Source organism: Nicotiana sylvestris, chromosome 8 (assembly GCF_000393655.2).
Source record: "Nicotiana sylvestris chromosome 8, ASM39365v2, whole genome shotgun sequence".
In the NCBI taxonomy this organism is placed as follows: Eukaryota; Viridiplantae; Streptophyta; class Magnoliopsida; order Solanales; family Solanaceae; genus Nicotiana; species Nicotiana sylvestris.
The window spans coordinates 102039994-102112082 of record NC_091064.1 but is presented as its reverse complement, the minus strand read 5'-3'; the positions used below and the strand labels follow the sequence as shown (position 1 = coordinate 102112082).

The window sequence follows — 72089 nt, the reverse complement described above, 5'->3', positions numbered from 1 at the left end:
TGTTCTGAACCTGAGGGGCTGATACTATTCTGAGATACTGAGCCCGAGGGGCAGATTTCTACTTATTATTTTGATACTGAGTCGGAGGGGCAAATTTCTAATTATTATTTTGATACTGAGCCCGAGGGGCAGATTTCTACTTATTATTTTGATACTGAGCTCGAGGGGCGGATTTTTAGTTATTATTTTGATACTGAGCCTGAGGGGCAGATTTCTACTTGTTGTTTTGATATTGAGCCCGAGGGGCAGATTTCTACTCGTCATTTTACTGCCAAATTACCTGTTTTACTGATTTAAAAGAAATTTCACATGATGTTTCACTTAATTGTTATTTTAAATGATTTCACTGCTTATGTATAGAATGTTGTATGCCTTAACGTGTTTTCTTACCTTCAGTCATTATTTATATTTATTACTCACTGGGTCGGAATACTCACATTACTCCCTGCACCATGTGTGCAGGTACAGGTATTCCTGAGGCATAGAGCGAGTTTTCTGCTGTTCAGTTTTCATCGGAGTTATCGAGGTAGCTGCATGGCATTCGCAGACCCGTTCTCTCCCTTATCTTCTGTTATTTATGAAATCTTCAGACTTTGTTCCTAATTCCATACTTTGTAGAATTTTAGTAAACTCTGTAGTAGCTTATGACTTGTGACACCCCGGTTAGGGCTGAGTTGGGTTGGATTTCCGTATTTTATCTATACTTTCCGCTATTGGATATTATTAAACCATGTTTATACTATAATTGTGTTAATTAATTATCTTAAAAAGATAAATTGTGTTGAATGGCTGGCCTTGTCTTCATGAGAGGCGCCATCACGACCAGGTTTGGGAATTGGGTCGTGACACTTTCTAAGATTTGAAAACTTAAATGATATTTCGGACTGAGAACTACTGTTTTACAAATGCCCAAGGGGCTTATGATGATTTCTGGACTGAGCATGGATCGGGCTGCGCGCCGCAGCAGTGTTATATTGATATTGAGGCCGAGAGCCTAGTTGATTACATTGATATTGAGGCCGAGGGCCTGGTTGATTACATTGATATTGAGACCGAGAGCCTGGGTAATTATACTGATATTGATATGAGGCTGAGGGCCTAGATTTGATGCCACGAGATGGCTTGATATTGCGCTTGGGCTGTAGGAGCCCCTTCGAAGTCTGTACACACCCCAGTGAGCGTCGTCAACAATAAATAAAATGGATGGCTCGGGCTGCACGCCGTAGTGGGTACTAGAGAGTACCATCATATGCATTGCATTGCACTCATGCATAGAGTGTACCATCATATGTATTGCATTGCACTCATGCATTTGTTTTTATCTGTTATACTTGTCTGAGTAATTGGTACTATGATTTAATTGACTTGTTGCTTCACTAATTATTGTTCTAAACTGCCAGTCATAGTTTACTTTGTATTTTTCCATGATTTCTTATTCTCAACCTTTATTTATGTTTATTACTCACTGGGTCGGAGTACTCACATTACTCCCTGCACCTTGTGTGTAGATCCAGGTACACTACAGGCTGAGTGAGGATTTGTTTAGCTGAGCAGCAGTATCCGGGAGTATCGAGGTAGCTGCATGGCATTCGCAGCCTTGATCTCTCCCATCTATCTCTATCTTTTATTCCATATTTTTCCTAGACAGACTTGTAATAGGTGGATATTCTACATTAGAGGCTCATATTCGTGACACCGTATTCTGTTGGGCTATGGTGTAGTATTTTAATTAAACTTCCGTAGATTTTATTATTAATTATACACTTGAATGAAATGACTTAGTAAATTCTCTGTGATATTTATCTATAATCTGAATAAGAATTTGGGATAATGTTGTTGAATGGTCGGGCTTGCCTAGCAGTGTGTTGGGCGCCATCATGACCGGGGTTGGGGTCGTGACAAGTTGGTATCAGAGCCTAGAAATGGATACTAAAGGTAAAGAGAAGATCGCTACTACCAGTATCCAACCACCTCCTGAGGTAAAAGACTTTAAATTAAAAAGTCTGGATGACGTAAGTCTAGAAAATATTGAAGAACTTCTTGTTAAGAAGTTAGGTGAATTTAGAGTTAGTCCTCTAAGTTTAGAGCATGCATCTACTAGCAATTTAAAAGTAGATGACGAGATTAATAAAATCTATGAAAAGTATGCTCGAAAACCCTATCAAAGGATGTTTTACTATCCTAGGACAACATCCCAAGATGTTCTAATAGAAAAACAAGATAATGACCATTACCATTAAGGTTATAGTGGGTCAGATATCTATGAATGGAACATAAATGGTCTTTCCGAAAGGCAAATTTATACGATAGTACATAGAATGCTTATGTACAGTACTATCTGTAAAGTTAATAAGAATACAGATAGGGCAATTGCAGAAATGATTATTGCCAGATTTACTGGTCAACTGAAAGGCTGGTGGGATAATTATCTCACCCAAGACCAACGCTTTCAAATAATGCATGCAACCAAGACTGAAGATGATAAGATCGTCCAAAACCCAGTCTATTCTTTAGTCATGAATATCATTGAAAACTTTTCTGGAAGATGGTCTGATAATAGTGAAACCATTAGAACAATGCTCCAGAATTTGAGGTGTAAAACCCTCACATCTTTTAGATGGTATAAAGATGCTTTCTTAGCCAGAGTGATGGAATTGCCAGAGAGTAATAGTACTCATTGGAAGTCTAAATTCATAGATGGACTCCCGCCATTATTTGCTGAAAGGATTCAAAAAGTCCTTAGAGACACAGGAATGAGTATTGATTATAACAATTACTCATATGGTAAACTATTTAGTGTATGCACTCAGGAAGGTTCAGCTCCGTGTAATGAGATCAAGCTAAACCAACAAATCAAGAAACATCGTCTCATTGAGACACAACAATTAGGTGAATTCTGTGAACAATTCGCCATTGATATACCGTCCAGAAGAAAGAAATCCCATAAAAAGGATTTCAAGAGAAAAAAGGGTTCGCCAGAAAAACGGCGCGAAAAGACCCAAAAAAGAAAGGCTTTCCATAAAGCCAAAAAGGGTTTTATTAAATCAAAAAACCCTCAGGCTTGTTATAAATGTGGTAGAGTAGGCCATTATGCAAAAGATTGCAAGATCAAAGATAAGATTAAAGAACTGGATTTAGACGATCATATCAAAGATTCTTTATGTAAGATTCTTTTGAATTCTTCTCCAGAAATATCTGATACTGATGAAGGATTTTCATCAACATGTGAAGACCTAAGGGTCCTTCATGAAGAAAGTTATACTTCATCTTCTGAAGAAGAGCAAGAGTCCTGTAATAAGGGAAAATGCTCAAATCATTGTTGTAATATCGACGATGAACTTTTTAATATCTACTCCCAATTTAGGATTTAAAGATTAATGTTTTGTCTAATGACAATTTGATTGATTTACTAAGGGTTATTAAAGACCCTGAATTAAGGTCCCAGCTAATAGATAAAATTCCTACGAATCCAGAGGTAGGAACAGAGGTGGAAGAAATCTCATCTCAAAAAGGACCTTACACCATGTCTGAAATCAGAAAGATGGTGAAAAATAAGTCTCAGCCTGAAAGGCTTGCTACTGTCCAAGATTTAAGTACTGAGATAAGTTATCTCAAGAAAGAAATCTCGGAATTAAAAGCTTCAAATATAGCTTTGGATGAAAGGATTTCAGATTAGAAAATTTTGTGGTGATTAATACAGATCCCGGTGCTAAGATTACTGAGATAGATAATATTGCTAGTACTTCAGAAGAAAATACTGCTAGTACCTTATTGGCAGTAATGGATTTTCCTGAAGATGAATTTTTAGAAAAATTACAATATTTTATCACTCAAAAGTTTTTAATAAAAATAACTCTTTTAATTGATTACAATTTCAAAAGTTTGTTGCTTTATTTGATAGTAGAGCATATTTAAATTGTGTAAAAGAAGGAGTTATACCCTCTAGATATTTTCATAAAACCACTCATCGTTTAAAAAATGCTAGTGGTGGTGCAATGGGTATTTCATATAAATTGCCTAAAGCTTATATTTGCCAACAAGACACATGCATTCCTGAGAGTTTTGTTTTGCTAAAAGATGTTCAACAAGAAGTAATACTTGGAGTCCCATTTTTTATAAAATTAATGCCCTTTTTATATTGGGACACAAAGAGTTTTACTGGTACTTATAATGGTAAAAGTATCACTTTTGAGTTTATAACTGAGCCAGTTCAAAGATTTTTGAATGAGATTATTTCCAATAATATTTCTTCAAAAGTCAATCAAATTGAATTTTTGAAACATGAGATTTGTTCCATTACTATAGAATATATATATATATATATGTATATATAATATAGTATAATATATATATATATATACTGTGTGTATAGTATACAAGCTATATTCGATATAACATTAGCTATATTAAGATGTCTATATCTATATATAGTATAATATAGTATAGAATAAATACTACCTAAATGTACAGTATAGTCAACCAAATATTGTACATTTAGGTAGTGTGATTATGAATTTAGAATAAATCATCGGCCAACCCACTTATGCTTAGTGTAATTATCAATTTATATAAGCTAATTGTCACTAATACACTTCTACGAATAGTAATTATCAATTTACGGTCGAATCGAACCTAACATTACCTAAGGATACTACTAAAGGACTTATACTAAGTGTAATATCAATATATAAGCTAATTACAACTAATACAATTACTAATTACTATAAGTGACAGAAAAAAGCCCGTCGGTACTGCTGCGTCGGTAAATAACTGTTTATTAGTAGTGTGTATAGTATATATAGTATAGTGTATATATATATAAGTTGTATATAAGATGTATATATAATATAGTATAATATATATACTAAGTGTATAATATATAAGTTATATTTGATATAACATTAGCTATATTAAGATGTCTATATATAGTATAATATAGCAGTATAGTATAGTATATATATATATATATATATGAACATGACCAAGGAGATTTTGAGGGTTTGGTATAATAATTCATAATCTATTCTAAATATTCCCGGGATAGAAAATCCAAGATTTCTAGCATCTCTATGATTGCAATTTATAAAATTCGTCACCATCACAAGTACAAATATCACCTTTGCAAGCAGTGCAAGAAGTATCAATATTTTTTTTATTAATGCTATTTACCCGTTCAATAATATAGATGAACATGGTTTTTCTGCTAATTATCAAGATAAAAGGATTAAAACAAGTCTTCTATTAATTTCAGATAAAGAATATGGTGCAAAATTTTCAAATTCGTTCTTGTATTTTTCAACAGATTTTGAACTACCAGAACTGGAACTTGCAGCTAAATTAATAATTTTTTCACGAAGTTTTTCATCAGTAACTTCTTTTAAAAGTTCTATTACATAGCTATATCAGTTATAGAAAAATTATTATCTATCAAAATAGTACATTTAATATACCATTTGTGTGCAGTAATAATTTGCATTATATATATATAGGCTATATAAAACTATATTCGATTAACATATATAAGCTATATATATATATATATATATATATATATATGTATATATAGTATAGTATAATATATATACTATGTGTATAGTATATAAGCTATATTCGATATAACATTAGCTATATTAAGATGTCTATATATATATATAGTATAATATAGAATAAATACTACCTAAATGTACAGTATAGTCAACCAAATACTGTACATTTAGGTAGTGTAATTATGAATTTAGAATAAATCATTGGCCAACCTACTTATGCTTAGTGCAATTATCAATTTATATAAGCTAATTGTCACTACTACACTTCTACGAATTGTAATTATCAATTTACGGTCGAATCGAACCTAACATTACCTAAGGATACTACTAAAGGACTTATACTTAGTGTAGTATCAATATATAAGCTAATTACAACTAATACACTTACTAATTACTATAAGTTATAGAAAAAAGTCTGTCGGTACTGTTGCGTAGCTAAACAACTGTGTTTTAGTAGTGTGTATAATATATATAGTATATATATATATATATATATATATATATATATATATATATATATATACTAAGTGTATACGGGCGGTAGACCGCACGGCCATCCAGATCTTGCTGCTTCAGTACCTTAGATGGTTGGCGGTAGTCCGCACGACCAATAAAGGTTCGAAATATACGGGAATTCTATTATAGTTTAATGACTGTATGGAAGGATCTATATCCTTTTACCCAAGCAAGGGGCCTGTCTAGGTCTGATACATACTCTTATTGAGCCCATGTGTCTAGCAGTTCTAACTGTGAAAGAGATAACTCTTTTGACAACTTCAGCGGGCTTTTAATGTCACAGCTGGCTAGACGTAGCCACTAAGGCAAAGCCAATAAGAGTAGTACCAGAGTCGACTGTACCACCATCTTGGAACCAAGCCAAGAAACTATATTAAAATTTCTTTATATTTTGAAAGAGTCTGGATTCTTCATGGTTAATATGCAAGAGAAATTAGTTCTTCAACATAGATATGAATCTGTTTAGCCGGACATAGTCACGGCTGGGGAGAGAAACTAAGTATATAAAATACTAAAAAGAAATAGAATAAATACCTCGAAGGCCGAGAAGCAAGGCCCTGAAGATGAACTGAACTTCAAAACTTCTATTAATCTTCAACTGATTTACAAACTAACAAGCTAAATCTTTACAAAGAGAGTTGAGAGAGAGAGAGTAGAGAGAGAGGGGGTTCCGACTCTTCCTTTCTTCAAATGAAGAAGTCCTCTATATAAAGAAAAAAAAGAATCTAAAATAGTAAATTGGGTCCCACATCCGGGTCCCTACACAGTGTTTCTACTGTGGATGAACAGTGAATCTACTGTTGAGTGGGTCCTGGCGGCTGGTAAGCTGTCAAGTCTTTTTCTTGTCCAAATTTTGCATTTGTTGGAGGAAAATCTTCCACCTTTTCTATATCTCTGTCAGATAGTATCATCTCTGGTTGTATTGGTTGTGAATCTTCCACGATGTCATCACCACTTGTTTCACTTCGCATTGATGTGTCTGACTTTCGTACTGATCTAGTGTCTGAAGCAAGTTTCTTTTCACTTCTTCCAAGTATTGATTTATCAAATCAATTTTATCTCCTTCTTGAATTGAGATTCTTCGAGCAATATGTTTAACTGTGCTCTCCTCTATCATCTTCTTTTGAGGGGTTGTTGAATATATTTGGATTTGTGTTTTAATAGAATCCAATAATTCTTGTCCATATAATGTTTTTGTTTTGGGATCAGTCTTCATCAATTTGTCCCAAAAATTGTTGTAAAATACCCTATATAAGCAAGGGATTTGTTCTTCTGTAAAACCTAATTCAGGAGTCCATTTATGAATCCATGGGATAGAGAATTCAATAAAGAAGCAAATTTGATCAATTTTTTCTAGGTAACAGATATGATCTGCGTGATATAACTCGGTTAGGAACGGTGAAACTTTTGCCCATTCTTTGTATAACTTAAGGAATGGTTCAGGCAGAATTTTTGTTGTGGGACCGTGGTATGACCACCAATTTAAAAACCAGTTAGGGATTGGTCCTGTAAATACCTTTGCACATACTTTAATAAACCAAGTATGTTTATGTCTCTCATTATTATAATAAAGCACCCTATCAAATGCTTGGATATAATCCCAATAAGTAAAATTCATAGGTGATTTATTAAGGCTTATCTGCCTTTCTTTCATTGTTGAAATCCCCCATTCTTCAACAGATATAATCTGTTTGATAATGACTTTTGAAAAGTTATAAACATTTTCATTTGTGTTATAATCCGAAAAGTGCTGGAATTCTGCACTACCTGTACTGATTAGGATAGTCTCATAATAAGTGCGGGTTTTATATGATTCACCCGGGTAGTATAATCCATTAATCAGATATCTCTGGAATATTTTCCAAGGTTCTTCTTTTCTCTGAATCTCAGAATTTTCAAGGAGAAATATCATTTCTTTCTTTGGTAATTTTTCGTATGACTTGATATCATCGTTGTCTTCTTCTTTAGCAATTGAAGCAAAAGTATCACTTTGCTTTTTGGATGCCAAATAAACTTGCAGATGTCCATATAAAGGACTATCTTCTGGAATATCTTCCAGATGTATAGAATGTCCTGATGATTCACCGGTATGAGGTACCTTCGAGTTTATCAAACTCTTTTTCCTCTTTGTATTACTGGAGAATTTGATGAGGATCCGTATGACGATCCTTGAGAATAAGACTTACTAGGGGAAGATCTTCCCCTACCTCTGCCCCTGGTAGCCCATGAAGGGTCCATTCTGCATAAATAGCAAGTCATTAGTAATTAAAAAAGATATCAGAATTCTATTGCCGATATAATTCTGGCTGGGGAATTCATTTTCAATTATTTGAAGAATATCAGTAATAACTTTAAGACTAGAGCATTCTTCTTCAATATTTTTAATGATGTCAACCATAATTTTATCAAGTATGAGACCCTTTAAGTCTCTGTTTAAATGAATCACTTTAAGAATAATGATTAATACCTTATCACCTAAAGTCATGGTATAATAACTCATACTTTATTCTAAATATTCCCGGGATAGGAAATCCGGAAGGGAATTATCAATTTCTTTTTTGTATTGTATTTCAAAATCGAAAGGGGCCAGCTGAGCCTGCCATCTAGCAAATATTAGTTTAGAAGCATCGTGCTTAAAATCTTTGTCAAACATATATTTAACAGATTGAGCATCAGTTTTTATCAAAAACTTTTGGTTATACAAGTCGTCTTAAAATTTCAGAACGCATTTAACAATTGTTAACATTTCATGCGCCACAGTAGCATATTTCTTCTGGGCTTCGGTCCATTTACCAGAGTGAAATCTTATTAGGTATTCACTTGTTTTAAAATCCCTCTATAGCCAACATTAGACGCGTCTGTCTCGATAACCTTTTGCCAAGAAAGATTAGCAAGGGTTAAACAAGGTAAAGATTTAATACGTTGTTTAATACTTTTGACTAACGCAGTATGCTGGTCAGTCCAAGGCTGCCTATGATCCTTTTTCAGCCTATCGTATAGAGGAGCTAGATCCCGTGATAAACTTTTGTAGAAAGGGGATATATAATTCAAACTTCCCAAAAATCTTTGTAATTGAGTCCTGTCAGTAATAACATCAGGAAATTTCGAGGCAAAATCAATTGATCTTTGTATTGGGGTAATTTTCCCCTGGCAAATATTATGACCCAAAAAACGAACATTCGTTTGGAATAGACTCATCTTTGGTTTAGAAATTACTAAACCGTTTTGTATAACAATTTTCTTAAAAATATCAAGATGCTTAATATGTATCTCCAATGTTATAGAAAATACTAATATGTCGTCAATATAAACGATAATAAAATCTAGATAAGGGTTAAAAATATCATTTATAATTTTCTGAAATTCAGAAGGGGCATTTTTTAAACCAAATGGCATGACATTCCATTCATATTGCCCAAATGGAACATTAAAAGCAGTTCTATAAGTATTCTCTTTAAAAATTTGAATTTGCCAATATCTAGATTTTAAATCAAATTTTGAAAATATATTGGCGTCATATAATCTAGATAGCAAGTCCCTTTTATTGGGGATAGGATATCTAATCCATTTTAGATATTTATTTAATGGTTTATAATTTATAACTAGTCGAGGAATACCTCGTTCCTTTTCTGCAGCATTATTAACATAAAAGGCAGAACATGACCAAGGAGATTTCGAGGGTTTTATCAAACCCTTTTGTAAAAACTATCAATCTCGTTTTTGCAGAATTCAACTAATTCAGCATTCATCTGGCAAGGTCGAAATTTAGTAGGAATATCATCCTCGGAGAAGTTTTCTTCGTAAGGAAGAGTTACAATATGCTTTTCCGGTTCCAAAAGGCACTAGGGTGATCGGCGCAAACATCAATAGCCATCTTTTCAGCAATCAATTTAATCTTTTGCTGAACTTAGCATATTGTAAAGTATCGAATATATTCATGCTTAATATTTCTAATTGTAATGAATCAACATGCCTTTGTTTCATACTAATCAAGGCATTAATATCTCTAGTTACGGGATCTGTAACAAAAGAATAACTTATCTTTTTATCTTGATAAGTAGCAGAAAAACCATGTTCATCTATGTTATTAAAAGGATAAATAACATTAATAAAAGGGGTTCCAAGTATAATTGGAGGGTATAACTGGTTTTTTTTACCAAAAAGAAGAAATGAGGAATACAGACTTTATTTTGGCAAATATGGGTATTTTGGTAGTTTGTACTCTATATCTAGAGCATGACCAGAAGCAGATTTAACCAAATGAGTGGTCTTTTGAAAATATTTAGTTGGAATTAATCCTTTCTGAATACAGCTTACATCAGCACCACTATCAATCATAGCTATATCAGTTATAGAAAAATTATTATCGATCAAAATAGTACATTTAATATACCATTTATGTGCAATAATAATTTGCATCATACCTAAAAACAGATCAGATTTTTCTTCAGTTATATCAGAAATTTCTTTTCCTTTATCATTAGAAAATTCAGAAATTTTGTTAGTCGAAAATTCAGGTAGAGAATTATTTTTCTCAATTTGAGTAATTCGGTGATCGCAAATCATTTGATTTTGCTTAAGAGACTTAATATTCCTTTTCAAATTCTCAATTTCTTCTTTTAAATCATCAAAAGAAGTATCTCTTCTAAGCGTACTGGATTTTTGAAGTCGTCTATTAATTTCAGATAAAGAATAAGGCGCAAAATGTTCAAATTCGTTCTTGTATTTTTCAAAAGGTTTTGAACTACTAGAACTAGAACTTGCAGCTAAACTAATAATTTTTTCACGAAGTTTTTCATCTATATCTTCTTTTAAAAGTTCTATTACATTATCAGATGTAATAGTTTTCATATTTAGATTATGAAATTGTGATTGCAATTAATAAAATTCGTCACTATCACAAGACAAATATCACCTTTACAGGCAATGCAAGAAGCATCAACATTTTTATTATTATCAGAAAAATCAATTAACTCAACTTCGTCTTCAGATTCAGTCTCAGAGTAATAGTCAGGTTCCGATCCTGAAGTGTATAACAAGCCATAAACCTTATCGCGTAACTCATCATCGAGTTCTAAGGTTTTCAGCTTTTGAAGCTTGCAATTTGGAGAAATATGACCAAACTTTCCACACTTATAACACTTAATATCAGCGAGATCTCTCTAAATCCCAACCCGGTCGTGATGGCGCCTCTCGTGAGGACAAGGCCAGCCAATCAACAAAACAGTACATCTCTTTATAATTACTTAGCAGGAATAAGTCTAAATCATGGGCAATATAATCTTAAATGCGAAATAAACGTGATAGAACAAGGAAAACCATCCCAACTCAGCCCGAAATCGGGGTGTCACAAGTCATGAGCTACTACAGAGTTTACTAATATTTTACAAAGTCTGGAATTATCATAAATAACAAAGATAAGGGAGAAAACGGGGCTGCGGACGTCAACAGCTACCTCGTTACTCCTAGTCACCGCCTGGTCTGGAAAGAATCAGCGCTCAGGAGCGAACTCAGCTCTGCCTGTATCTGCACACATGGTGCAGGGAGTAAAGTGAGTACTCCGACCCAGTGAGTAATAAAAGTAACTACAGTCCGAAGATAAGAAAATCCAGTAAATACACAAAGTAAGCTAAAATCCAAATATACAGCAACATATGGAACTGAGCAGCTAAACACCAGTATAAATACAAATACATGAATGCAATGCAATGCATATGATGGTACATTCCAGTACCCACTGCGGCGTGCAGCCCGAGCCATCCATATTTATTTATCGTCGACGGCGCTCACTGGGGGTGTGTACAGACTCCGGAGGGGCTCCTACAGCCCAAGCGCAATATCTTGGTCAGTCATTGTTACCTGACCGGTCAGCCATTGTTACCTGACCAATTTATATCATACAGTGCCATTGTTACCACTGTTCAAGTATATCATCCAGTGTCATTGTTACCACTATTTCAAGTATATCACACAGTGTCATTGTTACCACTGTTTCAAGTATATCACACAGTGTCATTGTTACCACTGTTTCAAGTCACTTTATAATCAGTCCAGAAAATAATATAATAAGCCCCTTGGGCATTTACAAAACAGAAGTTCCCAGCCCGGAATACATTTAAAAATATCATTTAAGTTTTCAACACTTAGAATTATGGCTGAGTTTGCAAAACAGCATTTAAAACCTTGGACTGAAATTAAATGATATGCAAATCATGCTAAGCAGTAATATCAATCCTCGAAGGATTTTACAAATCGGCACAAGGCCCCAAACATGGCATCAAGCCCAGTAATATCAATGAAGTATGTGTATCAATCACCAGTATAGTATAAACATCACACGGGATGGACCAAGTCACAATCCCCAATAGTATCCGACCCCGCACTCGCCATGGAGTGCGTGTCACGCCTCAATATAGCGTTACGATGTGAAAGTCCGGGGTTTCAAACCCTCAGAACAACATTTACATCTATTACTCACCTCTAGCTGGTTATGCCCTTGCCTCTCTAATTGGCCTCCTCGTGTGACGAATCTGCCAAAAATCACACAAACCTCGATGAAGTTCGATTTCTAAAAGACGGGGTTTTAACCATACATATCTGAAATTTGCCCCTTAATGATACTATAATGATCCCATAAATTATGCCATTTAGGCATATTATCAAACATCTTGTAGGCATAAATATTTACACCTCTTAACTATAGCATTGGTTCCTCCAACTATCACCATTAACCAACAATTCATCACACTATTATTCTTTAACAATTTATACTCCTAACATCACATGTGTGATCAACCATTTACACCCAAACCAACAAAAATTCCATCAAATAAACACCTTTAAATCCCTACCATGTTCATGTATTTAAACTGGGAATTTATGGCTTCCAACCACCATACAATAAGTTGTAATACTTGATTCATACTCATATTTCCATAATATATCCATATATGTGAGTCTAAGGGTGTAGGATTACCTTTTGGAAGAAATCTTGCAAAACCCTCCTTTGAGTTCTTGAAGGAATTTCTTGAAAATCTAAGGATTTTTAAGATCAATCCATGTTAATATAAGTGTTTGGGAGTAGTAATCAACTCAAAATACTCCAAAAATCTTACCTTAGGATCATAGGGATGAAGTTTGGGACGAAATCCCCTTGAGAGAGCAAGCCTTAACCCCAAAAATGAGTTGGGAACTCTCTAGGCTGGTCTTGGGGTACTTAAAAACCTTCAGTCGCGTAGTTCGTGCGTTGTTCGCGCGTTTGTTCGCGCGTTTTGCTGAGCATTCTGCCTCAGACGCGCGAAATGCGCGACTTCGTGCGATACTTCGCGCGCTCTGACACCTGATCCGTGAAATGGTCATAACTTCCTGTATACACTTCCAAATAACGAACGGCTTGTTGCGTTGGAAACTAGACTCAAAGGGCTTTAATTTAATAGGCTGTAGCTCACACAACTCCTTATATAACGAGAGATATTATCGTTCAAAGTGAGGCCTTGTGCGCACTCATTTACAACTTTCGTCTATTATGAAATTTTCAACTTCAAAAGTTCCCGTTAGCCATCCGAAATCATCCCGAGGTCCTCGGGACCTCAACCAAAAATACCAATACATCTTATAATATTATTCAAACTTGTTCCAATTATCAAAACACCTCGACTAATACCAAAATTATCGAATTACACCGAATTCAAGTCTAAGTTCCTTTAAAACTTCCAAAACGCGCTTTCGATCAAAACTCGACCAAAATATGTCCGAATGACATGAAATTTTGCACACATATCCAAAATGGCATAACAAAGCTACAGCAATTCTTGGAATTCCATTCCGACTCCCGGATCAAAATCTCACCTATCAACCGGAATTCGCCAAAATACTAACTTCGCCAATTCAAGCTTAATTCTACACCGGTCATCACAAAAATATTCCGGACACACTCCTAAGTCCCAAATCACCTAACGAAGCTATCCGAACCATAAAATTCACATTTCGAGCCCTCTAACACATAAGTCAATATCCGGTTGACTTTTCCAACTTAAGCTTCCTTAAAAGAGACTAAGTGTCTCAAACCTTACCAAAACTAGTCCGAATGACTTCAAATTTTGCACACAAGTCATATTCGACATTACGGACTTGCACCAACTTTCGGAATCGCATTCCGACCCCGATATCAAAATTTCCACTTCCGGTCGAATTTTCTCAAAAACCTTCAAATTTCTATATTTAGCCAAATGACTTCAAAATGACCTCCGGACATCTGAATTCACTTCCGATCGCGCTCCCAACTCCAGAATCACCATACGGAGCTATTCCCAGACTCGGAATCCCAAACACACATCTATAACTCTAAAATGCCTTCCAACCCAAATTTATGAAATTCTTCTAAAATACTAACTTCCACAATATACGCCAAAATGCTCACGGGTTATCCAAAACCAAATCCGGACACACACCCAAGTCCGAAATCATCATACGAACATGCTGGAACTTTCAGATCTCAATTCCGAGGTCGTTTACTCAAAATTCTAATCCTAGTTCATTTCTTCAATTTTAAGCTTTCAAAATGAGAATTTCCATTTAGATTTGACTCCAAACTTCCTGAATTTTAATTCTGACCGTACACACAAGTCAATATACCTGAGATGAAGCCGCTCATGGCCTCAAACTGCTGAATGACGCATCGGAGCTCAAAACGACCGGTCGGGTCGTTACAATCTCCCCCACTTAAACATACGTTCGTCCTCGAACGTGCTGAGAACTACACTGAAGTAGTCCAAAATCACTTGTTTAACACATCATGCACCTTCCCATGCTACCACTACTCCGTTGAGCACATTAGCTCGATAATTCTGTAGATATACTTATTTATTCAAGCAAATAAGCCATTAGGCCCAATTCCAACATCCTGAATTTCCCTGCCAAGCCTGTTTCCATCATACGACCACCATATCAATCTCCACACGTTGTACCCAAACATGACTGCATAACTTTGCTGAATTCACACTTTGCATCACTTACTCATAGAACCACAATAACATTCTTTAAACATAATGGTCGAAATTCCACGAATCTGATGCTCCCATTGCATCTCATGATCTACACAGGTCTTGCTCTAGTTTTTCTTCTTTTTATATATATTTTTATATTTTTTTTTCTAACACCGATACGACTGAAGAGATGTGCCGAAATTCACAACCAACTGCTGAATCAACAATTCATTGGATCTACACTCCTGACAAGTTCCATTACCTTGTCCCAAACCAAAGAATGATCTTTGCTCTATAATATACTTCATATAATCAGTTTGCACTGACCCCAAATCTAGTAACCTCGTCTCACCCAGTACGAACTGCTCAGGCAATAAGCCACCTCAGACATAATCAAAAATCCCACAAGACGCCACAATGTGCCAGTATGCTATCAATTCGAACGCGATACAAAAGGAAGGCGAACTCTAGAAGGAACTACTCAACTCGCACACTAACATAGACTTCCTTAGAAAACAGGGAAACAGAACACACAAAAGCAAATATGGGCACTGAACTGAACATCATACTGTTGCGGCGTACAACCCGATCCAAACAACATACCCATGGCGGTGTGTCACCCGATCCACATATAGAACTTACATAAGGAGATATACGTCGAGCTGAATAGCTCATCACATCAAAATACCGAATATTGGTCATAAACACACTAAGGTGCATAATATCATTCCCAAGGAAACATATAGCGCTATAGGCTACAAACTCAAGTACAACTGAGGTGCGATACATGATCTAAGTCTCATCCTGCTCATATAACATCACCGTTGAACGGAACCTCAACACATAAGGAATTTACCAAGCCGTCTCACAACTCATATGGTGCAATATATCTTTACATGAATTAACTGACCACGAAATAAGACCGCGACTATCCTTCCATAAGGAGCGCATTGCTGAAATAAACACAACTGGCCTGACGTAAGGCTCACTTCCATATTTAAACCTATCAACCGACCTCAAGTCGATCCTGATCGTGCCAAGCTAGGCCAATAATCTTTCATAGGTCCATAACCCAATAAACAGAGTGCCCTCCAGGCATAAATTCTCAAATGGATGATATTACCAAAATCCTCATACTTGGTTTAAATTTCTAATTAATCAAGTGACTACATGTCACACTTATACAATATTCCTGTAGGACAAGCTCCCACCATCTTCCGAAATAATTAACGGGTCTGCACATCCAAACCACCAGCTGCACTAACGCTGAAAAGCGATCAAGAATCCCTAACCAGGATGCAAAGCCTTTCTCACAGAACACCGACCTCAGGTGATACTGACGTCAATACCCATCTTACTCAAAACACTGAAACTCATATACTGCTCATCTGAGATCGTGATATCACAGTCATTGACCAAACTGCAACCTTGGTCCTTACTTCAAATTCCATACCACTCACTGCACCTCACGTGCCAATATACGATAGACGCGATTTCCATCACAACTATGGAACCGCCGATAGGCTAATACTTCATCACATAAGACTTTCCATTTAACTCACTTTAGGAGAACTATAGCAGCATACAGGCGAATCCTCATAATCGTCGAATATGCCAATCTCTAAGTAGTTGTCCAAGCCACCATAACACTTTCTGGGATCCGCCTACTCATAATAGGCCCTAACAAAAGAATGCTTCAGAATAACATCAATCACTGCGGCCGACAAGCCTCACATGCATAACTCGATCACGCTGAACGAACCGATCACTGACACCAGTATACCAACTCAACTATGGCTAATCAATCTACTTCCTTCCAATTTATCCTTGATTGCCTTAGAAATAATAATATCTCCCTTTAACACCTAACTTATTTCAACCAAACTCACCCCGAGTGACCTTAAATCACGAGACCATGCTGTCTCAAATACCATGACCATTTCATGTCTCTCAAATGCTACACCGCAAGTCAAAACATCATAGAACATTCTGTGCCTTTCTTCATAAGCTGCTTCAAAAGCTTGACTCTTAACCGTACTTATAGACTCAAAATCATTAGGCACCACACTTTACCTCTTGAATTAACTAGGACCGCTATTGAGAGCCACCCAGCTCTGACTTGGCCCCGAATGCAACCAACTCTACTGAATTTTATAACATATGAATACCCTCTCGATAAAGCACCTAGAGGGATCACTTCCCTCGAAGCCTGCACCTATACGAGGCATAAATCATGAATCTTCCCTCAAGTCTGAACATGAGCCAATAAGGCTAACCATAGCATGCATCCAACAATTTATTTACTCAAATTACCACTCATGGTCATTTTCCGTAGCTACAATAACCCACCAATACGCCAATAACCAGAATTCACGCAGGTATTAAACTGTGCAATCAGCTAATCAACAGCAAGCTCCCCAACTTGGCTCGAAGCCATAGATCACAACACATATACTCTATTGTTGTCGTAATATCATGGTGAGATTAAACTCACTCCATCATAAGCTTGTGGAAACACGAATCATCTGGAATTTTAACTCTTCTGCAATTCTTGCATTTACTCACACAACAGTTAAGCCCACTCTCTAGGCGACCAATTTTTTTTTAAGTCCTAAATTTTTCAAAAATTTCGACAGAGCCTCCTTTGTAATTGGTCCTATCCACCTGCCAGAGAATCACCAAAATCATCCTAACAACACATCCACAACTTGACAAAGCATCACAATGCATATCAATTACATAAATCTAAATTGATACATGGACATGCGTTGCACCTATTTGAATCATAACACATAGAAAATACCCTTCAACCCTCCATTATTGGGCTATTCAACCAAGTAGGAACATATTCTTCCTTTAATATTTTCGACCTTCAAGGTGGTCTCCTTGACTCAACGATTTCGTCATAATACATTTACGGAAGCGATCTCAGCTCCCAGACTTATCTAACTAGGAGACACGAAAAATATTCTTCACGCGCCCATAACTCGGGCTACTCAACAAATCACAATAAGAAACGAATCACTTAACAGTTCATCTACTATCCAGTAGGCTTCTTCGCCACTACCAAGTCGTACAAATACACCTCGCAACACTAACATACTCATCACGTGGATATCCAACCGCCATTCCGGCTAACAAGGACAATAATGAACATATGAGTTCAAAACACTTGCTCACAAAATCAACACCTCGGTGCTCAAGCCATTGGCAAAGATTTGGCCTCAAGTCCTCCTGACTGGTCTAACTTCAAACTCACAGAGATTACACCTCGCCCCTCGATCGGGGAATCAAAAGCCATCGAGACACATCTGATACTGAGCGCCCGTTGGTGCATACAATCACGCGGAAGGAATTTCAAAAGTTTCTTTTCAAGCTGAATCGAGGACGTACGATAAGAATTCAAGAATGTGAAGTTTTCCTAAAGGTCCTGCAGCCTCCCGAGGATAAGTACAGACGTCTCCGTACCGATCCGCGAGACTATACTAAACCGGCTCATGACTCGTGAGACCAAGTAACCTAGGCTCTGATACCAACTTGTCACGACCCAAAATCCCAAACCGGTCGTGATGGCGCCTCTCGTGAGGACAAGGCCATCCAATCAACAAAACAGTACATCTCTTTATAATTACTTAGCAGGAATAAGTCTAAATCATGGGCAATATAATTTTAAATGCGAAATAAACGTGATAGAATAAGGAAAACCATCCCAACTCAGCCCGAAATCGGGGTGTCACAAGTCATGAGCTACTACAGAGTTTACTAATATTTTACAAAGTCTGGAATTATCATAAATAACAAAGATAAGGGAGAAAACGGGGTTGCGGACGTCAACAGCTACCTCGTTACTCCTAGTCACCGCCTGGCCTGGAAAGAATCAGCGCTCATGAGCGAACTCAGCTATGCCTGTATCTGCACACATGGTGCAGGGAGTAATGTGAGTACTCCGACCCAGTGAGTAATAAAAGTAACTACAATCCGAAGATAAGAAAACTCAGTAAATACACAAAGTAAGCTAAAATCCAAATATGCAGCAACATATGGACCTGAGCAGCTAAACAACAGTATAGATACAAATACATGAATACAATGCAATGCATATGATGGTACATTCCCGTACCCACTGCGGCGTGCAGCCCGAGCCATCCCTATTTATTTATCGTCGACGGCGCTCACTGGGGGGTGTGTACAGACTCCGGAGGGGCTCCTACAGCCCAAGCGCAATATCTTGGTCAGCCATTGTTACCTGACCAATTTATATCATACAGTGCCATTGTTACCACTGTTCAAGTATATCATCCAGTGTCATTGTTACCACTATTTCAAGTATATCACACAGTGTCATTGTTACCACTGTTTCAAGTATATCACACAGTGTCATTGTTACCACTGTTTCAAGTCACTTTATAATCAGTCCAGAAAATAATATAATAAGCCCCTTGGGCATTTACAAAACAGAAGTTCCCAGCCCGGAATACATTTAAAAATATCATTTAAGTTTTCAACACTTAGAATTATGGCTGAGTTTGCAAAACAGCATTTAAAACCTTGGACTGAAATTAAATGATATGCAAATCATGCTAAGCAGTAATATCAATCCTCGAAGGATTTTACAAATCGTGTGTGCATGTTTATTTGTTAAATTAATAAAAATACAAAAAAATGTCGCATTTTTGCATGTAGGATTTAATCCTACAATTGTTAGTAATTAAGTTTGTTTTACAAAAAAATAAAAATTACAAAAATAGGCATCGTTTGCATTTTTAGCATTTAATGTCCAAATATACAATTTTATGCTTAATTATTACTTAATTGTGCGTTAATTGTTATTGGAAGTTAATTTGCGCTTTTATAACTTAATTTAGTTCTTAATAATAATTTAAGTATTTTTATAATTTAGTTTTAGAAAAATAAGAGAAGAAAAAAAGAAAACAAAAATACAAAAAATCGGAATTGGGCCTCTTCTTCAAATTCAAGCTACAAGCCCAAAAATTACCCAATCTTCCCAAACGACCCAGTCCATTTCGAACTGGGTTGACCCAGTCCATAACCCAAAGAGACTCAAACCCCCTTTTCTTTCATTTTTTCATAAAACAAAGCAAAAAAAAAAAATCAAGAAAACCCTAAGAGATAAGCCATCCGCCCCCCTCCTATCTTCATCTTCTCCAACCTCCAAGCCCCACCTCCCATGGCTACCCTAGACCTCACACAGCTATGGGCTGCCCGCTGCCTCCGTCTCCGACCAAGTGACCACCATCGCGACTTCATCTTCGTCGTTCGACGTCAAGCTCGAGTTTGAGCTCGACGTCCATGGTTGCCCTCTACCTCACGACCAACTTCCGCTCCTCCTCCTTCGTTCTTCATTCAAACCACCAAACGACACAACCACCCTCGCGTCCAGCCGTTGCTGCTCCTGTTCACGCAGCTGTGCCTGCGTCGTCACTTCATCTTCTTCGCAAAAACCTTCCCAAACGCACCCCAGCTGTTCTGTCTCATCGTTCAGCTGCGTCAACTGCGTCGGCTGCTTCATCTTCTTCTTTGTCCTTGTCGTCGAAGCCATGAACGATGCAATAACATCCCTCACCATCACCGGCAACACACATGCACTCCTCATGACCAGCCCGTCATTTCTGTTGCTTCTGCTACGCCCAGCTCCAGCATCATTGCACCTTAACGTCAAGGGGGAGTTCCGGATAGAATTGTCGCACAATCTCTTTTGATTTTCTTTGATTTCGATTTGAGTTTCGAAGTGATAAAACTCAAATGAGGGGAAGGTGACGAATCAACGGGTGTTCGTTTGAATGTTCGGGGTTTTGAGAGTTTGTTTCTGGGCTCATTTGTATTATTCTTCGAACATCAAACTAATGGGAGCAGTCGTTCGTCCGGGCACATTCAAGTTATTTTGATGCGATAATTGTTTCCGGGAAGGTTTGTTTACGCTCGAGTTTTAATCGAGGTTCGTCAAAACAGTCCGTACATATTTCGTTCAATCCGGTTAGTAGATATTTGATTTTTGGTTTTGTTCATGTTCATATGTTTTGTTGAATTAATTTTCAGATTTCGAATGGAAATTTAATTAGTTATTTTTCATGTTTATTTCATGTTTGTTTTATTGTTTAGGTAAAAATTTGTTAGTTTAATGATTGTTAGATTCAAATTGAAATTTAATTGATTATTTCTTCAATTTGTCTCATGATGTTATGTATTTTTCAGAAATTATTAATGTTGTTAAATCATTTAATCCGTCATGTTTGTTGTTTAAAATAGATTTTAATGCATGTTTATTCATTGTTTGAAGTGATTTAATGTGAGTTTATGTTTGTTTTTGATTTGTTGATTTAGTTTGAATCATGTATTTTGTTGTTTGTATTATTGTATCCTTGCTCATCCATTGATGGTCTAAATTAACCAGGATTGGTTCCCAATATGGTTAATTCATTCCATTAATTTTGAGTTGTGTTGTTCATCGTGTTCATATGATTTGTTGTTGAAGATTGTTGAGAAATTGGTCATTTTGACTATATTTTGGTTAAGTTTGATTAATTGATTGTTTAGAGCTGAGGGGGTAGTTTGGTAAATTGCAGTATCGTTCAGGGGTAAAATGGTAATTGCAATAAGGTCGAAGGGGTAGTTTGGTAATTGAATATTATTTTAATTCTTTATGTTAAGCATGGGGGACAAAATATAATGGGTTGGGTTTTGATATAATTGTTTAATATAAATGGGGTACAAGACAAAATATAGTGGAGGAGAATATGGCAATTGTTTATGGTAGGCATGGGGGACAAAATGTAATGGGTTGGTTTGATATATTAGTTTAATATAGTGGGGGATGAGTGGGAAGATAATGGGTTTGGTAGGAGAAAGTGATTGATTTTAATTGATTAAAGGGTTGGGGATATATGAGAGAAGTCTTGAATCGGATTGAGGGGGGAGAAGACAGAGAATAAAAAAGGAAGAGACAGAACAGAAAAAACGGACAGATAGAGAATAGAGAGAAAAAAAAAGCTGAATATTTTAGAGAGAGAGAAAAATTCCGAAAAATATTTAAACTTTCAAATAAAAAAAAACTAAAGAAAAAATCTTCTGCTTTCTTTCATTGTTTGAAATCAGCATTAATTGTTGTTGTTTGATCGAAGTCTGAAGCTTTTGTTTTGGGATTATTATTCCACCGGTTTGCAAACTCTTTTCCTGGGTTGTTACTATTGCTGGGCTGTACTGTTATTACTGCTGCTGATTCTCATCTTCATTTTCTTTTGCTTCCAATATCAGGTACACAACTGACACACAGGTTATTGTAATCCGAATATGAAGCATGAATACGAAAAATGAAGAATTGAAATTCTGAATCATATTTAATTATATTCTGAATTTTATTTGTATGTACAAATTATTTAGCTTGCAAAAATCAGAATCATGTAGCTATTTAATACATATAGTGGAACATCCGACGATAGTTTAACAGATGAACTATCTACATATATTGCATAAAAATAAATAAATGGTGTAGTAGCTCCGTCGAGTCAAAAATCAAACGAATATGCCATCTAGTAGGAACTTGGCAGAAATATTGTTTAGTAAAATAATATTGGTTAATTTCAGCATGTAAATGGTCTAGGATTAAAATTAGGTTGCTATTTTTTTTAATTTGACAAACTGAGAACATGCCTAGTATAATGTAACTAGGTAATAACATGTAAATAAATTAAGATATTTTCTCTTTTATTTTGTAGAGACAAATTTCAAATAAAAAATGTAGGCATTTTAGGACTGACCTTTTTTAAAAATAAAATGAGATGAGCCTCGCCCAATAAAATGCACCTATTGCGGGGCCCTCAATAAATGTTTAATTGAATATTTAGAATTCGGGATGGACTGTTTAGTGAATTCCACGGTCTTACCCAAAGTAAATGATACGCTAGTCGCTTTAGACGCGCCTTTAATAATTTAATTTTCTTAAACTCGGGTGCACATTTATGTGACCCAAATCCAAATCTCAACAGAGTTGAAATATGCCCACAACCACGGGTGCATTGATGTGACGTGGTTCGAGATGTGTTTCCACGATGTTGCAATTCTTGATAAAAATAACAGTAAATGATAAAAGCGGTTAAAAGTTAAATTTTGCACATAAGTTCATATTTGTATAAAATCAGATAATCAAGCCGAATATAATAGTTGAGCGACCGTGCTAGAACCACGGAACTCGGGAATGCCTAACACCTTCTCCCGGGTTAACAGAATTCCTTATCCGGATTTCTGGTACGCAGACTGTAATATGGAGTCATTCTTTTCCTCGATTCGGGATTAAAATTGGTGACTTGGGACACCCTAAATCTCCCAAGTGGCGACTCTGAAATAAATAAATAAATCCCGTTTCGATCGTCCTTTAATTGGAAAAAACTCCCTTCACCCCTCGCGGTGCGGTAAAAAGGAGGTGTGACAGCTCTGGCGACTCTGCTGGGGATCACGAACCCAGAATCTCTGGTTCAGGGTTCAAAATTCGAGCTTAGATAAATTGTTGTATTTAATTGTATCTGATTTTCCTACATGTTTTATGCTAAAAGGGACGAAAAAGAAAAAAAAATAAAAGAAAATGATAACAAAAAAAACAAAGGAAAGTCAAATGAAAACAGAGGAATTGGGAACTACGTCTGACCTGATTCCTCAAAGAGGATACGTAGGCGCCTCACGGCTCGATCATAGGGTGCATAGTGTGCATGGTGTAATAAAAAATAATAATAAATAAATAAATAATCCCCAAGCAAGAAACTGGGGCAAGGGATGCGCTTGTTGTAAGCAAATATGGTTCCGAAGGTTGTAATTTTGAACCCCAAATTTATTTTGTTTTTTTGAGCCTTTAATACCCTTTCTTTCTAGCCTATCCAAAAACCCACATTACGGTCCAAAGAAAGACCTTCTGATCAGTCTTCAAAAGATGTCAAGTCAGATAAATGAGAGTCTTACCGGTGAACATAACACTCTGTTCCACAGCAGAAAGGACTCTAATCCCCAGCAGAAAGAGTCATACCGGCAACACTCCAAATCCCCAGCTGAAAAGTGATACAAATGAGAAAGTCTTATCGGTGAAAATCTTTACGGACACCATAAGGCGATGCAAGCTGAGAAGAAAAAAAAAACAAAATGAGAGAGGCTTGATAGTGAAAACCCTTCGGGCACTACAAGTCAAATAAGATTGAGAATCAGATGGGGAATTTCCAATTGAAGGTCTTGAAAGACGATTGACGGTGGAGGATAGGCCACATGTGCATGTCATGACCATTAGAGTTGGTATCTGCGTTTGATAGGTTATTATTTATAGTTTCTTTTGTTAAAGAGTCATCTTTTTCCTTTGTCTTTTTTATTCTGTTCCCTTTTATCTTCTCCTTTCATAGAGCTGTCACACCTCCTTTTTCCGCCCCCCGCGAGGGTACAAGGAGTTTTTTCCAATTAAAGGACAATCGAAACGGAATTTATTTATTTATTTCAGAGTCGCCACTTGGGAGATTTAGGGTGTCCCAAGTCACCAATTTTAATCCCGACTCGAGGAAAAGAATGACTTTGTATTATAGTCCGCGAACCAGAAATCCGGATAAGGAATTCTATTAACCCGGGAGAAGGTGTTAGGCATTCCCGAGTTCCGTGGTTCTAGCACGGTCGCTCAACTGTTATATTCGGCTTGATTATCTGATTTAATACATGTTGAACTTATGTGCAAAATTTAACTTTTAACCGCTTTTATCATTTACTGTTATTTTTATCAAGAATTGCAACATCGTGGAAACACATCTCGAACCACGTCACATCAATGCACCCGTGGTTGTGGGCATATTTCAACTCTGTTGAGATTTGGATTTGGGTCACATAAATGTGCACCCGAGTTTAAGAAAATTAAATTATTAAAGGCGCGTCTAAAGCGACTAGCGTATCATTTACTTTGGGTAAGACCGTGGAATTCACTAAACAGTCCATCCCGAATTCTAAATATTCAATTAAACATTTATCGAGGGCCCCGCAATTGGTGCATTTTATTGGGCGAGGCTCATCTCATTTTATTTTTAAAAAAGGTCAGTCCTAAAATGCCTACATTTTTTATTTGAAATTTGTCTCTACAAAATAAAAGAGAAAATATCTTAATTTATTTACATGTTATTACCTAGTTACATTATACTAGGCATGTTCTCAGTTTGTCAAATTAAAAAAAATAGCTATCTAATTTTAATCCTAGACCATTTACATGCTGAAATTAACCAATATTATTTAACTAAATAATATTTCTGCCAAGTTCCTACTATATGGCCTATTCGTTTGATTTTTGACTCGACGGAGCTACTACACCATTTATTTATTTTTATGCAATATATGTAGATAGTTCATCTGTTAAACTATCGTCAGATGTTCCACTATATGTATTAAATAGCTACATGATTCTGATTTTTGCAAGCTAAACAATTTGTACATACAAATAAAATTCAGAATATAATTAAATATGATTCAGAATTTCAATTCTTCATTTTTCGTATTCATGCTTCATATTCGGATTACAATAACCTGTGTGTCAGTTGTGTACCTGATATTGGAAGCAAAAGAAAATGAAGATGAGAATCAGCAGCAGTAATAACAGTACAGCACAGCAACAACAGCCCAGCAATAGTAACAACCCAGGAAAAGAGTTTGCAAACCGGTGGAATAATAATCCCAAAACAAAAGCTTCAGACTTCGATCAAACAATAACAATTAATGCTGATTTCAAACAATGAAAGAAAGCAGAAGATTTTTTCTTTAGTTTTTTTTTTATTTGAAAGTTTAAATATTTTTCGGAATTTTTCTCTCTCTCTAAATATTCAGCCCTTTTTTCTCTCTCTCTCTATCTGTCCGTTTTTTCTGTTCTGTCTCTTCCTTTTTTATTCTCTGTCTTCTCCCATGTTTGTGTTTTCTAGTCGTTGCTAATGATTCCGAAAGAGGGGTATGAAAGAAAACAAATAAGGCTCAAAGGGCTAACGAAGGATAAAGTGTTTAGGTAGCAGAACAAAATGCCTTCGTCATTCCCGTCTTCAAAACATGCCAAATGCAAACAACATATTTAAACAAAGATTTGTAGCCTCTTCCGATGATGCTGGACTTGACAATTATATTCACACATTTTCTTTTTCAAGGGGAATGGGAAACACGGGACTTGAATCTTATACCGTATCGGCAGTGTCTGCATGAGCTTTGCGAGCGTTTTCAGGCCATAGAATTCAGACATATTCCAAGGATTCATAATGAGGTTGCTGATGCTTTGGCTACTTTGGCGTCAATGTTGCAACATCCAGATAAGGCATATGTTGATCCATTGCAGATTCAAGTCCGTGATCAGCATGCTTACTGTAATGTGATAGAAGAGGAAATCGATGGAGAGCCGTGGTTCCATGATATCAAAGAGTACATCAAAGCGGGAGTATATCCAACGCAGGCCACCGGTGATCAGAAAAGAACAATTCGACGGTTGGCAAGTGGGTTTTTCCTTGGTGGAGGAGTACTGTACTAAAGAACGCCAGAGCTCGGTTTGTTGAGATGTATAGATGCACGGCAGGCCACAACTATCATGACTGAGGTGCATTCCGGAGTTTGTGGACCGCATATGAGTGGGTATGTTCTAGCAAAGAAGATTCTCCGAGCAGGTTATTATTGGCTCACGATGGAGCGAGATTGTATCAGTTTTGTGCGTAAGTGTCATCAATGCCAAATACATGGAGATTTGATTCATGCTCCACCATCAGAATTACATACGATGTCCGCGCCATGGCCTTTTGTTGCATGGGGCATGGATGTTATTGGGCCAATTGATCCAGCAGCATCAAATGGGCACAGGTTTATCTTGGTAGCTATAGATTATTTTACCAAATGGGTGGAAGCGAAGACATTCAAGTCTGTGACCAAGAAGGCTGTAGTTGACTTCGTGCATGCAAATATCATCTGTCGGTTTGGGATCCCAAAGGTAATCATCACAGATAATGGGGCTAATCTTAATAGTCATTTGATGAAGGAGACATGTGAGCAGTTTAAGATTGCTCACAGGCACTCTACTCCGTACCGTCCCAAGGCAAATGGTGCGGTTGAAGCGGCCAATAAGAACATAAAGAAAATACTCCGGAAGATGGTTGAAGGATCTAGACAATGGCACGAGAAATTGCCTTTTGCATTGTTAGGATATCGCACCACCGTGCGTACCTCGGTAGGGGCGACTCCTTACTCATTGGTATACGGTACCGAGGCAGTAATACCCGCAGAAGTGGAAATCCCATCTCTGCGAATCATTGCAGAGGCTGAGATCGATGATGATGAATGGGTGAAAAGCCGTCTTGAGCAGTTGAGTTTGATCGATGAGAAAAGATTGGCATCAGTGTGTCATGGCCAACTGTACCAACGAAGAATGGCAAGAGCATACAACAAAAAAGTACGTCCAAGGAAATTTGAAGTCGGGCAATTAGTACTGAGGCGGATCTTGCCTCATTGGGCTGAGGCAAAAGGAAAATTTGCCCCAAACTGGCAGGGACCATTTGTAGTAACCAGAGTGTTGTCTAACGGAGCATTGTATTTGACAGATGTGGAAGGAAAATGTGTAGAAATGACCATCAATTCCGATGCGGTCAAGAGATATTATGTATGATTTCTTTATTTTCTGAATGTATCTGTTCGTATTTGGCATATCTTAAAGATTGAAATGATGAAGGCATTTTGTTCTGCTATCCAAACACTCTTATCCCTTGTTATCCCCTTCGAGCCTTACTTATTTTTCATACACTTCTTTCGGAATCAGCGGCACTATCAGAGAACACAGGTGCCGAACATAAAGAAAAGAAGGAAAGAAAAGAAAAAAAAAAGAAGAAGAAAAGGAAAAGAAAAAGAAAAAAGAAAAGGAAAAGAAAGAAAAGTGAAAGAAAAGGAAAGGAAGAAAATCACAACAACAAAGTTAAATACAGTGAACTACGTTTGACTTGATCCTGAAAGGGTACGTAGGCAGCCTTACTCCAAGGTTCAGTCATACCAAATAGAAATCCAAAAATCCCCAAGCAAGAAACTGGGGCAGAAGTGGTGATTGTTATGAAAGTTGGATTCCGAAAGTTGTAATTTGAACCCATTGGAATTGTTTTGAGCCTTTTATACCTTTCTTTCTAAATCAATCCAAAAGCCTACATTACGGACCGAAGAAAGACCTTATGATCAGTTTTGAGAAATGCCAAGATGAACAGGTAGGAATAACCCACGATAGGGGCAACACTCTGGTTCGAGCAAGAAGAACAAAAATAAATGAGAGAGTCTTATGGGTGAAAACCCTCACGGGCACCGTAAGGCGACGGGAGCTGAGAGAAAAATAAATGAGAGAGTCTTGTTGGTGAAAACCTTTACGGGCACCTCAAGGCGAAGGTGAGATAAGAAATGGAAAACTGAGAAAGGTCTGTTGATAGAAACCGTTTCGCGGTACCGCAGGGAAACAAGGTTAAGGTCTGGATAAATCAAACAAGTGATGGAAGTTCTGGGCAATGAGGTACGGCAATTGAGAGTTGTTTGGTTGGACAGATTGGGCTGATTAATCCAAAATGCATGTCATGACCATCGGTACTATTTAATACATATCGCTCAGGGGTGAAGGGAGTTTTTTCCAATTAAAGGACGATCGAAACGGGATTTATTTATTTATTTCAGAGTCGCTACTTGGGAGATTTAGGGTGTCCCAAGTCACCAATTTTAATCCCGAATCGAGGAAAAGAATGACTCCAGATTACAGTCTGCGTACCAGAAATCCGGATAAGAAATTCTGTTAACCCGGGAGAAGGTGTTAGGCATTCCCGAGTTCCGTGGTTCTAGCACGGTCGCTCAACTGTCATATTCGGCTTGATTATCTGATTTAATACATGTTGAACTTATGTGCAAAATTTAACTTTTAACCGCTTTTATCATTTACTGTTATTTTTATCAAGAATTGCAACATCGTGGAAACACATCTCGAACCACGTCACATCAATGCACCCGTGGTTGTGGGCATATTTCAACTCTGTTGAGATTTGGATTTGGGTCACATAAATGTGCACCCGAGTTTAAGAAAATTAAATTATTAAAGGCGCGTCTAAAGCGACTAGCGTATCATTTACTTTGGGTAAGACCGTGGAATTCACTAAACAGTCCATCCCGAATTCTAAATATTCAATTAAACATTTATTGAGGGCCCCGCAATTGGTGCATTTTATTGGGCGAGGCTCATCTCATTTTATTTTTAAAGGACAGTCAGTCCTAAAATGCCTACATTTTTTATTTGAAATTGTCTCTACAAAATAAAAGAGAAAATATCTTAATTTATTTACATGTTATTACCTAGTTACATTATACTAGGCATGTTCTCAGTTTGTCAAATTAAAAAAAATAGCTATCTAATTTTAATCCTAGACCATTTACATGCTGAAATTAACCAATATTATTTAACTAAACAATATTTCTGCCAAGTTCCTACTAGATGGCCTATTCATTTGATTTTTGACTCGACGGAGCTACTACACCATTTATTTATTTTTATGCAATATATGTAGATAGTTCATCTGTTAAACTATCGTCAGATGTTCCACTATATGTATTAAATAGCTACATGATTCTGATTTTTGCAAGCTAAATAATTTGTACATACAAATAAAATTCAGAATATAATTAAATATGATTCAGAATTTCAATTCTTCATTTTTCATATTCATGCTTCATATTCGGATTACAATAACCTGTGTATCAGTTGTGTACCTGATATTGGAAGAAAAAGAAAATGAAGATGAGAATCAGCAGCAGTAATAACAGTACAGCACAGCAACAACAGTCCAGCAACAGTAACAACCCAGGAAAAGAGTTTGCAAACCGGTGGAATAATAATCCCAAAACAAAAGCTTCAGACTTCGATCAAACAACAACAATTAATGCTGATTTCAAACAATGAAAGAAAGCAGAAGAATTTTTCTTTAGTTTTTTTTTTATTTGAAAGTTTAAATATTTTTCGGAATTTTTTTCTCTCTCTAAAATATTCAGCTTTTTTTTCTCTCTCTATTCTCTATCTGTCCGTTTTTTCTGTTCTGTCTCTTCCTTTTTTATTCCCTGCCTTTCCCCCCTCAATCTGATTCAAGACTTCTCTCATATATCCCCAACCCTTTAATCAATTAAAATCAATCATTTTCTCCTACCAAACCCATTATCTTCCCACTCATCCCCCACTATATTAAACTAATATATCAAACCAACCCATTACATTTTGTCTCTCATGCCTACCATAAACAATTGTCATATTCCCCTCCACTATATTTTGTCTTGTACCCCATTTATATTAAACAATTATATCAAAACCCAACTCATTATATTTTGTCCCCCATGCTTAACATAAAGAATTAAAATAATGTTCAATTACCAAACTACCCCTCCCACCTTATTGCAATTACCATTTTACCCCTGAACGATACTGCAATTTACCAAACTACCCCCTCAGCTCTAAACAATCAATTAATCAAACTTAACCAAAATATAATCAAAATGACCAATTTCTCAACAATCTTCAACAACAAATCATATGAACACGATGAACAACACAACTCAAAATTAATGGAATGAATTAACCATATTGGGAACCAATCCTGGTTAATTTAAACCATCAATGGATGAGCAAGGATACAATAATACAAACAACAAAATACATGATTCAAACTAAATCAACAAATCAAAAATAAACATAAACTCACATTAAATCACTTCAAACAATGAATAAACATGCATTAAAATCTATTTTAAACAACAAACATGACGGATTAAATGATTTAACAACATTAATAATTTCTGAAAAATACATAACATCATGAGACAAATTGAAGAAATAATCAATTAAATTTCAATTTGAATCTAACAATCATTAAACTAACAAATTTTTACCTAAACAATAAAACAAACATGAAATAAACATGAAAAATAACTAATTAAATTTCCATTCGAAATCTGAAAATTAATTCAACAAAACATATGAACATGAACAAAACCAAAAATCAAATATCTACTAACCGGATTGAACGAAATATGTACGGACTGTTTTGACGAACCTCGACCAAAACTCGAGCGTAAACAAACCTTCCCGAAAACAATTATCGCATCAAAATCACTTGAATGTGCCCGGACGAACGACTGCTCCCATTAGTTTGATGTTCGAAGAATAATACAAATAAGCCCGGAAACAAACTCTCAAAACCCCGAACATTCAAATGAACACCCGCTGATTCGTCACCTTCCCCTCATTTTAGTTTTATCACTTCGAAACTCAAATCGAAATCAAAGAAAATCAAAAGAGATTGTGCAACAATTCTGTCCGGAACTCCCCCTTGACGTTAAGGTGCAATGATGCTGGAGCTGGGCGTAGCAGAAGCAACAGAAATGACGGGCTGGTCATGAGGCGTGCATGAGTGTTGTCGGCGATGGTGAGGGATGTTATTGCATCGTTCATGGCTTCGACGACGAGGACAAAGAAGAAGATGAAGCAGCCGACGCAGTTGATGCAGCTGAACGATGAGACAGAACAGCTGGGGTGCGTTGGGAAGGTTTTCGCGAAGAAGATGAAGTGACGATGCAGGCACAGCTGCGTGAATAGTAGCAGCAACGGCTGGACGCGAGGGTGGTTGTGTCGTTTGGTGGTTTGAATGAAGAACAAAGGAGGATGAGCAGAAGTTGGTCGTGAGGTGGAGGGCAGCCATGGATGTCGAGCTCAAACTCGAGCTTGACGTCGAACGACGAAGATGAAGTCGCGATGGTGGTCGCTTGGTTGGAGACGGAGGCAGCGGGCAGCCCATGGTTGTGTGAGGTCTAGGGTATCCATGGGAGGTGGGGCTTGGAGGTTGGAGAAGATGAAGATAGGAAGGGGCGGATGGCTTAGCTCTTAGGGTTTTTTTGATTTTTTTTTGTTTTGCTTTGTTTTATGAAAAAATGAAAGAAAAGGGGGTTTGAGTCTCTTTGGGTTATGGAATGGGTCGACCCAGTTCGAAATGGACTGGGTCGTTTGGGAAGATTGGGTAATTTTTGGGCTTGTAGCTTGAATTTGAAGAAGAGGCCCAATTCCGATTTTCTTTATATTTTTGCTCTCTTTTCTTCTTTTATTTTTCTAAAACTAAATTATAAAAATACTTAAATTATTATTAAGAACTAAATTAAGTTATAAAAGCGCAAATTAACTTCCAATAACAATTAACGCACAATTAAGTAATAATTAAGCATAAAATTGTATATTTGGACATTAAATGCTAAAAATGCAAACGATGCCTATTTTTGTAATTTTTATTTTTGTAAAACAAACTTGTTACCACTATTTCAAGTATATCACACAGTGTCATTGTTACCACTGTTTCAAGTATATCACACAGTGTCATTGTTACCACTGTTTCAAGTCACTTTATAATCAGTCCAGAAAATAATATAATAAGCCCCTTGGGCATTTACAAAACAGAAGTTCCCAGCCCGGAATACATTTAAAAATATCATTTAAGTTTTCAACACTTAGAATTATGGCTGAGTTTGCAAAACAACATTTAAAACCTTGGACTGAAATTAAATGATATGCAAATCATGCTAAGCAGTAATATCAATCCTCGAAGGATTTTACAAATCGGCACAAGGCCCCAAACATGGCATCAAGCCCCGTAATATCAATGAAGTATGTGTATCAATCACCAGTATAGTATAAACATCACACGGGATGGACCAAGTCACAATCCCCAATAGTATCCGACCCCGCACTCGCCATGGAGTGCGTGTCACGCCTCAATATAGCGTTACGATGTGAAAGTCCGGGGTTTCAAACCATTAGAACAGCATTTACATCTATTACTCACCTCTAGCACGTTATGCCCTTGCCTCTCTAATTGGCCTCCTCGTGTGACGAATCTGCCAAAAATCACACAAACCTCGATGAAGTTCGATTTCTAAAAGACGGGGTTTTAACCATACATATCTGAAATTCGCCCCTTAATGATACTATAATGATCCCATAAATTATGCCATTTAGGCATATTATCAAACATCTTGTAGGCATAAATATTTACACCGCTTAACTATAGCATTGGTTCCTCCAACTATCACTATTAACCAACAATTCATCACACTATTATTCTTTAACAATTTATACTCCTAACAGCATATGTGTGATCAACCATTTACACCCAAACCAACAAAAATTCCATCAAATAAACACCTTTAAATCCCTACCATGTTCATGTATTTAAACTGGGAATTTATGGCTTCCAACCACCATACAATAAGTTGTAATACTTGATTCATACTCATATTTCCATAATATATCCATATATGTGAGTCTAAGAGTGTAGGATTACCTTTTGGAAAAAATCTTGCAAAACCCTCCTTTGAGTTCTTGAAGGAATTTCTTGAAAATCTAAGGATTTTTAAGATCAATCCATGTTAATATAAGTGTTTGGGAGTAGTAATCAACTCAAAATACTCCAAAAATCTTACCTTAGGATCATAGGGATGAAGTTTGGGACGAAATCCCCTTGAGAGAGCAAGCCTTAACCCCAAAAATGAGTTGGGAACTCTCTAGGCCGGTCTTGGGGTACTTAAAAACCTTCAGTCGCGTAGTTCGCGCGTTGTTCGCGAGTTTGTTCGCGCGTTTTGCTGAGCATTCTGCCTCAGACGCGCGAAATGCGCGACTTCGCGCGATACTTCGCGCGCTCTGACACCTGATCCGTGAAATGGTCATAACTTCCTGTATACACTTCCAAATAACGAACGGTTTGTTGCGTTGGAAACTAAACTCAAAGGGCTTTAATTTAATAGGCTGTAGCTCACACAACTCCTTATATAACGAAAGATATTATCGTTCAAAGTGAGGCCTTGTGCGCACCCATTTACAACTTTCGTCTATTATGAAATTTTCAACTTCAAAAGTTCCCGTTAGCCATCCGAAATCATCCCGAGGTCCTCGGGACCTCAACCAAAAATACCAATACATCTTATAATATTATTCAAACTTGTTCCAATTATCAAAACACCTCGACTAATACCAAAATTATCGAATTACACCGAATTCAAGTCTAAGTTCCTTTAAAACTTCCAAAACGCGCTTTCGATCAAAACTCGACCAAAATATGCCCGAATGACTTGAAATTTTGCACACATATCCAAAATGTCATAACAAAGCTACAGCAATTCTCGGAATTCCATTCCGACTCCCGGATCAAAATCTCACCTATCAACCGGAATTCGCCAAAATACTAACTTCGCCAATTCAAGCTTAATTCTACACCGATCATCACAAAAATATTCCGGACACACTCTTAAGTCCCAAATCACCTAACGAAGCTATCCGAACCATAAAATTCACATTTCGAGCCCTCTAACACATAAGTCAATATCCGGTTGACTTTTCCAACTTAAGCTTCCTTAAAAGAGACTAAGTGTCTCAAACCTTACCAAAACTAGTCCGAATGACTTCAAATTTTGCACACAAGTCATATTCGACATTACGGACTTGCACCAACTTTCGGAATCGCATTCCGACCCCGATATCAAAATTTCCACTTCCGGTCGAATTTTCTCAAAAAACTTCAAATTTCTATATTTAGCCAAATGACTTCAAAATGACCTCCGGACATCCGAATTCACTTCCGATCGCGCTCCCAACTCCAGAATCACCATACGGAGCTATTCCCAGACTCGGAATCCCAAACACACATCTATAACTCCGAAATGCCTTCCGACCCAAATTTATGAAATTCTTCTAAAATACTAACTTCCACAATATACGCCAAAATGTTCACGGGTTATCCAAAACCAAATCCGGATACACGCCTAAGTCCGAAATCATCATACGAAAATGCTGGAACTTTCAGATCTCAATTCCGAGGTCGTTTACTCAAAATTCTAATCCTAGTTCATTTCTTCAATTTTAAGCTTTCAAAATGAGAATTTCCATTTAGATTTGACTCCAAACTTCCTGAATTTTAATTCTGACCGTACACACAAGTCAATATACCTGAGATGAAGCCGCTCATGGCCTCAAACTGCTGAATGACGCGTCGGAGCTCAAAACGACCGGTTGGGTCGTTACAATCAGCGAGATCTCTTTTAGATCTATTCTTCGTAAATCGAGTAGATTTTCGATGCGCTTTTCTAGTATCACGTTCTTCCTTAGGCCTATATCTAGACCTCTTTTTCTTATACGGGCTATCCGGGTAAGGATACCTATGATATCTGTTTTTCTTCTTCCTACTTTGAGTAGAAGTTCCGGGTAAACCGAACTGGGTACAGAAGTCACCTAATTGGGATTTCTCTTTAAGCTTATCAATCTTAAGCTGTCTAGAAAGTTTTAACTCATTAGACAATTTCAATCCTTCTTGTGTACATACTCCTATAAGTTTACCATAGGTATAATTATTATACTGAATCTCACCGTAACTACCCCTTAACACATCCCTTACTCTTTCGGCAAATAAAGAAGGGAGGCCGTCTATAAACTTGGCTTTCCAATGCTCATATTTATTTTCGGGTAGTTCCATAACCCTACTCATAAAAGTATCTTTATACCATCTAAATTCACTAAGGGTCTTACATCTAAGCCCATTAAGTAAAGTTCGGATGGTCTCATGATTTGAGGTAAATCTACCATTGAAATGCTCTAAGATTGTAAGGATAAGAGTATACACTGCATCTTCTCTACCCTTAACTAGAGCCATACCTATGTTATCAACACCTTCGTCGATGGCTGTAGCATTATTAACAAAAGCCTTTTCTTCTACAGATAAATGATTATCCCACCAGCCACGAAGTTGGCCAGTAAATCCTGTAATAATCATTTTGCAAATAGTTCTATCCGTATTTTTAACACTTTTACAGATAGTCGAATACATAAGCATTCTGTGTATGAGAATGGTTAATTGTCTATCAGTTAAACCATCAAGATTCCATTCATAAATTTCGGAACCGCTATAAGACGTATTAGTCTGATTCCAATCTCGTTACTCAATCAACACATCTTGAGGAGTAGGACGAGGATAATAGTAAGTTTGCATCCTTGGTCTGTCAGCATACCTACTATTTGGTTTAACTATACCTTTGAGTTTATTAAACTCAGACCATGTCTCAGTTTTATAATCAGAAACGGTCTCAATTTTATCAGCAAATTTTTTTGATAAATCAATAGGTCTAATATTTAAACCAGAAAGCTTTTTATCTAGAAGCTGAGCTAAGTCATCAAGATATTTAAATTTAAAATCCTGAATCTCAGGAGGTCTTTGAATATGAGTAAGAATTGCTTGATCAACTGTTTTACTTCCTGAAGTGGAGGCAATATCAGTTGGTCATTTCTTAGTACTCATTTCTTTTATTAAAATAGTCAAATCATCAAGTTTTTTATCAAGAGAACCAATATGTTCTCCTAAATTTTTTACATACAAACCCAAATAATTGTTTTGAGAAATCAATTTATTAATTTCTCCGATACTAATAGCTGCAACATTATCATCAATAAATTTTTGAAAAGCAGTGAAAGTAATACCAGTATTATTAAGTAAAATAAAGGGAGCCTGGGGAGGATAAATTGCTTTAGTAATATTACCACTCCCATCTTTATAAGATCTTTCCAATACCTTTATATAAAGAGGCAAATAAGTTGTTATAAACCAACGAACAAAATACATAATTTGATTATGCAGGGCACAAGTTTCATAAAATTCTTGAGATATATTGTTCAAATCATCCTTACTATAAGTATCAAAAAACCATGTTTTAAACTGGTTCCATTTATTACTAAAAAATTCCTTTTGAATATAATTACGTGCCCGAGAACCGGGGCTAAAATCAATTTGGTGTGGAATCATTAAATACTATTGGGGTCGAAATCCATCTCGGATACAGAAGGAATATCCTTATCTGAAATATTGTCATTGTCTTGAACAATATTTGTTTGAGGGTTAATCTTAACCCTTTCAACTATCTTAACCTTTTGATCAGGCTTATTACTAATTTGACTAGCAATGGTGTATAAAGAGGCTGCACGATTGCGAGCTGGACCGTAGACTGGTTCAACAGGGGAAATATGTTGAATAGCAGGTAGAAGTCTATGATTAGAAAACTAATGTCTATTATAAATAGTAGACTTATCATCAAATTGAATACAAATCCTACCATCCGGATTTTGAGTGACATGCGAAAATTAAGTATTCGACAAGTCGTTAGTAATCTGACTTGGGGATATAACAGAATTTAAAGTCCAAGTAGTTGGAAAATTAATTTCTTCCCACCTAATAGGTCTCCTAGTGGTGACCTTGGACCTTGCAAAATTGGTTTCTACCAATATGGTCTGATCCGATGTATCGTATAACTTACATCTAGGATTCAAAGTAGATAACAATTTGAAATAAATCCTATAAGACAGACATATAAGTTCAGAACCAGGTGCATAATTATAACCATGCATTTTCACATTTAAAGTCAAAGCATCAAGAATATTAACATCAGAAAGAGAAAGTTGCAGATTGGGTTGAGTATTAAAGTATACTGGACCATAGGCCACTGTAGACTGTCTGAAGTTCAGATTTCTAGCATCTCTAAGAGCTGCTAAAAAGGTCTCTGGTAATCCTTTAAGGGTTAAAGGTTTAAATGCAATTTGAACCATACCAATATGCACATAATGGTAATGATGTTTATATAAATCTATATCATGCTTGTTTAACAAACGAATAGTCTGTTCAGACGAATTTAATGCTAAAGACTGTTCAGTCGTTTTTATCAATTGTTTAGAAGAAAGTTTATCAAACCAACCATAATCATAAATGGTTTTTATAGAAACTTTAGGAATTGTCCATTTATTTAATAAATCAAGGTTTTGAGGTATATCTACCTCTTCAAGTCTAGTACCTTTAGTACTTGTTTCTCCCAGATCCATTCCAAAAGCTTCATATCTATGTTGAATCTTTCATATCTATTACATATTTACCATGAAAGTATAGTATATATACTATATATATAGCTTATATACTATATACTATATCAGATGTAATAGTTTTCATATTTAGATTATGAAATTGTGATTGCAATTTATAAAATTCGTCACTATCACAAGTACAAATATCACCTTTACAGGCAATGCAAGAAGCATCAACATTTTTATTATTATCAGAAAAATCAATTAACTCAACTTCGTCTTCAGATTCAGTCTCAGAGTAATAGTCAGATTCCGATCCTGAAGTGTATAATAAGCCATAAACCTTATCGCGTAACTCATCATCGAGTTCTAAGGTTTTTAGCTTTTGAATCTTGCAATTTGGAGAAATATGACCAAACTTTCCACACTTATAACACTTAATATCAGCGAGATCTCTTTTAGATCTATTCTTCGTAAATCGAGTAGATTTCCGATGCACTTTTCTAGTATCACGTTCTTCCTTAGGCCTATATCTAGACCTCTTTTTCTTATATGGGCTATCCGGGTAAGGATACCTATGATATCTGTTTTTCTTCTTCCTACTTTGAGTAGAAGTTCCGGGTAAACCGAGCTGGGTACAGAAGTCACCTAATTGGGATTTCTCTTTAAGCTTATCAATCTTAAGCTGTCTAGAAAGTTTTAACTCATTACACAATTTCAATCCTTCTTGTGTACATACTCCTATAAGTTTACCATAGGTATAATTATCATACTGAATCTGGCTTCGGTCCATTTACCAGAGTGAAATCTTATTAGGTATTCACTCTTATTGTTGGGATTCACTTGTTTTAAAATCCCTCCATAGCCAACATTAGACGCATCTGTCTCGATAACCTTTTGCCAAGTAGGATTAGCAAGGGTTAAACAAGGTAAAGATTTAACACGCTGTTTAATACTTTTGACTAACGCAGTATGCTGGTCAGTCCAAGGCTGCCTATGATCCTTTTTCAACCTATCGTATAGAGGAGCTAGATCCCGTGATAAACTTTTGTAGAAAGGGGATATATAATTCAAACTTTCCAAAAATCTTTGTAATTGAGTCCTGTCAGTAATAACATCAGGAAATTTCGAGGCAAAATCAATTGATCTTTGTATTGGGGTAATTTTCCCCTGGCAAATATTATGACCCAAAAAACGAACATTCGTTTGGAATAGACTCATCTTTGGTTTAGAAATTACTCAAATAATTCACTGTGACCATAAAAGTATCTTTATACCATCTAAATTCACTAAGGGTCTTACATATAAGCCCATTAAGTAAAGTTTGGATGGTCTCATGATTTGAGGTAAATATACTATTGAAATGCTCTAAGATTGTGTAACTACACGACCGGTCGTTCTGAGCTCCGGCGCGTCATTCAGCAGTTTGAGGCCATGAGCGGCTTCATCTCAGGTATATTTACTTGTGTGTATGGTCAGAATTAAAATTCAGGAAGTTTGGAGTCAAATCTAAATAGAAATTCTCATTTTGAAAGCTTAAAATTGAAGAAATGAACTAGGATTTGAATTTTGAGTAAATGACCTCGGAATTGGGATCTGAAAGTTCCAGCATGTTCGTATGATGATTTCGGACTTGGGCGTATGTCCGGATTTGGTTTTGGGTAACCCGTGAGCATTTCAGCGTATATTGTGAAAGTTAGTACTTTAGAAGAATTTCATAAATTTGGGTTGGAAGGCATTTCAGTGTTATAGAAGTTCGTTTGGGATTCCGAGTCTGGGAATAGCTCCGTATGGTGATTCTGGAGTTGGGAGCGCGATCGGAAGTGAATTCGGATGTCCGGAGGTCATTTTGAAGTCATTTGGCTAAATATAGAAATTTAAAGGTTTTTGAGAAAATTCGACCGGAAGTGGAAATTTTGATATCGGGGTCGGAATGCGGTTCCGAAAGATGGGGCAAGTCCGTAATGTCGAATGTGACTTGTGTGCAAAATTTGAAGTCATTCCAGAATGATTTTGGTAAGGTTTGAGACACTTAGTCTCTTCATAAAAATCGGAGTTCATTTGACCCCTCAAATCACCATTTAATTCTCTTAAGTTTCAAGCCCTAAACCACCATTTTTGTCCATAAATTACTTGAGTTTTCAGCTCTAATCCATGTATTTAACTTGGAAATAAGTAGAAACAACTCACCTTTGATGCTTGATGAAATCCCCCTTGAAATTCTCTCCAAAATAATCCAAGCCAAATGAAAGAAATGAAAGAAATAAGCCAAATCCGTGTTTAAAAGAATCTGCTTGTGCTTCGTCGAGTTGTACCTTGCACTTGTACTATACAAGTTGTACATCCTATTAAAATTGATCCTTGTCGGACACCTTCTGTTTAAACACTCATAACGTCTTGTATAAATATCCAAATGACAAACGGTTTGAAGATTTAGAAACTAGACTCAAAGATCTTTAATTTGATAGGTTGTACACCATATAACTCTTTATATATCCCGAGATATGAGCTTCTAAATCAGCTCCATGAAATCAGAAAATTTCTGGAGAAACTGACTCGTGGCGAGATAAGGGTCGTATTGATGTAAAAATTTCTGAATTTCGAGACGTGGGCCCGGGGCTCGGGTTTTGCTAATTTCGGGATTTTAGACATTGCGGACTAGTCTACGGCCGGTTAAAGGTGAGTAATAGATGTAAATGCTATTCTGAGGGTTTGAAACCCCGGACTTTCACATCGTAACGCTATATTGAGGCGTGACACGCATTCCATGGTGAGTGCGGGGTCGGATACTATTGGGGATTGTGACTTGGTCCATCCCGTGTGATGTTTATACTATACTGGTGATTGATACACACACTTTATTGATATTACTGGGCTTGATGCCATGTTTGGGGCCTTGTGCCGATTTGTAAAATCCTTCGAGGATTGATATTACTGCTTAGCATGATTTGCATATCATTTAATTTCAGTCCAAGGTTTTAAATGTTGTTTTGCAAACTCAGCCATAATTCTAAGTGTTGAAAACTTAAATGATATTTTTAAATGTATTCCGGGCTGGGAACTTCTGTTTTGTAAATGCCCAAGGGGCTTATTATATTATTTTCTGGACTGATTATAAAGTGACTTGAAACAGTGGTAACAATGACACTGTGTGATATACTTGAAACAGTGGTAACAATGACACTGTGTGATATACTTGAAACAGTGGTAACAATGACACTGTGTGATATACTTGAAACAGTGGTAACAATGACACTGGATGATACGCGCCCGCGAGGGTACAGGGGAGTTTTCTCCAATTAAAGGACAGTCGAAACGGGATTTGTTTGTTTGTTTCAGAGTCGCCACCTGGGAATTTTAAGGCGTCCCAAGTCACCAATTTTAATCCCTGAATCGAGGAGAATATGACTCTGTTTATTATTCTGCGAACCAGAAATCCGGATAAGGAATTCTGTTAACCCGGGAGAAGGTGCTAGGCATTCCCGAGTTCCGTGGTTCTAGCACGGTCGCTCAACTGTTATATTCGGCTTGATTATTTTGATTTGTTAAATACATTTTTATTGCATGATTTTATTGTTACCGCTTCTATTTAGATTGTTTATAATTAAAGACCCTTCTTCGAATCGAATCACGCGTACGTGTATTCGTTTTATATATTATATATTTTTTAACGTGAAAAATCGTGTCACGCGTACGTATACACAATGATATTGATAATATAATAATTATTATTTTTTTTCGAAATTTTTTATTATAAAAAAAGAAGACTTAAGTTCGAAATTGTGCTAAAAATAAAATTAAGAACGTTCGTCGCTCTTGTATAATTAAATATTGAACCGCACATCTCGAGTTATATGAAATTAATATTGATATTCTCCGAAGAGCCCCCTTTTTATTAAATGTTCGTTCGAAGTTGCGCGAACGCATAATCCGAATTGCTTTTAGAAATATAATCAGGTTACGCGAACGCATCCCTAATCACGCAAAATATTCTTAATAGTAGTATAGATTTTCCATAAATTGTTGAATGTTAACCGCAAATTATATTTTTTGCGTAAGAATTATATTTCTCCAAGCCATTCAAATTTAAAAGGGTAAAAATAAACGTGGGATTAATAATACCATTTTTCCGTAAATACAATATATGCATACCCAAAAAGTGAATTGCATATAAAACTAGGAAAGAGAATTAATTTGATAAACAAACTAATAGTTTTCGAAGAAATTATATCTCCTTCTCATCTACTTGTTTTTAGTCCAAAGTTATAATGGTTTGGTTAATGTTTGCAATGGAAGATAAGAGTCAAGTTGATAAGAAAAAAGAAATATTACAAACTGATTCAATAAAATTGCTTTATATACAACGTAGTTGTTCGTCGGAACCATTCATAATATTTTAACGTCGTAACAAGCTAATCAATTCGTCGGAACCATTCATAATATTTTAACGTCGTAACAAGCTAATCAATTCACCTTTCTTATGGTTATACATATACCCGTTATCTTACCATATATGAAAAAATACAATCAACATCATTTTAACCTTATTCAACAACAGAGGTTAGAATGTAGTTTTCTTGATATTTCTATTCTACTTTACATTTAGCTAACAATGTTACGGGATGTAATCAATGGCCCATTTTTATGTCATATTCCCTATTTTGACAATTCAAATATAACTATACTAATGAGATTTCGAAATGGACAATATTATTACAAAACTTATGCAAACTTTTAAAAAGAAAATGATTAGATAATAGTCTTCATGTCAAGCATACTACTTTGTTAACCAACTGAAACAAACTGAAATTTAAACTAATAAAATTTAAATGAGTAGAAGACATCCTTATAATTCCAAACTTCATTTACTTGCCATGTTGAAGCTTTTCATGACATGAATTTACAGATATGTACCTGATATTGGAAGCAAAAGAAAATGAAGATGAGAATCAGCAGCAGTAATAACAGTACAACCGCAACAACTGCCCAGCAACAGTAACAACCCAGTAACAGACCGGTGGAGTAGTAATCCCAAAAACAAAAGCCTTAAGCTTTGAATGAAACAACAACCATTAATACTAATTTCAAACAAAGAAAGAAAGCAGAAGATTTTTTAGTTTTTTATTTTTATTTTGAAAGCTTAAATATTTTTCGGAATTTTTCTTTCTCTTAAATGTTCAGCCCTTTTTTTCTCTCTTCTATTCTCTGTCCGTTTTTTCTCTCTATCTGTGTGTGTTTTTTCTTGTCTGTGTTTCTGTTCTAAAATCTGATTTCAAGACTTCATATATATAACCCATCCCATAAACCTTTCAATTAATTAAAATCCATACTTTTTCTCTACCCAACCCATTATCTTCCCACTCATCCCCATTACATTAAATAAACATATCACACCACCCCATTATATTTTGTCCCCCATGCCTAACATAAAATAATGCAAGATTCCCCCTTTAAATTAAATCTTGTCCTCCCTTTATATTAAACAATTATATCACAACCCACCCCATTTCATTTTGTCCCCCATGCTTTAAATAAACAAGTACAAAATGTACAATTCCTAAACTACCCCCTCCGACCTTACTGAAATTACCAAACTACCCCTGAACGTATTACAAATTTACCAAACTACCCATCAACTATAACACATCAATTAATCAAACTTAACCAAAATATAGACAATATGATCAATTTCTAACAATGTTCAAACAACAATATGAACACGGATGAACATCATAACAACAATATCACATGAACACGATTTTAACAACATTTTAACAACAAATCACACGAACACAAATTGAACAACAAAGAACAACTAAAATTTGATTGAACAAATTTTTAGCAACAAACAATCCTATTTTCGGATTCAACAACTACAACAAACAAGTATATTTAGATTTCTAACTTCAATCATATTGAACTTAAAATCAACTACTCTAACAACATTACAACAACAATTCCTATATTAAACTTTATGAGACAAATTCAAGAAATAATCACAAATGGTAAACAAGAAATCAAGCTATACAAATTTCGGATTCAAGAACAATCAAACAAAGTATGAACATGAATTAAATCTATTTTAAACAACAAACATGATGGATTTAAACGATTAAACCAACATATTTCTCTAAACACAACTAAATTCTTTTAGACAAATAACAAGATCGACGAATAAACAATTATGAACTTAAGCTTAAACTTAACAATATTAACAACTTCTAACAATACATAAACACATGAAACAAATTGAAGAAATAGTTAATTAAATTTCAATTTGAATCTAACAAACATCAAACTAACAAATACTTACTTAAACAATAATACAAACATGAAATAAACATGAAAACAACTAATTAAACTTCTATTTTGAAATCTGAAAATTAATTTAACAAACAACATGAACATGAACTAAAAATTAATTCAAACGATAAACAAAACAAACATTTGTTGATTTTAGATTCGAAAATATCAAAACAAAAAATACGGATAAAATAAAACTCAAAATCTACCAACCGGATTGAAACGACGAACAACGACCAACCAACGACGAACGGACGACCAGTGATCGACGACATCGACCAAAACTCATCCATGTACGCGAACTCGACTGGAGTTGACGCCGAAGTGAAGCAATAGTCGACGCAGCAGCATGGTTTGTTTTAACCTCGACTGCTCATCGTGCATAGTAGGGTCGTGTGGGCTGCTTGAAGGAGACGAAGTAACGAAGGAGTAACAATAGCAGCTATTGCCGCGACGAGCAGCAACGTTTGGTTGTAATGGCTGTTTTAAACAGTCTTTCAAAACGGACGCATCTTGACGCAGCAGCATTTTCGTTGGTGCCGAAGAAAGATGACGAAGCAGCAGGCAGTCCATGGAAGGAGGGATCATTTACAGTGGGGTTTCCACCATGGGAGGGCAGCTATGGCAAAGTCGGGACAGTAGATGAAGCAGCAGCTGCGGCGAGGCAGCGATGGCGACGGGGTCTGTTTGGGTTTGTTTGGTAGTGGTTTGGACGTGATACTGGTGCAGGTCAGCCATGGATGTTGATGGCGAAGCTCAGAGACGACGGGGATGAAGCGGGCAGCGGTGGGTTTGATATTTTTTCTTCTTTGATTGAGGGTTTTCCGGCGATGCAACGGGGAGGTCGACGTGGATGGTGGTGACGTTGGTTGTTCTGAGTGGACGAAGAAGAAGGTAAGCGCAGCCATGGGAGGTGAGGTTTTAGGGCAGCCATGGCTGTGTAAGATGGAGATGGAGAAGAAAGAGCAAAGGTTTGGGGGGGCGGATGACTTAGGTCATTTTTAGGGTGTTTTCTTCTTCTTTTTTTGTTTTATTGTTTGTAAGATAATAGAGGTGTTGGGTTATGGACTGGGTCGACCCAGTTCGAAATGGACTGGGTCGTAGGGAAGATTGGGCCATTTTTTGGGCCTATGGCTTGAAATTGAAGAAGAGGCCCAATTCCGACTTTCTTTATATTTTCGCTCTTTTTTCTTCTTTTATTTCTCTAAAACTAAATTATAAAAATACTTAAACTATTATTAAGAATTAAATTAAGTTATAAAAGCGCAAATTAACTCCCAATAACAATTAACGCACAATTAAGTAATAATTAAGCATAAAATTGTATATTTGGACATTAAATGCTAAAAATGCAAACGATGCCTATTTTTGTAATTTTTAATTTTTGTAAAACAAATTTAATTACTAACAATTGTAGAATTAAATCCTACATGCAAAATGCGACATATTTTTGTATTTTTTATTAATTTAGCAAATAAACACGCACAGACAAATACAAATAATTATTCAAAATATCACAAAATATCACAAAATTGCACACCAAAGAAAAATCATTTTATTTTTGAATTTTTTGGGAGTAATTCTCATATAGGGCAAAAATCACGTGCTTACAGCTGCCCCTCTTTGCCCGAAGACACGAAGGGTTTTCGTGCAAAGATAAAGCGAGCGATTTTTGCCCATCCGAGTACTCCGTTGAAGCATTTTTTGAAAAAGATTTGACCGAACCTTTGCTTCAAAGGTTTCCTACATATCCTGGGCTAAACAGGAATCAGGTCAATGTAGTTCGAGAAATTTTGGTAGCTGGGACTACCGTTGGACTGCAATGTTACTGTTGTTGCATGTTATTACTACTGCTTACCGATCTCCTTGTTACACCGTGCTTAAAAAAAACAAGAAGCTAGGCTAGAGTACAATTTGTTTTTGTTGCCTTGCTTCCTTGTCTGCTTGCATTTCTTTCGGTGCTTTACTTCTTTTGACACATGTACTTGAGTTTGTACTGTGACCTCTTGTTGCAACCTTCTGTTTCCCGGTGCCGGGGAATTTTATTGTTTCCTGCTGGGGATTCCTATTGTAACCCTCTGTTTTATTGTCCTCTGACTTGATCTTGAAATGTATGCCTCTGTTATCTGGGCGGGCTCCCAACTTCAATACTTGAAAATTAAAGACTTGAAATGTATGCCTCTGTTATCTGGGCGGGCTCCCAACTTCAATGCTTGAAATGTAAAGACTGCAATGTATGCCTCTGTTGTCTGGGCGGGCTCCCAACTTCGACGCTCGAAATATAAAGGCTGAAATGTATGCCTCTGTTATCTGGGCGGGCTCCCAACTTCAATGCTTGAAATGTAAAGACTGAATGTATGCCTCTGTTATTATGGGCGGGCTCCCAACTTCAACACTTAAAAAGTAAAGACTGAAATGTATGCCTCTGTTATATGGGCGGGCTCCCACTTCCAACACTTGAAAGTAAACGTCATTCCTCTCTTCAGGCGGGCTCCTGACTTCAAACCATACATCACCATTCCTTTCTTTAGGTTGGCAAGATTTCAACAACCTTTTAAAAACGCCTTTCCTCTCTTCAGGCGGGCTCCTGACTTCAACAACAACTTTGAAAATAATCGTCATTCCTCTCTTCAGGCGGGCTCCTGACTTCAAACAATACATCGCCATTCCTTTCTTTAGGTTGGCAAGATTTCAACAACTTTTAAAAATGCCTTTCCTCTCTTCAGGCGGGCTCCTGACTTCAACAACTTTAAAATAAAATCCTATTCGAGGGCGGATGAACCCGAAATATCCTATTCGAGGGCGGATGAACCCAAAATATCCTATTCGAGGGCGGATGAACCCAAAATATCCTATTCGAGGGCGGATGAACCCATTATATCCTATTCGAGGGCGGATGAACCCAAAATATCCTATTCGAGGGCGGATGAACCCAACAATATCCTATTCGAGGGCGGATGAACCCAAAATATCCTATTCGAGGGCGGATGAACCCATAATATCCTATTCGAGGGCGGATGAACCCAAAATATCCTATTCGAGGGCGGATGAACCCAAAATATCCTATTCGAGGGCGGATGAACCCAAAATATCCTATTCGAGGGCGGATGAACCCATTATATCCTATTCGAGGGCGGATGAACCCAAAATATCCTATTCGAGGGCGGATGAACCCAAAATATCCTATTCGAGGGCGGATGAACCCAAAATATCCTATTCGAGGGCGGATGATCCCATTATATCCTATTCGAGGGCAGATGAACCCAAAATATCCTATTCGAGGACGGATGAACCCAAATATCCTATTCAAGGGCGGATGATCCCACTTTCAAAATCTTGGAATTGTCTTACCTCCGACTGTTTTTCTTCGAATCGTGTTGTCTTGCTATCTCTTAAAACTTGAATTGATTTCCTCGTTCCTCCGAGAAAATTTTCGACAATGGCAAAAAATCTTCTGCCCCAGTTTTGGTGCTTTTCCTTGTTCTCCAAGTGGACGCCTGATTTCTGATATTTCAACTATTCTTCCTTGTTCTCCACGTGGACGCCTGACTGCTATTTCAATTCTTCATCCTTGTTCTCCAGGTGGACGCCTGATTGCTATTTCTTTTCTTCATCCCACGCCTGATTGCTATTTCTTTTGCTCTTCCTTGTTCTCCAGGTGGACGCCTGATTGCCATTTCAATTCTTCATCCTTGTTCTCCAGGTGGATGCCTGATTGCTTCTTCAATTTTTCATCCTCATTCTCCAGGTGGACGCCTGACTTCTTCTTTTCTTTTCTTTTTCCTTCGCTCTGCTTTGTTCTTGCTTGCTGGGGATAATACCACTGTGGGAGTCTCCTTTCTTCCCCTCCTTCAAATTCAATTTTTTTTTTCAACACTGCTGGGGATAAAAGTGTTATCTTCTTGGGATAACGTTGTTGAGGATAATGTTGCTAGGGAGTTTTATCCCTTCCAAATCGATGCTTCATTCTTCTGGAAGTTGCTGGGGATGATAATGGCTTTTTGCTTTTCTGAGCACAAATGTCATCCCTTTGTTCTGTCTGCTGGGGAACAACTTCCTCCATTGAAACTTATTATGTTGGGGGCAACCCTGGTTCAAAGACCACTTCCTTGGTGCTATCTTTATTCTTCCCCAAATGGGTACCTGATTTTCTAGAAAATTTTCTAACTGGAAAGAAAATTTTCTGCCCCAGTTTGACAATCTTTCTTGTGGCATGCATTTCCGACATCAATGCCATTTCCTTTACCTGTTTTAAATCACACAAAATTTGTTAGCTTAAAGCGTGGTAGTTGGTTGTGATACTCCACTGGGATGGCTTTTCCCTTTCTCCTTCCTTGCTCTGCATTCCACAAGGGATGATATTATTTGCTGGGGATAATCCTTTTCTACTGGGGATATCCCTCTTCTTTCGTGGCATGACTCGGAAACTTGCATTTTCCCAACCTTTTAGTCTCGCATGAATTTCCCAAATCATGCTTATTGCTCTCCTTGTTTTGTCCACGGGCTTTGGCCTTGAGGTTTTAATAACCTTTGATTTTGGCAAGGATATCCCTCTTGACACTCGTTGATCTTTTTGTCAATTCCCTTTTGCTGGGGATATCTTTCTTGACACTGGCCTCGCGCTTGTTCCTTGCTGACTATACCACTTGGATGTACTAGTCAGATCTCCTCTTGCATGATTGGAGAGTTGATGGCCTATTTTGAAGTCATTTCCCACTGGTACTGACCAAACAGACTCTACTGGGGAATTTTCTATGAAAGGAGAAAGATAAAAAGGAACAGAATAAAAGACAAAGGAAAAAGATGACTCTTTAACAAAAGAAACTATAAATAAAAAACCTATCACACGTAGACACCGACTCTAATGGTCATGACATGCATATGTGGCCTATCCTCTGCTGTCAATCATCTTTCAAGATCTTCAATTGGCAATTCCTCATCTGATTCTTAATCTTATTCGACTTGTAGTGCCCGAAGGGTTTTCACTATCAAGCCTCTCTCATTTTGGTTTTTCTCTCAGCTTGCGTCGCCTTATGGTGTCCGTAAAGATTTTCACCGATAAGACTCTCTCATTTGTATCACTTTCCAGCTGGGGATTTGGAGTGTTGCCGGTATGACTCTCTCTGCTGGAGATTAGAGTCCTTTCTGCTGTGGAACAGAATGTTATGTTCGCCGGTAAGACTCTCATTTGTCTGACTTGGCATCTTTTGCAGACTGGTCAGAAGGTCTTTCTTTGGACCGTAATGTGGGTTTTTTGGATAGGCTTAGAAAGAAAGGGTATTAAAGGCTCAAAAACAAATCAAATTTGGGGTTCAAAATTACAACCTTCGAAATCATATTTGTTTATAACAAGCGCAACCCTTGCCCCAGTTTCTTGCTTGGGGATTATTTATTTATTATATATATTTTTTAAATTTTTTTGTTACACTATGCATATTACGCACATTATGCGCACTATGCACCCTATGACCGAGTTGTGAAGCGCCTACGTATCCTCTTTGAGGAATCAGGTCAAACGTAGTTCCCAATTCCTCTGTTTTCTTCCGACTTTCTTTTGTTTTTTTGTTATCATTTCTCTTTTCTTTTCTTTTTTTTTCATTTTTCTTTTGTCGTTTTTCTTTCATTTTTTTGTTGTGGTCGAATCTTATGGAGATTGCCTACGTATCATGACCCCGCATGAATCAGACCTTGCGTAGTTCGGACCAATAAAAGATAAACAATACTAATCATTTTTTTTCAATTTTCATATTAAACAAAACTGGGTTTCAAAGGTTTGAAGATGACCTACAAACTCGAAAATCAAACAACCCACATATTCTAATTAAAAGATTTACAAACTCCAAAAACAAACGACCAGCTTCTTTTCCCGTTTGACAAAGACAACCAAACGGTTATTTTTCAAATGTGGCTCCTTCCCAATTTCATATGAATTTTGAGGCCGGGGAGGATTATTTTATGACACTTTACAAACTTCACATTCTTTTACGAAAATAGTCTTTCGACAACTGAAAGATACTCTAAGGCTATTTCGGCAAGAACGGTTTAAGACGCGGCCAAAGCTGGCTCGGCTTATTTTTGACAAAAAAAAAAAAAATTCAAACGGTATTCACCTGACCGCTGACTCTTTGTTTTTTTTTTCAAATTATAATAAAACCTGGTGTTGCAAACACGGCCCTTCAGCGCCTCGGGGACGAAGATTTTTAAGGCTGTGTGGGTCAACTGGACCAAAATCCTAAACATGACCCAAAAGGTGGCTGTTTATGCAAAGTCAGCCTTCCGGCGTCCTTTTCGGGAACATTCGGCTATGTCTTGACAAAACAGCGTCACCCGACTTCTTTATGACAAAATTAAAATTTGACATTTTTTTTGGCTATTTTTTAGCAAAAGGGGAGGCTAGACACCGTCCGACTTATTTATGAAAAAATTAAAATTTTGACATGTTTTTTATTTATTTATTGGTTTTTGGCTATTTTAGCAAAAATGGGGGTTGGACCCGATGAGGGTTGCCTACGTATCTCACATCCGGTGAGAATCAAACCCGCGTAGTTCGGGCAGGTCATGAATAAAGTAAGTAAACTAATTTTAAATTATTATTATTTTGAATTTGTAAAAGAACTGCTTTGAAAGAAGAAATGAAGTATATATATTTTTTTTGAATTTTTGATTGATTTTCTTTTTGAAAGAAAGACTTCTAAGAATTCCTTTTCTTTTGATTTGAACTTTGAGAATTTCAAAAGTAAAAGGAAGATTTTTTTTTTGTTTTTTCTTATTCTAAGAAGAAAGAAAATATTTTTTTTGGAATTTTACCTTTAATAAATGAAATGCTTTCTAAAAAATTTTTTTTTTTTGAATTTTGAAATTTCTTTTCAATTTTTAAAGAAGAAGGAAAATATTTTCGAATTTGTTTTATTTTATTATATATATATATATATATATATATATATATATATATATATATATATATATATATATATATATATATATATATTTTAATAATTAAAAAGACTTTCTTAAAGAAGTCAATAATGGAAAATATTTTTGGATTTTTTATTTTGAAAATTGGGAGTCTAAAAAAAACTTTTCTAGACTTTTTGGCAGGACAAATATTTTTGCAACAAATAAAGATATATATACATTTTTGGAAATAAAGAAAAACTTTTTGGATTTATATATATATATATATATATATATATATATATATATATATATATATATATATATTTGCAACAAATAATAAAACCACTTTCAACGCGACTCTTTTTATTTTATTATTTTGAATTTTTCAGAAACGAATAAAAAAAAACTATTTTAAAAGTAAGACTCTTTTTCATTGTCATTTTCAGGGGAAGACAAACTATTTTCCTTTATATATATATATATATATATATATATATATATATATATTTTTTATTTTTTATTTTTTTGAAAAATAAGACAAAACAACGATTTTTTTTCTTTCTATTTTTTCTTTGGTTTTAATAAAACAAACTAATAAGACATTTTTTTTCATTTTCTCAAAATTTCGGCAGAGTTTTGACAGTATTTGGGCATTGGTTTTTTTTTCAAAAATAAACAGTCAATTCCCTAACCGCTATTTCTTTTTTTCAATTTTAAAATATTATTCATGATATTCAAAAGTCAGTCAACACACAAATCCGGATCAAATAAATGCGCAAGTAGCAGCAAGTAAGATGCATCAGGATGGTCATTTTTTTTGGTACACCTGTCCTAGACAGACCCAACCCCTGTGTTGAGTCTCCAAAGTCAAATGCACGTGATGCAAACAATCGCTCCTACTAGGGATCCGGCATGAAGCTGAGTTATTCTAAGTGAAAAAACCTGAGGCATATTGATCTAGCCCTGGCTTACCCAAACGGACAGTTTGAGCCGAAGCGGGGGCAACGTACCGGGAGCACGAAAGTCTACCCGGCCTAGTTACTTGTCCCAACTTCGTCTTATTTGGTATGACTTTAACAGAAAGGTGGGCCACGCGCACGTGTGCACCATAAATTTAGAAGACTCAGAAAGAAGGGGGTTTCGTAGCAGTTGTATATATTCATAATTCAAATAATATTAAAGCGGTAAAAGTGTCATTTAGCACATTGGGCATATATCATGTAAAAAAATCAGATAATAAATAAAGCCAACTATAACAATTATTTTAAGCTCGAATTCTTGAACCCTGAACCAGTGATTCTGGGTTAAGTCCCCAGCAGAGTCGCCAGAGCTGTCGCACCTCCTTTTTCCGCGCCCGCGAGGGTATAAGGGAGTTTTCTCCAATTAAAGGACAGTAGAAACGGGATTTGTTTGTTTGTTTCAGAGTCGCCACCTGGGAATTTTAAGGCGTCCCAAGTCACCAATTTTAATCCCTGAATCGAGGAGAATATGACTCTGTTTATTATTCTGCGAACCAGAAATCCGGATAAGGAATTCTGTTAACCCGGGAGAAGGTGCTAGGCATTCCCGAGTTCCGTGGTTCTAGCACGGTCGCTCAACTGTTATATTCGGCTTGATTATTTTGATTTGTTAAATACATTTTTATTGCATGATTTTATTGTTACCGCTTCTATTTAGATTGTTTATAATTAAAGACCCTTCTTCGAATCGAATCACGCGTACGTGTATTCGTTTTATATATTATATATTTTTTAACGTGAAAAATCGTGTCACGCGTACGTATACACAATGATATTGATAATATAATAATTATTATTTTTTTTCGAAATTTTTTATTATAAAAAAAGAAGACTTAAGTTCGAAATTGTGCTAAAAATAAAATTAAGAACGTTCGTCGCTCTTGTATAATTAAATATTGAACCGCACATCTCGAGTTATATGAAATTAATATTGATATTCTCCGAAGAGCCCCCTTTTTATTAAATGTTCGTTCGAAGTTGCGCGAACGCATAATCCGAATTGCTTTTAGAAATATAATCAGGTTACGCGAACGCATCCCTAATCACGCAAAATATTCTTAATAGTAGTATAGATTTTCCATAAATTGTTGAATGTTAACCGCAAATTATATTTTTTGCGTAAGAATTATATTTCTCCAAGCCATTCAAATTTAAAAGGGTAAAAATAAACGTGGGATTAATAATACCATTTTTCCGTAAATACAATATATGCATACCCAAAAAGTGAATTGCATATAAAACTAGGAAAGAGAATTAATTTGATAAACAAACTAATAGTTTTCGAAGAAATTATATCTCCTTCTCATCTACTTGTTTTTAGTCCAAAGTTATAATGGTTTGGTTAATGTTTGCAATGGAAGATAAGAGTCAAGTTGATAAGAAAAAAGAAATATTACAAACTGATTCAATAAAATTGCTTTATATACAACGTAGTTGTTCGTCGGAACCATTCATAATATTTTAACGTCGTAACAAGCTAATCAATTCACCTTTCTTATGGTTATACATATACCCGTTATCTTACCATATATGAAAAAATACAATCAACATCATTTTAACCTTATTCAACAACAGAGGTTAGAATGTAGTTTTCTTGATATTTCTATTCTACTTTACATTTAGCTAACAATGTTACGGGATGTAATCAATGGCCCATTTTTATGTCATATTCCCTATTTTGACAATTCAAATATAACTATACTAATGAGATTTCGAAATGGACAATATTATTACAAAACTTATGCAAACTTTTAAAAAGAAAACGATTAGATAATAGTCTTCATGTCAAGCATACTACTTTGTTAACCAACTGAAACAAACTGAAATTTAAACTAATAAAATTTAAATGAGTAGAAGACATCCTTATAATTCCAAACTTCATTTACTTGCCATGTTGAAGCTTTTCATGACATGAATTTACAGATATGTACCTGATATTGGAAGCAAAAGAAAATGAAGATGAAGAATCAGCAGCAGTAATAACAGTACAACCGCAACAACTGCCCAGCAACAGTAACAACCCAGTAACAGACCGGTGGAGTAGTAATCCCAAAAACAAAAGCCTTAAGCTTTGAATGAAACAACAACCATTAATACTAATTTCAAACAAAGAAAGAAAGGAGAAGATTCTTTAGTTTTTTATTTTTATTTTGAAAACTTAAATATTTTTCGGAATTTTTCTTTCTCTTAAATGTTCAGCCCTTTTTTTTTCTCTTCTATTCTCTGTCCGTTTTTTCTCTCTATCTGTGTGTGTTTTTTCTTGTCTGTGTTTCTGTTCTAAAATCTGATTTCAAGACTTCATATATATAACCCATCCCATAAACCTTTCAATTAATTAAAATCCATACTTTTTCTCTACCCAACCCATTATCTTCCCACTCATCCCCATTACATTAAATAAACATATCACACCACCCCATTATATTTTGTCCCCCATGCCTAACATAAAATAATGCAAGATTCCCCCTTTAAATTAAATCTTGTCCCCCCTTTATATTAAACAATTATATCACAACCCACCCCATTTCATTTTGTCCCCCATGCTTCAAATAAACAAGTACAAAATGTACAATTCCTAAACTACCCCCTCCGACCATACTGAAATTACCAAACTACCCCTGAACGTATTACAAATTTACCAAACTACCCATCAACTATAACACATCAATTAATCAAACTTAACCAAAATATAGACAATATGATCAATTTCTAACAATGTTCAAACAACAATATGAACACGGATGAACATCATAACAACAATATCACATGAACACGATTTTAACAACATTTTAACAACAAATCACACGAACACAAATTGAACAACAAAGAACAACTAAAATTTGATTGAACAAATTTTTAGCAACAAACAATCCTATTTTCGGATTCAACAACTACAACAAACAAGTATATTTAGATTTCTAACTTCAATCATATTGAACTTAAAATCAACTACTCTAACAACATTACAACAACAATTCCTATATTAAACTTTATGAGACAAATTCAAGAAATAATCACAAATGGTAAACAAGAAATCAAGCTATACAAATTTCGGATTCAAGAACAATCAAACAAAGTATGAACATGAATTAAATCTATTTTAAACAACAAACATGATGGATTTAAACGATTAAACCAACATATTTCTCTAAACACAACTAAATTCTTTTAGACAAATAACAAGATCGACGAATAAACAATTATGAACTTAAGCTTAAACTTAACAATATTAACAACTTCTAACAATACATAAACACATGAAACAAATTGAAGAAATAGTTAATTAAATTTCAATTTGAATCTAACAAACATCAAACTAACAAATACTTACTTAAACAATAATACAAACATGAAATAAACATGAAAACAACTAATTAAACTTCTATTTTGAAATCTGAAAATTAATTTAACAAACAACATGAACATGAACTAAAAATTAATTCAAACGATAAACAAAACAAACATTTGTTGATTTTAGATTCGAAAATATCAAAACAAAAAATACGGATAAAATAAAACTCAAAATCTACCAACCGGATTGAAACGACGAACAACGACCAACCAACGACGAACGGACGACCAGTGATCGACGACATCGACAAAACTCATCCATGTACGCGAACTCGACTGGAGTTGACGCCGAAGTGAAGTAATAGTCGACGCAGCAGCGTGGTTTGTTTTAACCTCGGGTGCTCATCGTGCACAGTAGGGTCGTGTGGGCTGCTTGAAGCAGGCGAAGTGACGAAGGAGTAACAATAGCAGCTATTGCCGCGACGAGCAGCAACGTTTGGTTGTAATGGCTGTTTTAAACAGTCTTTCAAAACGGACGCATCTTGACGCAGCAGCATTTTCGTTGGTGCCGAAGAAAGATGACGAAGCAGCAGGCAGTCCATGGACGAGCTGGAAGGAGGGATCATTTACAGTGGGGTTTCCACCATGGGAGGGCAGCTATGGCGAAGTCGGGGCAGTAGATGAAGCAGCAGCTGCGGCAAGGCAGCGATGGCGATGGGGTCTGTTTGGGTTTGTTTGGTAGTGGTTTGGACGTGATGCTGGTGCAGGTCAGCCATGGATGTTGATGGCGAAGCTCAGAGACGACGGGGATGAAGCGGGCGGCGGTGGGTTTGATATTTTTTCTTCTTTGATTGAGGGTTTTCCGGCGATGCAACGGGGAGGTCGACGTGGATGGTGGTGACGTTGGTTGTTCTGAGTGGATGAAGAAGAAGGTAAGCGCAGCCATGGGAGGTGAGGTTTTAGGGCAGCCATGGCTGTGTAAGATGGAGATGGAGAAGAAAGAGCAAAGGTTTGGGGGGCGGATGACTTAGGTCATTTTTAGGGTTTTTTCTTCTTTTTTTTTGTTTTATTGTTTGTAAGATAATAGAGGTGTTAGGTTATGGACTGGGTCGACCCAGTTCGAAATGGACTGGGTCGTAGGAATGATTGGGCCATTTTTTGGGCCTGTGGCTTGAAATTGAAGAAGAGGCCCAATTCCGACTTTCTTTATATTTTCGCTCTTTTTTCTTCTTTTATTTCTCTAAAACTAAATTATAAAAATACTTAAACTATTATTAAGAATTAAATTAAGTTATAAAAGCGCAAATTAACTCCCAATAACAATTAATGCACAATTAAGTAATAATTAAGCATAAAATTGTATATTTGGACATTAAATGCTAAAAATGCAAACGATGCCTATTTTTTTGCAATTTTTTAATTTTTGTAAAACAAATTTAATTACTAACAATTGTAGAATTAAATCCTACATGCAAAATGCAACATATTTTTTGTATTTTTTATTAATTTAGCAAATAAGCAAACACAGAAAAATAATTATCCAAAAATATCACAAAAATACTCAAAATTGCACACCAAGGAAAAATCATTTGATTTTGAATTTTTTGGGAGTAATTCTCATATAGGGCAAAAATCACGTGCTTACAGTAACAATGACACTGTGTGATATACTTGAAATAGTGGTAACAATGACACTGGATGATATACTTGAACAGTGGTAACAATGGCACTGTATGATATAAATTGGTTAGGTAACAATGGCTGACCGGTCAGGTAACAATGACTGACCAAGATATTGCGCTTGGGCTGTAGGAGCCCCTCCGGAGTCTGTACACACCCCCAGTGAGCGCCGTCGACGATAAATAAATATGGATGGCTCGGGCTGCACGCCGCAGTGGGTACTGGAATGTACCATCATATGCATTGCATTGCATTCATGTATTTGTATTTATACTGGTGTTTAGCTGCTCAGTTCCATATGTTGCTGTATATTCGGATTGTAGCTTACTTTGTGTATTTACTGGATTTTCTTATCTTCGGACTGTAGTTACTTTTATTACTCACTGGGTCGGAGTACTCACTTTACTCCCTGCACCTTGTGTGCAGATCCAGGGCAGTCTCAGGCTCAGTAGATCCAGTTGATCAGCAGATCCAGCCTCTGGGAGTATCGAGGTAGCTGCACGGCGTTCGCAGCCATTGATCTTCTCCCTCCTATCCTATCTCTTTATTTCCGCATTATCGGACTTTGGATATACCGTGTATTAGGATGATATTCTATATTCTAGAGGCTCAGATTCATGACACCGGGTCCTAGTAGATTATATTGTGTATTTTGTTAAAATCTTCAGTACTTTAATCTTGCTTAATTGATATTTCTTTCCGCTATTTTTGATAAATTGGGTTAAGTGTTGAATAATGGTTGGACTTGCCTAGTAGTGTGTTGGGCGCCATCATGACCGGGATTTGGGTCGTGACAGATTGTAAGGATAAGAGTATACACTGCATCTTCTCTACCCTTAACTAGAGCCATACCTATGTTATCAACACCTTCGTCGATGGCTGTAGCATTAGTAACAAAAGCCTTTTCTTCTACAGATAAATGATTATCCCACCAGCCACGAAGTTGGCCAGTAAATCCTGCAATAATCATTTTGCAAATAGTTCTATCCGTATTTTTAACACTTTTACAGATAGTCGAATACATAAGCATTCTGTGTACGAGAATGGTTAATTGTCTATCAGTTAAACCATCAAGATTCCATTCATAAATTTCGGAACCGCTATAAGACGTATTAGTCTGATTCCAATCTCGTTCCTCAATCAACACATCTTGAGGAGTAGGACGAGGATAATAGTAAGTTTGCATCCTTGGTCTGTCAGCATACCTACTATTTGGTTTAACTATACCTTTGAGTTTATTAAACTCAGACCATGTCTCAGTTTTATAATCAGAAACGGTCTCAATTTTATCAGCAAATTTTTTTGATAAATCAATAGGTCTAATATTTAAACCAGAAAGCTTTTTATCTAGAAGCTGAGCTAAGTCATCAAGAGATTTAAATTTAAAATCCTGAATCTCAGGAGGTCTTTGAATATGAGTAAGAATTGCTTGATCAACTGTTTTACTTCCTGAAGTGGAGACAATATCAGTTGGTCATTTCTTAGTACTCATTTCTTTTATTAAAATAGTCAAATCATCAAGTTTTTTATCAAGAGAACCAATATGTTCTCCTAAATTTTTTACATACAAACCCAAATAATTGTTTTAAGAAATCAATTTATTAATTTCTGCGATACTAATAGCTGCAACATTATCATCAATAAATTTTTGAAAAGCAGTGAAAGTAATACCAGTATTATTAGGTAAAATAAAGGGAGCCTGGGGAGGATAAATTGCTTTAGTAATATTACCACTCCCATCTTTATAAGATCTTTCCAATACCTTTATATAAAGAGGCAAATAAGTTGTTATAAACCAAGGAACAAAATACATAATTTGATTATGCAGGGCACAAGTTTCATAAAATTCTTGAGATATATTGTTCAAATCATTCTTACTATAAGTATCAAAAAATCATGTTTTAAACTGGTTCCATTTATTACTAAAAAATTCCTTTTGAATATAATTACGTGCCCGAGAACCGGGGCTAAAATCAATTTGGTGTGGAATCATTAAATACTATTGGGGTCGAAATCCATCTCGGATACAGAAGGAATATCCTTATCTGAAATATTGTCATTGTCTTGAACAATATTTGTTTGAGGGTTAATCTTAACCCTTTCAACTACCTTAACCTTTTGATCAAGCTTATTACTAATTTGACTAGCAATGGTGTGTAAAGAGGCTGCACGATTGCGAGCTGGACCGTAGACTGGTTCAACAGGGGAAATATGTTGAATAGCAGGTAGAAGTCTATGATTAGAAAACGAATGTCTATTATAAATAGTAGAATTATCATCAAATTGAATACAAATCCTACCATCCGGATTTTGAGTGACATGCGAAAATTCAGTATTCGACAAGTCGTTAGTAATCTGACTTGGGGATATAACAGAATTTAAAGTCCAAGTAGTTGGAAAATTAATTTCTTCCCACCTAATAGGTCTCCTAGTGGTGACCTTGGACCTTGCAAAATTGGTTTCTACCAATATGGTCTGATCCGATGTATCGTATAACTTACATCTAGGATTCAAAGTAGATAACAATTTGAAATAAATCCTATAGGACAGACATATAAGTTCAGAACCAGGCGCATAATTATAACCATGCGTTTTCACATTTAAAGTCAAAGCATCAAGAATATTAACATCAGAAAGAGATAGTTGCAGATTGGGTTGAGTATTAAAGTATACTGGACCATAGGCCACTGTAGACTCTATCGAACCCATCAGAGACTGTCTGAAGTTCAGATTTCTAGCATCTCTAAGAGCTACTAAAAAGGTATCTGGTAATCCTTTAAGGGTTAACGGTTTAAATGCAATTTAAACCATACCAATATGCAGATAATAATAATGATATTTATATAAATCTATATCGTGTTTGTTTAACAAACGAATAGTCTGTTCAGACGAATTTAATGCTAAAGACTGCTCAGTCGTTTTTATCAATTGTTTAGAAGAAAGTTTATCAAACCAACCATAATCATAAATGGTTTTTATAGAAACTTTAGGAATTGTCCATTTATTTAATAAATCAAGGTTTTGAGGTATATCTACCTCTTCAAGTCTAGTACCTTTAGTACTTGTTTCTCCCAGATCCATTTCAAAAGCTTCATATCTATGTTGAATCTTTCATATCTATTACATATTTACCATGAAAGTATAGTATATATACTATATATATAGCTTATATACTATATACTATATCAGATGTAATAGTTTTCATATTTAGATTATGAAATTGTGATTGCAATTTATAAAATTCGTCACTATCACAAGTACAAATATCACCTTTACAGGCAATGCAAAAATCATCAACATTTTTATTATTATCAAAAAAATCAATTAACTCAACTTCGTCTTCAGATTCAGTCTCAGAGTAATAGTCAGATTCCGATCCTGAAGTGTATAACAAGCCATAAACCTTATCGCGTAACTCATCATCGAGTTCTAAGGTTTTCAGCTTTTGAAGCTTGCAATTTGGAGAAATATGACCAAACTTTCCACACTTATAACACTTAATATCAGCGATATCTCTTTTAGATCTATTCTTCGTAAATCGAGTAGATTTCCGATGCGCTTTTCTAGTATCACGTTCTTCCTTAGGCCTATATCTAGACCTTTTTTTCTTATACGGGCTATCCGGGTAAGGATACCTATGATATCTGTTTTTCTTCTTCCTACTTTGAGTAGAAGTTCCGGGTAAACCGAACTGGGTACAGAAGTCACCTAATTGGGATTTCTCTTTAAGCTTATCAATCTTAAGCTGTCTAGAAAGTTTTAACTCATTACACAATTTCAATCCTTCTTGTATACATACTCCTATAAGTTTACCATAGGTATAATTATTATACTGAATCTGGCTTCGGTCCATTTACCAGAGTGAAATCTTATTAGGTATTCACTCTTATTGTTGGGATTCACTTGTTTTAAAATCCCTCCATAGCCAACATTAGACGCATCTGTCTCGATAACCTTTTGCCAAGTAGGATTAGCAAGGGTTAAACAAGGTAAAGATTTAACATGTTGTTTAATACTTTTGACTAACGCAGTATGCTGGTCAGTCCAAGGCTACCTATGATCCTTTTTCAGCCTATCGTATAGAGGAGCTAGATCCCGTGATAAACTTTTGTAGAAAGGGGATATATAATTCAAACTTCCCAAAAATCTTTGTAATTGAGTCCTGTCAGTAATAACATCAGGAAATTTCGAGGCAAAATCAATTGATCTTTGTATTGGGGTAATTTTCCCCTGGAAAATATTATGACCCAAAAAACGAACATTCGTTTGGAATAGACTCATCTTTGGTTTAGAAATTACTCAAATAATTCGCTGTGACCATAAAAGTATCTTTATGCTATCTAAATTCACTAAGGGTCTTACATCTAAGCTCATTAAGTAAAGTTCGGATGGTCTCATGATTTGAGGTAAATCTACCATTGAAATGCTCTAAGATTGTAAGGATAAGAGTATACACTGCATCTTTTCTACCCTTAACTAGAGCCATACCTATGTTATCAACACCTTCGTCGATGGCTGTAGCATTAATAACAAAATCCTTTTCTTCTACAGATAAATGATTATCCCACCAGCCACGAAGTTGGCCAGTAAATCCTGCAATAATCATTTTGCAAATAGTTCTATCCGTATTTTTAACACTTTTACAGATAGTCGAATACATAAGCATTCTGTGTACGAGAATGGTTAATTGTCTATCAGTTAAACCATCAAGATTCCATTCATAAATTTCGGAACCGCTATAAGACGTATTAGTCTGATTCTAATCTCGTTCCTCAATCAACACATCTTGAGAAGTAGGACGAGGATAATAGTAAGTTTGCATCCTTGGTCTGTCAGCATACCTACTATTTGGTTTAACTATACCTTTGAGTTTATTAAACTCAGACCATGTCTCAGTTTTATAATCAGAAACGGTCTCAATTTTATCAGCAAATTTTTTTGATAAATCAATAAGTCTAATATTTAAACCAGAAAGCTTTTTATCTAGAAGCTGAGCTAAGTCATCAAGAGATTTAAATTTAAAATCCTGAATCTCATATGTCCGGCTAAACAAATTCATATCTATGTTGAAGAACTAATTTCTCTTGCATATTAACCATGAAGAATCCAGACTCTTTCAAAATATAAAGAAATTTTAATATAGTTTCTTGGCTTGGTTCCAAGATGGTGGTACAATCGACTCTGGTACTACTCTTATTGGCTTTGCCTTAGTGGCTACATCTAGCCAGCTGTGACATTAAAAGCCCGCTGAAGTTGTCAAAAGGGCTATCTCTTTCACAGTTAGAACTGCTAGACACATGGGCTCAATAAGAGTATGTATCAGACCCAGACAGGCCCCTTGCTTGGGTAAAAGGATATAGATCCTTCCATACAGTCATTAAACTATAATAGAATTCTCGTATATTTCGAACCTTTATTGGTCGTGCGGACTACCGCCAACCATCTAAGGTACTGAAGCAGCTAGATATGGATGGTCGTGCGGTCTAGCGCCCGCCTACCATGATCCTGGTGTAAAATGTCGTACGGTCTATCGCTCGCCTACCATGATCCTGGTGTAAAATGGTATCAGAGCTATATTCGATGTAAACTATTACATCTCTTAATATAGAGATGTATATATAGTATAGTATAATATATATACTATGTGCATAGTATATAAGCTATATTCGATATAACATTAGCTATATTAAGATGTCTATATCTGTATATAGTATAGTATAGTATAGAATAAGTACTACCTAAATGTACAGTATAGTCAACCAAATACTGTACATTTAGGTAGTGTGATTATGAATTTAGAATAAATCATCGGCCAACCGACTTATGCTTAGTGTAATTATCAATTTATATAAGCTAATTGTCACTAATAAACTTCTACGAAATGCAATTATCAATTTACGGTCGAATCGAACCTAACATTACCTAAGGATACTACTAAAGGACTTATACTTAGTGTAATATCAATATATAAGCTAATTACAACTAATACACTTACTAATTACAGCCTCTCTACCCTTCGGGGTAGGGGTAAGGTCTGCATACATATTACCCTCCCCAGACCCCACTTGTGGGATTATACTGGGTCGTTGTTGTTGTTGTTGTACACTTACTAATTACTACAAGTGACCGGAAAAGCCTGTCGGTAAACAACTGTTTTTTAGTAGTGTGTATTGTATATATAATATATCAATATATATATATATATATATATATATATATATATATATATATAAAGTTGTATATAAGATGTATATATAATATAGTATAATATATATATATACTAAGTGTATAGTATATAAGTTATATTCGATATAACATTAGCTATATTAAGATGTCTATATATAGTATAGTATAGCAGTATAGCAGTATAGTATAGTATAGCAGTATAGTATATACTAAGAGTCTGGATTCTTCATAGTTCATATCTATTACATATTTACCATGAAAGTTCCTAGACTATGATACCATTTACACCAGGACCGGGTAGGCACGGGCGGTAGTCCGCACGGCTATCCAGATCTAGCTGTTTCAGTACCTTCGAAGGTTGGCGGTAGTCCGCACGACCAGTAAAAATTCGAAATATACGGGAATTTTATTATAGTTTTAATGACTGTATGGAAGGATCTATCCTTTTACCCAAGCAAGGGGCATGTCTAGGTCTGATACAAACTCTTATTGAGCCCATGTGTATAGCAGTTCTAATTGTGAAAGAGATAGCCCTTTGACAACTTCAGCGGGCTTTAATGTCACAGTTGGCTAGGCATAGCCACTAAGGCAAAACCAATAAGAGTAGTACCAGAGTTGACTGTACCACAATCTTGGAACCAAGCCAAGAAACTATATTAAAATTTCTTTATATTTTGAAAGAGTCTGGATTCTTCATTGTTAATATGCAAGAGAAATTAGTTCTTCAACATAGATATGAAAACGCTTAGCCGGACATAGTCACGGTAGTGGAGAGAAACAAAGTAATTTAAATACTATACAATAAAATAAAATAAACAAATACCTTTAAGGACGGGACGCAAGGCCCTGAAGATGATGAACTGAACTTCGAAACTTTTATTTCCTTCAACTGATTTACAAAATGAAGAAGCTAAGAAGCTTAAAAGAATTTACAAGAGAGAGAGAGGGGAATTTTTTGATTCCTCCTCGAATGAGAGAGGGCTCCTACTTATAGGAGAAAAAACAAAAGGAATATATGTACAGTACAGTGGGTCCCTTATGCAGGTCCCTTATACAGTGTATTTATTGTGTATACAGTGTATCTACTGTGTATACAGTGTTTCTACTGTTGTAGTGGGGTCCTGTTATGGAGTCCTTGGCGGCTTCACTATTTTCCACTATTTCTTTCTTCTACTTTGTCCATCGTTTGTAGGAAATCTTCCACTTCTTTGATTTTTTTATCAGACAATATCCTTTCTGTCATCGTAGGTTGAGAATCTTCCTCTACATCATCGTTGCTTGTTTCACTTTGCATCGATGTGTCTGATTTTTCACATTGGCTTAAAGTTTGAAGCAAATTTCTTTTCACTTCTTCCAGATATTGGTTTATTAAATAAGTTTTATCTCCATCTTGAATGGAGATTCTCCTAGCAAAATGCTTGACTGAGCTATCATCAAATATTTTCTTCTGGGGAGTGGTCGCATATAACTGGATCTGTACTTTAATGGAATCCAATAATTCTTGACCGTATAAAATTTTTGTTTTGGGACCATTCTTGATTAACTTATCCCAAAAATTATTGTAAAAGACCCTATATAAGCAAGGGATCTGTTCTTCAGTAAACCCCAATTCGGGGGTCCATTTATGAATCCACGGAATAGATAATTCAATTAAGAAGTATATCTGATCAATTTTTTCTAAATAACAGATATGATCTGTATGATATAAATCAGTTAAAAACGGAGAAATTTTTGTCCATTCTTTGTATAACTTAAGAAATGGCTCAGGCAAGATCTTTGTTGTGGGGCCGTGATATGACCACCAGTTTAGAAACCAATTAGGGATAGGTCCTGCAAATATCTTTGCACATATTTTAATAAACCAAGTGTGTTTATGTGTATCATTGTTATAATATAATACTCTATTGAATGCCTGGATATAATCCCAGTAAGTAAAATTCATGGGTGATTTATTAAGGCTTATCTGCCTCTCTTTCATTGTGGATATCCCCCATTCTTCAACAGATATAATCTGCTTGATAATAATTTTTGAGAAGTTATAAACGTTCTCGTTGGTGTTATAACTGGAAAAGTGCTGGAATTCTGCATTACCTGTGCTGATGAGGATGGTCTCATAATAAGCACGGGTTTTATATGATTCACCTCGGTAGTATAACCCATTAATCAGGTATCTCTGGAATAACTTCCATGGTTCATCCTTTCGCTAAATCTCAGAGTTTTCTAAAAGAAATATTATTTCTTTCTTTGGTTAGTTTTTCGTAGGACTTGATATCATCATTGTCCTCTTCTCTAGCGATTGAAGCAAATGTATTACTTTGCTTTTTGGTGGCCAAATATTCCTGTAGATAACCGTATAATGGATTATCTCCTGGAATATCATCCAGATGTATAAACGGACCTACTGATGAATCTCCTTTATGAAATATCTTAGAGTTTATTAAACTCTTTTTTCCCGTTTGTATCACCAGAGAACTTGATGAAGATCCGTATGACGATCCTTGAGAATATGATTTACTAGGGGAATATCTTCCCCTACCTCTGCCTCTGGTGGCCCATGAAGGGTCCATTCTGCACAAATAACAAGTCAATTTATTCTGAGAAGTCATAATCCAACATATCATCCCTAACAGTTTCAGCATAATCATGAATAGAAAATTCATTATTAATCAAGTTATCAATGATTTCTTCAATTATCAATTCAATTATGAGACTTTGTAGGTCTCTGTTTAATCTAACCACTTTAAGGATAGTAATTAATAATTCTTCATCGAGAAAAGTCGTATAGAAAATCATAATCAGTCTAAGTATTCCCGGGATAAAAAATTCGGAAGGGAATTATCAATTCCTTTTTTGTATTGAATTTCAAAATCAAAAGGCGTCAGTTGAGCTTGCCATCTAGCAAATATTAATTTAGACGCATCATGTTTGAAATCTTTGTCAAACATATATTTAATAGATTGAGCATCAGTTTTTATTAAAAACTTTTGATTATATAAATCGTCTTGAAATTTTAAAACACATTTAACAATAGTTAACATTTCATGAGCCACAGTAGCATATTTCTTCTGGGCTTCGGTCCATTTACCAGAGTGAAATCTTATCAGGTATTCACTCTTATTGTTGGGATTCACTTGCTTTAAAATCCCACCGTAGCCAACGTTGGACGCATCTGTCTCAATAATATTTTGCCATGTAGGATTAGCAAGAGTTAAGCAAGGTAGAGACCTAACACGTTGTTTAATACTTTTGACTAACGTAGTATGCTGGTCAGTCCAAGGCTGCCTATGATCCTTTTTCAGCCTGTCGTATAGAGGGGCTAGATCACGAGATAAACTTTTGTAGAAAGGAGATATATAATTCAAACTTCCCAAAAATCTTTGTAATTGAGTCCTGTCAGTAATAATATCAGGAAAGTTTGAAGCAAAATCAATCGCTCTTTGTATCGGGGTAATTTTTCCTTAGCAAATATTATGGCCTAAAAATCGAACATTGGTTTGGAATAGACTCATTTTTGGTTTAGAAATAACTAGACCGTTTTGTATTACAATTTTCTTAAAAATATCAAGATGCTTAATATGCATCTCTAATGTTTTAGAAAATACTAATATGTCATCAATATAAACGATGATAAAATCTAGATAAGGGTTAAAAATATCATTCATAATTTTCTGAAATTCAGAAGGAGCATTTTTTAAACCAAAAGGCATGACGTTCCATTCATATTGACCAAATAGAACATTAAAAGTTGTTCTATAAGTATGCTCTTTAAAAATTTGAATTTGCCAATATCCAGATTTGAAATCAAATTTTGAAAATATATTGGCGTCATATAATCTAGATAGCAGATCTCTTTTATTGGGGATAGGATATCTAATCCATTTCAGATACTTATTCAAAAGTTTATAATTTATAACTAATCTAGGAATACCACGTTCCTTTTCCGCAACATTATTAACATAAAAGGCAGAACATGACCAAGGAGATTTTGAGGGTTTTATCAAACCCTTTTGTAACAAATTATCAATTTTATTTTTGCAGAATTCGACCAATTCAACATTCATCTGGCAAGGTCGAGATTTAGTGGGGATATCATCCTCGGAGAAGTTTTCTTCGTAAGGAAGAGTTACAATATGCCTTTTTCGGTTCCAAAAGGCACTAGGGTGATCGGCGCAAACATCAACAGCCATCTGTTCAACAATCAATTTAATCTTTTGCTGAACCTTAGCAGATTGTAAAGTATCGAATATATTCATGCTCAATATTTCTAATTGTAATGAATCAACATGCCTTTGTTTCATATTAATCAAGGCGTTAATATCTCTAGTTACGGGATCTATAACAAAAGAATAACTTATCTCTTTATCTTGATAAGTAGCAGAAAAACCCTGTGCATCTATGTTATTAATAGGGTAAATGGCATTAATAAAAGGGGTTCCAAGTATAATCAGAGGGTATAACTGGTTTTTTACCAAAAAGAAGAAATGAGGAATACAGACTCTATTTTGGCAAATACGAGTATTTGGTAATTTATACTCTATATCTAAAGCATGACCAGAAGCAAGTTTTACCAAATGAGTGGTCTTTTGAAAATATTTAGTAGGAACAAGAACCTCTTGAATACAACTTACATCTGCTCCACTATCAATCATTGCTACATCAGTTAGAGAGAAACTATTATCAATCAAGATAGTACATTTAATGTACCACTTATGAGCCGTAACAACTTGCATCATTCCTAAAAACATATCAGAATTTTCATTAATCGAATCAATCTTATCAGAAATTTCTTTTCCCTTTTCATTTGAAAATTCGGAAATTCCTTTAGCCGAAAAATCAGTTGGAAAATCAGTTAGAGAATTATTTTTCTCAATTTGAGTAATCTAGTGATCACAAATCATTTGATTTTGTTTAAGAGACTTAATATCTCTTTTCAAATTCTCAATTTCGATTTTCAAATCCTCAAACGAAGTATCTCTGCTTGGCGTATTTGTCTTATGAAGACGTTTATTAACTTCAGACAAAGAATATGGCGCAAAAATATTCAAATTCGTTTTTTGGTCTTTCAAAAAGCTTTGAACCACTAGAACTAGAACATTCAGTCAAATTTATAATTTTTTTACGAATGTTTTCATCAGTAATTTCCTTTAAAAGTTCTATTACATTGTCAGATGTAATAGTTTTTATATTCAAATCTTGATATTGTGATTGCAATTTATAAAACTCATCATCATCGCAAGTGCAAATATCACCTTTACAAGCGGCGCAAGTATTATCCAAATCTTTACTACTTTCAGATAAATCTATCAGATCAATCTCAGCTTCAGACTCAGTCTTAGAATAAGTATAATCAGAATCTGATCCGGAAGTGTATAACAAGTTATAAACTTTGTCATGTAACCCATCGTCTAGTTCTAAGGCCTTTAGCTTTTGAAGCTTGCAATTTGGAGCGATATGCCCAAATTTTCCACACTTATAACACTTAATATCAGCGAGATCTCTCTTTGATCTATTCTTCGTAAATCGAGTAGATTTCCGATGCGCTTTTCTAGTATCACGCTCTTCCTTAGATCTATATCTAGACCTCTTTTTCTTATACAGGCTATCAGGGTTAGGTTACCTATGATATCTGTTTTTCTTCTTCTTCTTACTTTGAGTAGAGGTTCCGGGTAAATAGAACTGGGTACAGAAGTCACCTAATTGGGATTTCTCTTTAAACTTATCAATCTTAAGTTGTCTAAAAAGCTTCAGCTCATTACACAAGTTTAAACCTTCTTGTGTACACACTCCTATAAGTTTACCATAGGTATAATTTCCATACGGAATTTCACCGTAACTACCTCTTAACGCTTTTCTTACTCTTTCAGTGAATAAGGAGGGAAGGTCGTCTATAAACTTAGCTTTCCAATGTTCATACTTGTTTTCGGGAAGCTCCGTAACCCTACTCATAAAAGTATCTTTGTACCATCTAAATTCACTAAGGGTCCTACATCTAAGCCCATTTAGTAAAGTACGGACGGTCTCATGCTGATTGGTAAATCTACCGTTAAAATATTCTAGAATTGTAAGGATAAGGGTATAAACAACATCTTCTCTTCCTTTAACTAGAGTCATGCCTATATTATCAACCCCTTCATCAACGGCGGTCGCATTAATAACCGTTGCCTTTTCTTCAACAGATAGATAGTTATCCCACCAGCCATGAAGTTGGCCAGTAAAGCCTGCAATAATCATTTTGCAAATAGTTCTATCTGTGTTCTTAACACTTTTACATATAGTTGAGTACATAAGCATTCTATGTACAAGAATAGTTAACTGTCTATCAGTTAAGCCATCAAGATTCCATTCATAAATTTTGGAACCGCTGTAAGACGTATTAGTCTGATTCCAATCACGTTCCTCTATTAACACATCTTGAGGAGAAGGACGGGAATAATAGTAAGTTTGCATCCGGGGTTTGTCGGCATACTTACTATTGGGTTTAATTAAACCCTTGAGCTTATTAAGCTCTGACCACATTTCAGTTTTGTAATCGGAAATAGTCTCAATTTTATCAGCAAATGTTTTTGATAAATCAATTGGTCTAATATTTAAACCAGAAAGTTTCTTATCAAGAAGGTCTGCTAAGTCATCAAGAGATTTGAATTTAAAATCTTGAACCTCAGGAGGCCTTTGAACATGAGTAAGAACTGTTTGATCAACCGGTTTGATTCCCGAAGTGGAGGCAATATCGGTTGGTCCTTTGTTAGTACTCATCTTCTTTATTAAAGCAGTCAAATCATCCAATTTTTTATCAAGAGAACTGATATGTTCTCCTAAAATTTTTACATATAAACCCAAATAATTGTTTTGAGAAATAAATTTATTAATTTCTGCGATACTAATAGCTGCAACATTATCGTCAACAAATTTTTGAAAGCAGTGAAGGTAATACCAGTATTATTAGGTAAAATAAAGGGGGCTTGAGGAGGGTAAATGGCTTTAGTAATATTACCACTCCCATCTTTATAAGATCTCTCTAACACCTTTATATAAAGAGGCAAATACGTTGTTATAAACCAAGGAACAAAATACATAATTTGATTATGCAAAGCACAATTTTCGTAAAATTCTTGAGAAATACTGTTTAAATCTTCTTTGCTATAAGTATCAAAAAATCAAGTTTTAAACTGGCTCCATTTATCACTAAAAAATTCCTTTTGAATATATTTTCTTGCCCGTGAACCTGGGCTAAAATCAATTTGGTGTGGAATCATTAAGTATCATTGGGGTCGAAATCCATTTCGGATACAGAAGGAATATCCTTATCAGAAATATTGTCATTGTCTTGAACAATATTTGTTTGTGGGTTAATTTTAACCCTTTCGACAGACTTATTACTCCCCTTTGTAGCAATAGTGTCTAACGATGCTGCACGATTTCGAGCTGGACCATAGACTGGCTCGACAGGAGAAATATGTTGAAGAGCAGGTAAAAGTCTATGATTAGAAAACGAATGTCTATTATAAACAGTAGACTTATCATCAAATTGAATACAAATCCTACTATTCGGGTTTTGAGTAACATGCGAACAATCAGTATTTGACTAGTCATTAGTAATCTGACTTGGGGATATAACCGAATTTAAAGTCCAAGTAGTTGGGAAATTAATTTCTTCCCACCTAATAGGTCTCCTAGTGGTGACCTTGGACCTTGCAAAATTGGTTTCTACTAATATGGTCTGATCCGATGTATCGTATAACTTACATCGAGGATTTAAAGTAGACAATAATTTAAAATATATCCTATAAGATAAACATATAAGTTCAGAACCAGGCACATAATTATAACCATGCGTTTTCACATTTAAAGTCAAGGCATCAAGAATATTAACATCATAAAGAGATAGTTGCAAATTGGGTTGAGTGTTAAAATATACTGGACCATAGGCCATAGTAGATTCAATCGAACCCATCAGAGACTGTCTGAAATTTAGATTTCTAGCATCTCTAAGGGCTGCCAAAAAGGTCTCTGGTGACCCTTTAAGGGTTAAAGGTTTAAACGCAATTTGAACCATACCAATATGCAAGTAATGATAATGATGTTTGTATAAGTCAATATCGTGTTTGTTTAACAAACGAATAGTTTGTTCAGAAGAATTTAACGCCAAAGACTGTTCAGTCGTTTTTATCAATTGTTTTGAAGCAAGTTTATCAAACCAACCATAATCATAAATGGTTTTTATAGAAACTTTAGGAATAGTCCATTTATTTAATAAATCAAGGTTTTGAGGTATATCTACCTCTTCAAGTCTAGTACTTTTAGTACTTGTTTCTCCCAGATCCATTCCAAAAGCTTCATATCTATGCTGAATATTTCATATCTATTACATATTTACCATGAAAGTTCCTAGGCTCTGATACCATATACACCAGGACCGGTAGGCGCGGGCGGTAGTCCGCACGGCCATCCAGATCTAGCTGATTCAGTACCTTTGAAGGTTGGCGGTAGTCCGCACGACCAGTAAAGATTCGAAATATACGGGAATTTTATTATAGTTTTAATGACTGTATGGAAGGATCTATCCTTTTACCCAAGCAAGGGGTATGTCTAGGTCTGATACATACTCTTATTGAGCCCATGTGTCTAGCAGTTCTAACTGTGAAAGGGATATCCCTTTTGACAACTTCAGCGGGCTTTAATGTCACAGCTGGCTAGACGTAGCCACTAAGGCAAAACCAATAAGAGTAGTACCAGAGTCGACTATACC

General features: G+C 35.7%; 1 pseudogene; it reads right to left on the bottom strand.

Moving 5' to 3' along the window:
• Positions 1-64490: 64490 nt before the first annotated feature.
• Positions 64491-70096, bottom strand: LOC138875463 (uncharacterized; annotated as a pseudogene).
• Positions 70097-72089: the final 1993 nt, after the last annotated feature.